Genomic DNA, 70647 nt, shown 5'->3' with positions numbered 1-70647 from the left:
TTTCTTGCCCTCTGCTTTCTTGGACATTAAGATGTGAAATAGTCATCTCTAGAGTAAGAGTATTGGATCATCAGACAACATTTGAACAGGGCTGCAGACATGCCTATCACAAATTTGAACTCACCTTTTAAACATTGTTAACATCCAGTGAATTTCCATGTAATGAACACCTTGTCCTCCAGAGTACCCAGAAACTGAAATTGTAAACATTTTAGAACATGATAACTTTTGTCAATATTAATCATGATTTCTGACTACAAAATGACATTTTGCTATTCACTGCTATACTAAAATACCTCATACAAGCAACTTATGGGAAGATAGGTGTACCCTGGCTCAAGACTCAAAGTGTTAGAATCCACTATAGTAAGGATACATGGTGGCTCAGTTTATGGCACATGACCACATTATGGTATCAGGCTGGAAGCAAATAACTAGACAGGATGCAGGACCTACTTATAGCTCTCAAGACCCACCCTGTTCATATCCACCAGCTAGGTCCCATAGCCAAGAGTTTGCACAGTCTCCAACAACAGCACCACCAGTAGAAGACCAAGTGTTCAAGCATGTGAGCCATAACACACATAATTACAAACTCTCTTAAAGTTGAAAGCTATAAAAACAGACTGTAGTTGAGAAAATTTCAGAACACATGGAAATCCTAGGAAGCTCCAAATAAATCAATTTTGTTTGTTCTCTACTATGTTGATTTGGCTCTCACTTGTCAGACAGTATGAAGGGATAAACAACTCCAATGTCCATATTGATGAGTGGATGATAAGCAAACTGTGCTGCACATGTACAATGAAGTATATTAGACATGATATGGAATGGCATAGTGCTCCATGCAAAAACATGGACAATCCATTTTCAACTTTCTACTCCAAATGCAAAAGACTGCTCATTGTCGGATTCCATTTATCTGCAAGTCCAGAACAGAGAACTCTACAGAGACTGAGAGAAGATTAGTGGTTGCTTAGGACCAGGTGAGAGGCTGGACTAGCAGTTATGGGAGGAGATGACTGCTAATTGGTATGGTTTATAATTCAGTGTATGAAAATGTTCTAAGGCTAACTGTCATGGGATTGGGGACATAGCTCAGTCTTTACCACTGAAAAATAAAATCACAAAAAGATCAAGCAAACCCAAGACAATGAAAATTCACTATCACGATGTTTGCATGGCTCTGGATACACTTGACACTACTGAATTAATGAGTGAGTTGTTCAGAAAATGAAGTTCATCTTCAGAAAACTTTTTTCTGGGTCTGGGGTGAAGCTCCATTGGGAAATTGCTTAACTAGCGCTATAGTCCATCCCCAGACGCACAGAAACCAGATATGAGAACACAGGCTGTAATGCAGCACTTAAAAGGTGCAGGCAGAAGGACCAAAACTTCAAGGCCATTTTCAGTTACATAGCAAATTTGAGACCACTCTGGGATATATGAGACTTTCTGCCTCAAAATGAAAGAAACATAGAAAAGAAGGAAAGAAGGAAGGGAGGGAGGGAGGGAGGGAGGGAGGGAGAGAGGGAGGGGAAGGGGAGGGGGGCAAGGCAAGGGAAGGCAAGGGAAGGGAAAGGAAGGGAAGGGCCTGTGATATGGCTTGGCTGATAAAGGTCCTAGACATCAAGATTGATGTCCCGAGTTCAGGTCCCAAAACTCATAGTGGAAAGAGAGAATTGACACCTGAAAGTTGTCCTCTGATCTCTATAAGTACAGCATGGTATATGTATCACACACGCGCGTGCGCGCACACACACACATACACACACACACACAATGATAATAACAGAGTTAATTAAACTTTTATCATTTATTTTATGTGTATGGATGGTTTACTTGCATTATGTCTGCTCACCACTTGAATGTCTGGTGCCCATAAAGGCCCCAAGATGGTGTCAGAGCCCCTGGGACTGGAGTTACTGATAGCTATGGGCTACCATGAGTGCTAGAAATCAAATCAGAGCTGTCTGTAGGTACAGCCAGTGCTCTTAGCTAGTGAGCCATCTTTCTAGCTCCAAGTTAATTTTGTTTTTAAACAGTCTGAGGAGATGATTCTGCAGTTAAGAGCACTAACTGCTTTTCCAGAGGACCTTGTGTCTGAGTCCCATGACCCACCAGGTGGCTCTCAACATGTACAACTCCAGTTACAAGGGTCTCTGACAGCACTTGCACATACATGGTACGCATACATACAGAAGCCAAAACACTCAATACATAAAAGAAGTAAATCTTAAAAACGAGCAATTTTAAGGAGAGAGAGAGAGAGAGAGAGAGAGAGAGAATGGCTACCTTCCTTCTTCAAAACCAAGTGTGATTTCTTCAAGTATCTTTCTTGATACTTCAAGTATCAGATGGTGATGGCATACGCCTTTAATCCCAGCGCTCAGGAGGCAGAAGCAAGTGAATTTCTGAGTTTGAGGCCAGCCTGGTCTACAGAGTGAGTTTCAGGACAGCCAGGGCTGCTACACAGAGAAACCCTGTCTCAAAAAACAGGGAGAAAAAAGTCTTTCTCTGACTGTAAGTTTCTTTCAAAGATTCATGGGATGAAAGGAGCCCTACAGGAAAATTCCAAAATTATCTCCCAACTGGAGACCCTGTGTATAATCACATCTACAAAGGCCCTTGACCACCCTTGGAAGGTCACATAGAGCCAGTGATTAGGAAAGGGGCATCTTGTGGCTTTCTTATCTGGCCCAGTATATAGTGTTTCTTTTTACATAGCATTTCAAAGACTGCAGTGAGACTTACAAAGCAAAGGAGGAACCCTTCCAGCCTCACGACTTAAAGTGTCTTCTGTAGAGGAGCCTCCACTTGAATGTACCATGTAGTAAAAGTCTCCTGCTTCCCTGTGTGCATCTCCACCACTGGCAAATAGAGGGAGTGATTCCTTTAGCTCCAGAGGCAGTGTTTTGCACAACCCATGTGTTCATAACCAGCAGCCTAAGGCTGGCTAGTCCCTAGCCTGCAAGAAGAAGAATGAAGGTCAATGTAAAGGAATCCCATGCTTGAACACTTTCAAAGTCATCACTAAGAAATCTTCTTAATTAACATCTCATCCACCCCCCAGCCCTTGTTTGGAGCTAATTTAAATCTCTTCTTCCATGACTGAAGCCTATTTTATGTGTTCTTGTTTGGTTCTCAGGGCCAGTGTGCAAATAGCTTCTGAACAGCAGATCTGTAGCTTGGAAAAGCACAATTAATTTACTTTTGGACCTTTTGAGCAGGTGAAATCATCTCAGTTCCTTTTCAATTTCCTTCCATGTCTCCCTCACCCCCATCTCAGGGAGTTACCCACATTAGCGACAAGTCTAGTTCTGTTTTTCTAAAAGACATATAAATTTCTCCTGTGGTCAGCCAGCCCTTTACTGAAGACAAATGCTAACCATCCCCTAGCTGATGTTTGCTTGCTTGCTTGCTTGCTTGCTGGTTTTGAAACAGGATCTCAGACTGGCAGCAAACTCCTAAGTTTGCAAGGATTCAGCTTCCCCCAAAGGCATAGAGAGACTTGCCTACTTCTAAATTCTTTTCAAAGATTTATTTGTTTGTTTGCTTATTTATTCATTTGTTGTGTATGCGTGTTCCTGCATGAATATATGTGCACTGTGCAGGCAGAAGACAGAGGACATTTGGTCACCTAGAACCAGAGTTAAAAGAAGTTGTAAATTGCCTGATGTGGGAGCTGGGAATCAAACCCAAGTCTTCTGCAAGAGCAGAAAGCACCCTTAACCACTTAGACATCTCTCCAGACCCTACTACTGAATCCCTAATTCAATTTAATTGATCTATAAATTTATCATTATACCAGAATCAAACGTTTTGTTATTTATCTTTATTTTTGAGATGGGGTCTAACTGTGTAACCCTAAGAAGTATCAGCCTACAGACCAGGCTGTCCTTCAACTTGCAGTAATCCTTTAGAGTGCTGGGATTGGCAATTCTTGTTTCATTGTAGGTGGCCTTTATGAGAAAATAGGACCCTGAAAGTAGAATGAGAAAACACTGATTGTCATTCAGCTGTGTACCTGCCGGCAATGAGGGCTGTGGCCAGACACCTCCCCTGCAGAAGCTGGATCTCTTTGAAAGGCCTGGGGCTTTGGCTGGTGTGGGAGTCTTTAAAACAATCTATGTGCAGCCCCTCCCAACCAAACCTGTGGCTGTGGGAGACTTAGGCTTCTCAGGCTCCGTGGGTGAAATCCCGCTTTTCTCAATGCTCTTGATCAACTGGTAGCAAGATGAACACTGAACTTCATCTTCAGAGACTCAAAATGAAATAACAGCCTTAGGGAATGAGACTTTTAGCACAACAGAATGTAAATCAAAGCAGCTATTCTTGCCATTAACAAAAAATAGATCAAAGACTTAAATATGAGAGCTATAACCAGACAATTATAAAAGCCTTGCAAGAAAACTTAGGAGTAAATCTTTTTGATTGTACCAATGATTATCTTCTTATGATTAAAAAGTATGAGTAATAGAGGAGAAATAATTTTAACTTAAAATTCAAAATATTTATAGCTATGTTGGCACACACCTGTAGTCGTAGCCACTCAAGAGGCTAACTAAGGCAGGTGAAAATTTAAACCTAGGAGTCTGAGACTAACATACACAATATAGTGAAAACCCCAATCTCAAAATAAAAAAGTCTGCTTCAAAGAATTTGTCCTTAAAGGGTTATTTTCTTGCCATCCTATCTTTGCATTTACCTAAAAATGCAAAGGGAACTGATTGAAGTGTCTCACATCTGTAATCCCAATACTCAGAAAACAGAGGCAGAGGGTCACTAAAAGTTTGAGACAAGCCTGGTCTACATAGTAAGATTCAGGTCATCTAGGGCTACATAATGAAACCCTAGCTCAATGAACAAAGAATCAAGCTAATGAAATGAAGAGTTCTCAAAAGAAGCACAAATGTCGTGTGTGTGTGTGTGTGTGTGTGTGTGTGTGTATACAAATTAAAAGCAAATTAAACTTTGAGAGTCCATCTCAACCTAGTCAGAACAGCTATGATCAAGAAAACAAATGATAACAAATGCTGGAGAAGATGTGGGGAAAGAGGAACCCTCATTCACTGCTGGTGGGAGCGTAAACTGGTGTAGTTACTGTGGAAATCCCTGCAGAGGTTTCTCAAAAAACTAAATATAGATACCATACAACTTAGCAATGCCATCCCTTGGCATATACCCAAAGGACATATACCCACATATACCCATGTTTGTTGCTTCTGTGTTCACAATGCCAAGGAAATAGAATCAACCTAGATGTTCATCAACTGATGAATGGATAGTAAAAATGTGGTATGTGTAATGGTCTGTCCTGTCCCCACCCACTCCCTTCCCACCTTAACAGCGAGGTAAGTGGATCTTCTGCTTCCAGGCTGAGTTCCTTCCTTGCTTTCTATCTCTATTCCAAAGAGGCAGCTTCTTCCTCTCTTCCTTCTCCCCTTCCTCCCCCTCTCTCTGTGTTTCCCTTTTTCTCTCTGCCTCTCCCTCTCCCCGTCCCCTTTCCTTCCATAACCCACTAAATAAATGCCCACTTTCTCTGCATGGTGTGTCTATCCATCTCTGTCTCTCACCCACCACGGCTCCTTGTGGGACCTGCCTGGGACCTGCTGCCCCTGTGGCCCGCTGCCTGCTACTGCCACTTGAGAACTGTGCTGTTTTATTTCTACCATTACAGTATGTATACACAATGGAATTTTATGCAGCTGTAAAGAAAACTGAAAAATTCAGGAAACTGGATGATTTTGGAAAGTATCATATTAAGAGAAGTCACTCAAACACAGAAAGAAAAAACTCTCATATGGATCCTAACGGATAATGGTTATATAATACATACTTCTGAATTAGTTATTTTTCATTGCTGCAATAAAGTACCATGACCCAAAACGATTTAAGGAAGTAAGAGTTTATTTTAGCTTACAGTTCCAGAGGAAGAGTGTATAATGGTAGGAGAAGCATGGCAAAAGTGGCAGCCAAAGTTGGAAGCTGAAAAATCATATATTCCACAAACAAGAGATCATATCTTCATCTTCAAACATAAAGCAGAAAGCGAACCTGAACTTTGGCAAGGCTCTAAACTCTGGAAGCCCACCCCTAGTGACATAGTTCCTCTAGCAAAGCTCCACTCGCGAAAGATTCCACATTAGTGACACCATGCGTCCACTTCCACTCACACAGTTTACTGCTCAGTGGCTTATTCCAGGGAGTAGAAAGTGCTCCATTCCATACGTTTATTGAGGTGAGTTGAGACTGTCGGGGATACATGCACTTATTAAAATCTTATCAAGGATACCTGGTTCAAGAATGACAGAGGAAACAGTATAATAACTCCCTTACCTATATCCAGTTTTTAAAAAGTGGGAACCTAGTACTGACAGCTCCCAACATATCTGTTTGCCATTGGATCACCTAGTGTATTCATAAATGAACCGCCAGACAGCTCTTGCCTTTCCCTGGGGCTATAGCAGCTCTGGGTCCAGTGTGGATGCAGGCTGCTGAATTGCTGTCCTCTGAGACTCCTGCTCACCCTTCTGAACACGCCATCCATTTACCTGTATACCCTTGTCTAGACTCAGTCCTGTCCTTTTGCATCTTTAACTGGACTTGCCAGTGAGCTCCACTTCCAAGCCTGTGACAGCACCACCTTCCCCAGCCTCTTCTGTACAGTTGGCTGGTTTGCACTTCATCTTATCAATATAGGTTGTATTTGCATTTCTTTCAGCCCACTTCTAACAAGTCTTGCCCTCTGCCATGACCCCTTGGCCCTATCATTTGTAACTTACATATATAGATATGTGAAGATATATTACTGTGTTCTCTGTGCGCTGAGAATTAATATTACTAATTTAGATTGGAATAAAAGAATTTATGTTCACCTCTTCAGGGTTATCAAGAAAAGCAATGCTATCTGGCAAATGTCTGGCATTGAAACAGCTATACCTTGTGAACTTCTTGTTATTCAACAAACCTTGACATTGTGTAAAGTCACAAACATGTTTATCTAAGCTTCTGACACAGCACTTCCATGACATCCTGCCTCAAACCAGTAACAACGAAAAAGATAATTAAGTATCCAGGTGTTGTGGCTTATGCAGTAATCCTGTCATTTGGGAGGCTGGCTTAAAGCATTGTCTCACTGCCCATCTGAATTATATAGCAAATTTCAGGCCAGCCTGGGCTACTAGAATGCTACTCTCTCGTACCCTCCATGTCCTAGCTGACTTTAATTATACAACCTAACGTCATTTGAGAGTAAAGTCTCTACTGAAGAATTGACGAGGTCAGCTTAGCCTGTAGGCACGTCTTTGAAGGAGCTGTCTTGATTATTAATTGATGAAGGAAGCATACTATCCTGAGGCAGGTGGTCTTGAGTTAGGTAAGAAAACTAGCTAAATCTGAGCCTGTGAGTGAGCCAGATAGTGAGCGAGCAGCCTTCCTCCGTGGTTTCTGTTTCCTACTCCTGCTCCACTTCCTGTCCTGACTTTCCTCAATGATGGACTGAGGCTTGGAGGTATAAGCCCAATCAACTCTTTCCTTTCCTAAGTTGTTTTTTAGAGTGTTTTATTGCTTTATTACAGCAACACAAAGGAAGTTAGAGCACACATCCCCCACAAATTTAAAAGTAAATCTTCATATTTATCACTGACGGTGTACAAGCGAACCACAATAATTCAAATGTCTTTTTTGTGTGTTTGTTCATTTGTTTCTTTGAGACAGAGTTTCTTTGTGTAGCCCTGCTTGTCCTAGAACTCTCTCTCTCTCTCTCTCTGTAGACCATGCTGGCCTCAAACTCACAGATCTGCCTGCCACTGCCTCCTGAGTGCTGGGATTAAAGGCATGTGCCACTATGCCTGGATCAATGTCTTTTCAACAAATGATTGGACATGCACATATAAAAAGAATGTCTTTGGAATCCCTTCTTCATACAAACATCACAAACATCAATGCAAAGTAAATGAGAAGCGTAAACATTTTAAGAACTGAAAGATGAAGGAAAGGTATCTTCCTTCTCCCTGTGCCTGAGTGCCTTCTACTACAGGTAGGAGGGATTTGTGCTCCAGGAACCAGGGTCTTTGGACGATGTCAGGCACACAGCTATCAAGAAACTTCTCAGCATCCAGAACAGCAGGAACCAATTCCTGTTAGATAGGTGTTAGATAAATAGATGGTGGGTGAGTGGTTAGATAGAAACGTATGAAGAGACGGGTGATAGAGAGATAGAGTGAGCGTGTTCTAAATTAGACTATGATAATATAATCCTACGTATGGTTTGTTTGTTATTCTGAGCCAAACAGGACTCAAGATGGAGTAACATTGGTCCTTGAATCTCTTTGGGACTGTCAAGGAGAGACATTTTCCTTGAGGTCTGGGCAGCAGCAAAAACTCGGAAGCCCAGCAGTCTGTTGTAGGAAGGAAGATTCTTCCCTAGGTAAGGACAATACTCCCTGCTGCTCCCTCTTACTGCAGAGAATGAGGCCCTGAGCTGTGCTATGCAAATGCTTTACCTCTGAGCTATAGCTCCCACAGCAGTCAGGGGATTGGTGGGGCGGAGGGGCAGAGCGATGGAGGATGGAGGGGCAGGGCATTGCTGGACAATCAAAGCTTGAAAGAGACCTTGGAGGAGTTGTTGTGGGCTGGTTGGCTGCCCAGTTATATTTAGGCCAGATAACCTCTAAATCTTCAACCTTGAAAGGTTCCGCTTTTTTCTGGGTTACACAGAGAGTCCAGTTATGCCTCTGTGGGGAGACTACTAACATTGTCCATAAGTCTCCCACAGATGGAAAGAAAGCCAACTCACTTCAAGAAGACAAGGAAGGGGGCTGACAGGAGGCAGCGGACACCATTCCAAACTGGACTCTGTGTACTGGAGGAACAGTTCTTCAGGAAGCAGGCCACCTACCATCCAAGGCAGCTGTGGGCTTCGCATAGTCCCACAAGCAGTCAAAACTCCCTCTAGCATCTTCCCGTGAAGGAAACATGGAGCCGTTTCTAGTCCTTTGGGAACAATAGTCCAGGGCAGGTCTCCCAAGGCACAAGACCCTCAGGCTTCAGGGCTCATGGGACTGGTCCTATCAAGAAGCCCCTTGATCAGCAGTTCCTTTTCTGGCCACCATCCTCTCAATATGGAGGGACCTGCCAACAGGCTCCAGCTGCCTGGCAGTTGTCCTTTGAGGTGCTGACCAGTAAAAGCAACATTCACACTCAGGGACTCTGTAGACTAATAGAGCAGCAGTTGTCAGAAGCCAGGAGAAGGGCCAGCAGAAGAACAATAGCTTAAAGTGTACCTGGTTTCTTTTAGGGAGACAAAAATGTTCCACAGTTGACTGGTGATGATGGCATGTACCTGTGAATATACTTTTTAAAAAACAGTGAATATTACACCTTAAATGAGTGATCTATATAGTACATGAAATAGATGTCTGTAAGGCTGCTTTTCAAAAAAGGGAAACCAGTCATTGTTGGTCCTATTGACCTGTGTCTTCCGACTGCTAAAGGTCTGTGGGCCATGAGGCAGTCTGGCCTGCTCCAACACCATCTGAGAGACTGGTGCTGCTGGTGCTTGGTGCCCCTGCATTGAGCTAGGCACCTCATTGTGATTACAGATGGTTGGCCAAATATACCGTGTGTATGCAGCAATGAGAACTATCTGGAAGGCATTTAATATAGTGACTCACAGGGTCATGCTTGAAAAATTAATTCAAATTGGCTTGGCATCAAGCCAAGGAAAACTGTCTGAAGAGGCTGTAAACAGAAGGTAATGAATTGAGCTGAAAGAAGGCAAGAGAGAGGCAGCAGGGGGAGGTCCAGCCACAGGGCCAGAGAGCAGCTGGGGGCAGGGGTTCCCATGGTGGCTGGCACTGAGTGCTCAGCTGGGTGTATTTCCAGTCTGCACAATGGAGTCTCTGGGACCTGTTCTGTTTCTTCTGCTAGTCCCTGGTATTCTTGCCTTTCTGGATATTTACGTTGCTACCATATCTCCCTACTGTGAGCGCCTTTAGAGCAGAGGGACATAGCAATATCTATCTTTAGAGCAGAGAGACATACACTTAGCTGTATGCTTATAGAACAGTCTCTGCTCCTAGGGAGTCCTTGGTGGGCTAATACTGGCCTTGCCTTTGAAAAACCTGTATCTCATTGGACCAAATAATAATTTGTACAGGGCTAGGTATGGAGTCCTGGACCTTGTGCATGCTAAGTAAGTGTCCTACTTCTGAGCTAACCTCCAGCCCTAGACAAAAACACTAATGAAAACTTTATTTCTAGTAGTTTTTGCTGGGTAAATGCAAGTTTCCAAAGAGATGTTATAATGCATTTTGTGCCAATTTACTGAAGGGTAACGCATAAATTATAGCCATGCATAACAATGGGTGGTTTTTGGAGTTGGGCAAATACTACCATAATCACAATAGCATTCATATCACTTCCATTACTACATAGGCTATTTCAAGCATGCCTTGCCCCACTTTCTGATATTCTCAATGATGTAAGATGTCTCCTTTCTTCCTACTTCTACTGGGGAGCAGCTGGAAGTGCAGCCGCCTGTATTCTCATTCCAACTCTATCAGGCAGATTTTCAGAAACTCTTTTCCTCTTTGGGGCATTCTCTTCCCTCTTGGGAAATAGAGATTGGGACTAAACCAGGGGCTCTTATCCTGGAGGCTTTTCTGTCCAGGTGTTGTGTGAGTTTCCCTGCCTTCCAAGGAGGGAAAGAAAAAGACTACAGCAGATCATCTCTGGGATCCTGCAGGTCTAAGGGTCCAACATCTGGGCCCCAGTGGTGCAGAGCCAGGAGAGCGGACTGAGAATACTTTTTGGCTGAACAGAGCTTCATCTGGGATTCCTTTCCTGTGTAGGACTCTGACCCATAGCACAGCGATTCGGGAGGACCACAGTTGTTATACCCTCTGCTCTCAGTAATCCCCTCTCTGGATGAACAAATTTCAACAAATGTGTCCTGAATACAAGAAATCAGGTGACTATTCTCTTCAAGGTATAAGGGGACATGATGTGAAAAAGACACAAACCAGGTCACACATTCTCCACAGTAGGGGAAGTAAGGTATATCCTGACTTCCCATGACTTGCAACAAATTATCCAAATTGGAGTGGCCTGAGCACAACACAAACTGACTCTCTCACCTAGGGGTCATATGTCCCAAATGGGTCTCACAAGAGACTCAGTTTCCTTGCGTCTCTCATCTCCTAGAGACTGACTACAACTCCAGGGCTGCACCTATGACCCTCACCTCTAGTTTGTCGTATTGTCCGGCTCTCACCTTCCTGTCAGCCTTATAAGGAACTGCGCTGAACCCACACAGATAAAGCAGCATTGTAGTTCCGTTCCAAGGTCCTTTCCACATCAAGAGTCTCTCCTGCCATGAGCGTATGCACTGGGGACCAAGCCATAAGATAACCTTAAGGGAATCAGGAAGAACTGGGACAAATTGCTGAGCGGCTAAACAGAATTTACTATCTTTTGTAGCAAAAACAAGCAAACAATAAAAAATCTTTGTCATTAAGATTTTATATATTGCATATGTGTGTTGTGGTACATGAATATGTGTTGCAAAAGGAAGTAGTGGGCTGCGTTCCTGCCACCCGGCTAGCTTTACCCAAAATAATTACACAGAAACTGTATTCTTTTAAACACTGCCTGGCCCATTAGTCCTGTTCTAGCCTCTTATTGGCTAACTCTCACATATTAATTAACCCATTTCTAATAATCTGTATATCACCACGAGGTCATGGCTTACCAGGAAGATTCTAACCCACTCCCATCTCAGAGAGGAGAGCCATGGCGTCTGCCTGCCTCTGCTTTCTTTTTCCCACAATTCTGTTCTGTCTTCTCCGCCAATCTAAGCTGCTGCCCTATCAAAGACCAAGGCAGTCTCTTTATTAACCAATGAAAGTAACACACAGACAGATGACCCTCCTACATCAAACATGTTCACACATCTGTGTGAAGAAGGGCAGAGGTCAACCTTGGCTATCATTCCTCAGGAGCCATCCACATTGTTTTATTAATACAGGGTCTCACACTGGGACCTGGGATCACCAATTAGGCTAGGCTGTCCAGCTAGTGAGTCCTAGGAATCAATCTGATCTCCTTCTGTCTCCCCAGTACTGGGAATATTACACTATGGTTGACCTTTCACATGGACGCTGGGGCTCAAATTCATCAAGCTTTCATCATGCAAGCATCTTACTAACAGTAATATTCTCGGTCCAACCTTCCTTCCTTCCTTCCTTCCTTCCTTCCTTCCTTCCTTCCTTCCTTTCTTCTTCAAAAACATTGGTTTTCAGTGCTGGGGAAAGAATACCAATGGTATGAACTCTCCTGAGGAGATGTAAAGAATTGCCCATTTACCCTAGATAAGAAGGGCATTTTAGGGGGCTGGAGAGATGGTTCAGAGCCTAAGACCTCCGGCAGCTCTTCCAGAGGTCCTCAGTTCGATTCCCATCAACCACATGGTGCCACATGGTGACTCACAATCATCTGTCATGAGATCTGGTGCCCTCTTCTGGCATGAAGGTGTACATGCAGGAGAAGCTTTGTATACATAATAAATAAATAAATCTCTTGTTTTAAAGAAGGGCATTGTAAAGGAAAGAATCAATACAAGCCCAGCCTTGTGAATGGAGTTTATTAGGGTTACACACAAGAACATTGGAGAATCAAAGGCAGCCACAACACCAGGAACTTCCTATGAGCAGCTAAAAGCCCTACTGCAACAATGGCTTACACCACTTACATAACCTCAGGGCAAAGAGGATCTGGGGGGGGATCATCTGGATGATTTCCATGTGTCTGAGGAACATCTTCTCTTCTCATAGGGGAAAGTTAATAAAGGCCTGTCCTCCTGAGATCACAGCCACTCTGCAGAAAGATGGCAATGGTCATGCCCAACCTTGAGAAAACAGCTAAACTACATGAGGGTCTCATGCCAGAGCTAGGAAAGTGCTTTACCACTGATCAGTACCTAGCCCACTGTGGTGGTTTACTGAAAAAAAAATGCCCTTCATAGACTTGTGTATTTGAACACTTGGTTCCCAGTTGGTGGTCCTGTTTGGGGAGATTAAAGAACCTTCAGGAGGTTCAACCTCACTGGAGAAATTTCATCACTGGATGTGGGCTTGGAAGGTTTATAGTCTAACCCTGTTAGGTGCTTATGCTCTCCTCTCTTCTCTCTGCTTCCTCTGGGCAGATGAAATGTAACCAGCTTCCTGCTCCTGCCACCTGGTGCCATGCATTCCCTGCAATTATGGCCTTCTCCTCTGCAACTGTAAGCCAAAATGAACTCTTCTATTAAAAAGCTTTTGGTCATGATATTCATCACATCAATCAAAAAGCTAACTAATATATTGTGGTAGTTTGAATAAGAATGGTTCACTTAGGCTCATAGATTTGAATGTTTGGTCATTAGGGAGTAGCACTATTTGAAAGGATTAGAAGGTGTGGCTTTGTTGGAGTAGGCATGGTTTTGCTGGAGGAGGTGTGTCACTAGGGAGTGGGCTTTGAGGTCTCAGAAGCTCCAGCCACTCCCAGTGTGGAATTCTTTTCCTGCTGTGTACTGATCTGGATATAGAACTCTCAGTTCCTTCTCTAGCACCATGTCTATCTGAATGCCACTATGCTTCTTGCATGAGGATAATAGACTAAACCTCAGAAGCTGTAAGCCAGCCTCAATTAGATGTTTTCCTTTATAAGAGTTGAGTTGGTCATGATGTCTCTTCACAGCACTAGAACAGACTATGACATACACCTACCAACAATTTACTTTCCCATTTCCTTTTTTTTCTGACTCCAATCTTAGACCATATGCTGCATGCAGTTGTTACTCAACCTGAAATAGTTTCTCAGTCTCTCTTTGTTTTGCATGACCTATAGTTTTCTTGCTGCTTGATTTTGAGACATGGTCTCACTATGCATCCCAGGCTAGAATTCTCAATCCTTCTTTCTCAGTTTCTTGAGTGTTTGTATCACAGGTGGCTCAACTGTCACTAGTTTGGATCCTGGTATTTTGGAAGAGTATAGTCTAGTTATTTTGTAAACACATTTTCAATTTTGTGTTCAATATTTCCTCAGGAACATCTAAAGGGTGATTTCTAGAAGAAAGGCTCACTTTCTGATACACATTGAAACCAACACTATAGCACTGTGTTTTTTTTTCCCAGAGAGTTGTATCATAGGTTAGCTGAAAGGAGAGAGAAGGCACTCTCAGATCTATCTCACCCTCAGGGATGGTTAGAAAAGAACCTAAGTAGCCCAGGTTATTGGGAAACAGAAGGCTCACCATAGTAAGGAGATAGCTTGGAGATGATTAGATCATGAGTGTGGAACCCTTACAAATGGGATTAGCGGCCTTAGTTCCAGAAAGTGCCATTGTTCCTTATTTGTGAGCACAACAAAGAAACAGCCAACTCTCTAAAGCCAGGGACTCACAGCAGTTTCTGCTAGGAGGATGAAGTTTCTTGCATTGCACCTTTCCATGCTTGCATCCATTTGCCTTTTCCCACCGTGAGAAACCTGGCTCATCTAATCCTCCTTGTGCTTACTTTTTCATTCAGTTCCCAAGTATGGTTCTAATCTCTTGACCACAAAGGCTGACTCAGCTATGAACCTGCTGAACCTGCCAGCTATACCTGCGGAAGCATCCTTCCCTGGCACTACTGAATGCTGGCTGTGCCAGCCAGCTTGCCTTAACCTGACACCAGCCCAACACCAACCTGGGAGATCTGGGCAAGCTCCCTTTGTCTAGCCTGAAAAGGAGTGGCTGGGGGAAAGTTTGTGTCTCTTCTGTGCCCATGTACACAGCTGTGTGTGTGACTAGAGCTAAAGATGAAAGTGGTAGAGATTGGCATACCCGATAGACAGGAACTCTTGCTTCCTCTCCCAGCACAGGCTGAGGAGTCAGTGCCTCTTTACTGTTTTGTGGCAGGGTCCCCAGTAGATCAGTTTGGCCTAAAGCTTTCTAAATAGGCAAACTCTTGATCTTCTTGCCATCATCTCCTACGTGCCAGTGCTATAGGGCACACCACAACAACCATCTGCATTGACATTTCTTGAAGTGGATTCCACAGAGACCTAGGAGATGCTGCTGAGAGTAGAGAGATAGGCAGATCTTAGCAATGTAGAATAAGTATGAGGTCAGTCCTTGAAGTAACTAGAGCTCTGAACAATGGGAGTGGAAGATAAAAGGTCACATTTTCATTTTCTTTTTGACTGAGACAAGGTCTCATGTAGTCCAGGCTGGTGCCCACCTATGTAGTCAAAGATGGCTTTTAACTTCTTACCATCCCAAGTGCTGGAATTACTGATATTTGCCACTATAGCTGATTAATATGTTACTGGGAATGGAAACCAGGGCTTCCTGCTTGCATACTAGACAAATACTCCACCAACTCAGCTACATCAAACAATCTGACAGTGGTGGTTTTACTGAGATGTCCTCCAAAGTTCCAGGCATTTGAATATTTGGTTCCTAGTTGGTGGCAATGTCTGGGTGGGTTTAGGAGGTGTGGCCTTCTTGAAGGAACTGCATCATTGGGGGTGGGCTTTGAGGTTTCAAAATCACGGCTTAATCCCCAGTTTATTTTCTCTGCTTCCTGCTTGAGGTTTGCAATGTGGACTCTCAGTTATGCCGGCTGCCACAAGTCCCTGTCATTACAGACTTTAACCCCTCTAGAACTGTAAACCAAATAAGTCTCTCCATCCATAAGTTGCCTTGGTCATGGTATTATATCACAGGAATACGGAAAAACTAAAACACTGATGTCTGCATTTTTGATGTGCATGGGTGTCTTGACTGCCTGTTTGTCTGTGTCCTACTTGCATGCTTGGTACCCACAGAATCCAGAGGAGGACCTAGGATTTCTTAACCTCTGAGTCATCTCTCCAATCCCCATTTGCATTTTCATTAGAGGCTCTGGCAGCTGAGTGACAGTTTAAGTGGGATGCAGAAGGGATAATGGTAAAAGCTGAATCTAAATAGCAGGCTGTTGCCAGAGGCCAGAGAGGGGACCCAGTATAGGTGGAGTGTTCAGCCTCAGGGATGACCAAAATCACAAAATACCTGTGAAGAGAATTATAGGCAGAAAATCCCGGTGTTTTCCAGAATGGTGACGCCTCAGACATATAAAGACTGGGGCTGGGGATCAACAGGGAGAGGGAAGAGAGGGAAACCAAGGGTTCTTTTGATCTAGAGGTAAATGAGATCTCAGGGAGATGGGGATGTAGAACACAGGAAAGACGGTCTATAGGGAAAGCCATCAAGGTCACAGGAAGGAGAGCTCTTCAAAGGCCAGAGAATGTGACTCCCCAAGGTCAAGATCTGAGGACTGGGCAGTTGGGATAGTGGACAGATACGGCAAAAACAGAAGATCTATGGAAATAGGGAGAAGAAGAGAGGAGGGAGGGAGGCAAGAGTCCAGACTTCCTGGACAGTATTTCCTCACTCTAGCTAAGCGGACTCCTTTGCAGAGGTCTGGCCTGTGACCCTCTTAAGCAGGAGCCCAACTGTATCCTTTTGAATCTCTAGAGTAATCCTTGTACTTAAACTTCAAAGAATATTTGATCTACCTGGAAGGTCGACCAGTCCCATGTGGTTGTTGGCTCATCCATATGGGCTATACTGAAGCCACTGGATTCTGCAAGCCATCATTAAATACCCTTTTCTCCAGGCAGATGATCTAGATTGGCAGGAGCCTTTGAGGAGTCCAGTGTTCCTGACTGGTCACATGTCAATCCAATCTCAAACCTTACTTCTACATCACACAGCCCATAAGAAATGTCTCTGTTTTCCCAAATGGGCACCTTAAAATGCCATGAAATTAGTAAGTACTGATGGTGCTTGTATTACTCAGAATTCTCCAGAGAAACAGGAATGACAGTGAGTGTACGTTCCAAAAGGAATTTATTAGACTGGTTCATGTGACACAGGATGTACTACTACAGAGGTCGTACAACAATGGCAGTCTTCATACTGGAGAGACCGAGAACCTGCTTGCTGCTCAGTCCATGAGCAGTTCCAATTTGTCCTGAAGACTCAGAGGAGTCTTAGAAAGCCACTAGTCTTCAGTCCGTGTTGAAAGGCTGAAGAAACTGGGTTCCTATATTAGCAAAGGACGGCGGTGGCAGAGTAGCAGAGTGGATGCACTTAGCAGACAGGCAAGCAAAAGTAGCCCTGCTTTTCCCTCAGACCTCTCTAGATCTGGGCCGCCTCTGCAAGGTGCTTCCCGCTCTGAGGGAGGATGCAAATATCCTCATGCATTCACCTAGAGGCATAGCTCTTAGTTGATCCCATTTCAATCAAGTTGACAGCCATGGTTAATCAAGACAGGGCTCCTTGAAAGACTGCTGATCAGAAGTATCCAGAGCTCTGTCTCTGTCTCAAGCTAGGCCATCTGGTATAAAGGAGAGCTCCTGCCAAGACAGAGCCCACAGGACAGCCTCTTCAGCAACAAGGCACCTTGGCTGAATCCAGCTTTTCGGTGAGTGTGGGCTTTACTGGCTGCAGCCAGCAACTGCTTGCTGCTGCCTCTGAAAGTCATATCATAACACACTTAGCTGACTCGGGACAGTGAATTCATTAATCTGAAGACAGGCAGGCTCTCAAGCTGATGCTGGGCCATGAGAACAGCCAGGGCTGGCTTGGTTGGCAAGACAAATTCATACTGTGCCTTCTTGAGGCCAGAACCATAATTGGCCATTCAATTTCACCTACACTGCCTGGCAGGCCTCCAATGAGAGGCTCTGGGCAGGTATCACCGGGATACAAGGTGAAGTAGCAGCTCCAGCCCCATCCTCGGCTGCTTTGTTCTCCCAGGGCCAGGTGGGTAAGCAACCTAGAGACATTAAGCCTATGGGCTCATAGTTTTGTCCATGGCTAGGAATAGTCTCCTCCCTGAATCAGATGCTAAACAGCCCATCCCTGTGCATTCCTCTCTGCAGCACAGGGACATCTCACATGCAACTCAAACGCCACACTCTCATGATCGCACAAGCTCATGTGCCTCCACAGGGACACATGTGCTCTTCTCTCATAACTGCCTCCATATGTGCACACACACATACAAAAGCCCTCACATGCACGGTGCTCATATCTACTGTCGTTCACATGTATGTATCTGCTCACACACAAACCCATACAGACGTATACCCATACAGACTAATCCATGTATACATGCACATCCATTCTGATGGACACACCCCCAACACCTTCCACCCACTTCTTCCAACTATCAGTGTCTCCACGGTTCTCCATGCCAGGCCATCAGTATGTGGTCATCCCCCTAAGACAGATTCCCAGGTCTAGGTGGAGGCTAATTTTCCTAAAGCCATAGGGAGAGAGAAACATGGTCTCTAGGTTGAAAGAACAGGAGGAAATTCTTTTCTGTAACACGCAGAGAGTGTTCTAAAAACATGCATACCTTTGACCAAGCCTCCAGTTCCCATTGCCAAGTGGCAGGAAATGTGCTTTGCTCTCAGACATAAGGAACCCTGTTCATCCAGTTAGTCACTTGCATGTCTGTTGTGGAATTGATCAATTTCGTGTACTAGCAACTCCTCCAGGGCAGAGTCTGGGCCTTGTTCTTGAAGCTGCTATAGCAAATTACCACAAACTTAGTGTCTTTAATGACAAAAATATATTCTCTCTCAGTTCTGAGACCATAAGTTCCAAATCAAGATATTAAAGAACATTTCCTTTGGCTGTGCAGGAGGACACACCCCTTCCTTACCCTCCAGGCTGCCTTTGCCTTCACACAGCCTCCTCTTCTGTGTCTGTGTTGAGAAATCTCCCTTTTATGAAGGTACATGTGATTGCATTTACAGCCCACCTGGATACCAGGACAATGTCACAGCTGTGAACTTAACCCCATCTGCAAAACTGTCTTTCATATGTAAAGTACATTCCTAACAGGAAGCAGGAATTTAGGCCTGTAGATCTCAGGGAGCCCTTATCAACCTCCCACATCCCTCAAGTACCCACTCTGGGGCCAGACTCAGTTTGTGGGCTGCCTGAAAGAACTGGAGTTTCAACTCTAAGCTCGAAACCCAGTAGCTTCCCTGTGGGATTTAGAATCCCAAACGGACATTTATTGTAGAGCTGCTTACTTGTCCATAAAAAAAATGGTATTAAAAATTGGTTATAGACTGTCTAAGGATAGATAGATGAATCTGATGTCAAAGAGTACTGGGGTGGTTGGGCTTTTAGAGCCCTTTTTGGACCTTAATTTCTGCAGTGATTAAATCAGATTCGTGATCCTTGCCCTGCTTGTTCCAAGCACTGGTGCAATTACTATGTGCAGGAGAATATCTAATGTTATACAGATGGTCAACATTGTTGGAAACGCTCTTACATACCTTAAGGAAAAAGAAAAGAGGGTAGCATCCAGTTCAAAGGACTGTGTCTAATGGTGGAGTTCAGATCTGTGCCAGGCCTACAGAATCTGAACTACCCAGTGGGCTCCTCTGGCTGCCATTCAAGCGGCCTTGGCATTTCAGTCTCATCCCTTCAAAGCACTTGCTCTACCCTGGGTATGACATAGAGAGCCGGAGGCCACCCTGTACACCCATGGTAGCTCTGGTCTCATCTGCTGACCTGCCTTCCACCTCCACTGATCATATAAAGTGTTTACTGTTTACCACCTGAAGCCAGGCCACTCCCTTCTGGTGCAGAGATGAGGAAGGCGTTTCTGCAGAACCTAGACCCCCAATTCCTAGACCAGGGCTTCTTTCTCTGGGGCTGGCACACAAACTGTAATAGGAGAAATATGGCAGTGAAACTTCAGGTAGGTTTACAAAATAGTAGACAGATTTGTTCTTGGCATCTCAAGAAATGTGTCTTTCTTCATTGTCCCTCTGCCTGTCCCATCCTACGGCAGAGTGTTCTGGGAGCTCCAGGGTGACTGACTCCTCTACTCCAAGATTGAACTTTGGCCTTTGGTCCTTCCTTCCCAGACCTGCTTGCCTTCAGGCTCCTGCTACTACCATCAACAAGAACAGCATCCCACTTCCACCACTCCTTACTCCTACCCCGGAAAACTAGTGAGCAAATTGCCCCAAAGTGTGTCTATTCCTACTTGAGCTGTGGGAACATTGCAAAGCACAGGCAAGCTTCGGATGCTGTCATCTTCCCGGTGCCAGTGGAACAGCACACTCTGTCAGGGCCCTTTCTCAGCTGCCTTTGGCCCTGCAACTTTTTCTTTGCATGTAGGACTAAATCTTTTTCTTTGCATTAGGACTAAATCTCCATAGCTGGGCAATGGTGGTGGCACAAGTCTTTAATCCCAGCCCTCAGGAGGCATAGGCAGGCAGATCTGTGAGTTCAAGGCCATCCTCATCTACAGAGTGAGTTCCAGGACAGGCTTCAAAGCTACACAGAGAAACTCTGCCTCCAAAAAAGAAAGAGAGAGAGAGAGAGAGAGAGAGAGAGAGAGAGAGAGAAGAAAAAAAGAAAGAAAGAAAGAAAGGAAGGAAGGAAGGAAGGAAGGAAGGAAGGAAGGAAGGAAGGAAGGAAGGAAGGAAGAAAAAGGTCTAAGTTGTCTTCTGTGGGCAGGCAGAGCACAGATTCCAAGATTCCTGTCATGATGCCCGCTGGCCATCTGGAGCAGCCCTGACAGGAGATGAGACCCCATGAGGTGAGGCTGGCTGTTGGCCTTCTCTTTCTCCATCTCACACCCCGGCAGTGGGAGAGGCAAACAGACCTCTGTTTACCTCAGACCTGGCTGTGAAGACAGACCAAAGATTATCACACTCAAATCTAGCTTGAGTTAGTGGGGTTACTTATAATAGCATGGGTGAGGGGTTACTTAGAAGAGTATGAGTGACTCACAGGCAGCTACGTGACTGAAAATACCATCCCAGCATCAGTGACAGCTCACATTATCTGTATCCCTGACGCTCCCTGAAGATTCTCCAGCACCTCCAGGGCTTAACCTCTCCTCCCCAATTGTTTACTCTCCTTGTAGCCTTGGGGGCATGTTTTCCTAAGAGTAACTTTCATGGACTTTCTGAGACTTCCAAGTCCCCCTAGCTTCCTGAGTGTTTTGTCAGGTCATTAAGAACGCAACAATTAGGAGAAGACAGAAAACAACCTTACAAGAGATCCCATTCACTTGGCCAAGGATGCATTAGGTAGTTGTGGTGCTGCAGGCCTATGCCAGATGATGGAATGTAAAAATGAAACAGAGTGAGCAGCTGTGACTGGGTGGGAATCTATTTGCCTGGCATACTTTAGGCCTAGGCCGGGAGCTCCATTCCCTGCGCCAAAGAAAAAGGAAGGAAACATAAGCAGCCATAAACCTAAAGAACATATGGGGGTCAGAGGGTTCTGGGGAAGAGGAACTGGCATAGCGGAGGGGAGCGGCACCACTAAGACGTTATGGAGGAGCTGAACTTTGAGGGCAGAGTGAGAAAAGAATCAAGTCCAAAGGGGATGTGGATATTTGTATCTTGCTTAGTGATAAAATATACACAACAGGAACATTGATATTTTAGCCATTTTAAAGTGTGTAATTCAGTGATATTTATTCTATCCATAGTGTGGGCCACCATCACCTATGCCCAGTTGCAGAATTTGCCCATCGGCCCCACAGAAACCTGTCCCTCATGACGTAGTTGCTCCTCAATGTAACTTTTCCCAGCTCCGGCAACTCTCTGCAGGTTCTCCATCTCTATAAATGTGCCTTTTCTAGATATTTCATCGAAATAGAATCCTGCAACATGTGGCCTCTTGGGTCTGGTTCCTACTCACTATCATGTTTTCAACGCTCATCCAAGTGATAACATTAATATGGATGAATATAATCCACTGTGAATAGATCACAGATTGCTTCTCCACTCGACTGATAAACAAGAATTTTTTTTTATGGAATTGGGGCTTTGGTTTTGTTTTCTTTTGTTTTGAGACAGGGTCTCTTAGAGCTCAGGTTGGTCTCAAATGTGCTGTAGAGGCAAGACTGGCCTTAATCTTCTGATTCTCCCATCTCTATCTCCCTGGTTCTGAATTCTGTGCATGTACTTCCACACCCAACTGATGTACAGGCTATTATATCTATTTTCTTCTATTCGTGTTTGTTTGTTTGTTTGTTTTGAGACAGGGTTTCTTTGTGTAATAGCGCTGGCTGTCCTGGAACTCACTCTGTAGACCAGGCTGGCCTTGAACTCTCAAATCTGCCTGCCTCTGCCTTCTGAGTACTGGGATTAAAGGTGTGTGACACCTACCACCACCCAGCTATTATGTCTATTTTATATTACATGTATTTATTTATTCTCTGTGTAGGGGGTACATATGGGTGCGCCACAGTTAGTTTTTTCTTTGTGCTATCCATGTGTTATAATTATAATTCTGCTGACCTATCCTGTCACCTGGGTACCCTGTTCCTTTAAGAGACAATCTCCCCCTTCCCACTGAGGCAAGCAGATCTCAAGCCTTCTCTCCTCCTCTTTCTCTCTCTGTCGGTCCTTCTTCTGAAGAGGCAGCCTCTGTCTCTCCCTTCCTTCTCGTTCTCTTTCCTTTTTTTCTCTGTCTTCTCTATTTCTCTCTCCCCTCCATAACCCCCTTATCCTCATACCTTATACCCTTCCCAATACCCACTAAATAAACTCTATACCCAGGCTCTCTCTGCATGGGGTATCTTGTTGGGGACTGTGAACCCCCAGACCCTGAATTTCCTGTAAACAACTTGTTAGGCTTGCAGCTGCTCTGAGCAAAACAACTTTTTTTCCTGGGTTTGCAGCTACTCTGAGCATGAGATCCTCAGGAGTTCCTAATGGCAGGGCAGTGGTTTCTGGTGGGTTTGGCTTGGGCGTGGCTATCAGTTAAAGATCCATATATAAGCGGCTCTGGTATACAATAAAGGGGGCATTCTTATTTCAAGAATGACCCATATCACTGTCTGTGTGTCTTTTAAATCTCCAGGCCCTTGCCTGGCTTGCAAATGGTCCTGTAGTGCAGGCTCTGTAGTACACACAGTAATACAGATGGTACAGTATCTGTCTGGTTCCCAGCCACCTTGGTCTCTCACCTGGACCTGTCAGACTCACCTACCATAAATCATAAATCATAACAGTGAGTCCTAGAGATCAAACTCCGATTGTCAAGGGTGTTAGTAGAAGCCTTTACCCACTGAGCCATCTTACCGACTCCATTGTTTTATGGACAAGGTCTCAAGTTAGTCTTGGCTAGCCTGAAACTCACTACCAGGCTGGTCTCAAAGACATAACAATCCTCCTGTCTCACGTTTCCCTAGTTCTGGAATTTTCAGGTACGCAGCATGGCATCTGTTGTTTCTACTTGGTGCTGCAGTATTGTTTCTAAACGACACTACAATGAAGTTAATGGCACCCTTTGGGTGTGCCATCCGGAGTCTCAGGGCATTGCCATTGGGGCTTTACTTAGCTGCATTGTTACTAGGGCAAGTCTCTGGTGAAGTTTAGAGGACCAGGAAGTTTTCCCAAGATCAGGTATGAGGTTCAAGTTTCCCCCTTGCTCTCTAACACTTGTAAGTAGCAGAGCATAGCAGATGTGATGTAAAGAAACCAGGAGGAGAATCCAGAAAAGGAGGAGGAAACCTGAACTCCAGGAGGTAACATGTGCCCCAGGAGGAGGGACTGGCTAGCAGCATCATTGAGTACTGTCAACAAAGACAGTTGTTTCTGCAGTGACCACCAAGGCAAGGGTGGCCCCAGTGCTTGAGGCATGGTGGGGAGATGGGAAATTGGAGAGGAAAGAGAACCGGTATACAGAAAATGGCGGTGGGAGGGAACTGTACAAAGTATACAGAAGACCTGCATACTATAATTTGAGTTACTCCCTTCACTGGCAGAAGGGGAACAGACTCTCCCTCATTGCTTGGGGTTCTGAAACCTCTACTGAAGGCCCAAGGCATCGGTGGCCTTTCATTTGAGGGAGAGACTATCTGGACCCAGCCCCAAGCAAAACCGAACAAGTGAACTGGGAAGGAGAGAAAAGAGGGACTGGGGAAAACTGACAAAGCAGGAACATTGAGATGAGTAATCCCATCTGCCTCTACGGCAGACTAGCAGGTTTCTGTAGGAAAGCACCCTAAAAGCCTTTGCCCAGCTCAATGCCAAGCCAGATGCAAGAGACCTTGTAAGCTCAGTAAAGGGTGATGGTGGCAGCTAGGAGATGCTAGACAGCCAGGGAAGCCTAGGAAACCAGAAGGTAGCAGGCCAAGTGGTTTAATGCTCACTCTGGGCCATGTCCTCCTGCCCCTTCTTGGCCTGCCCTCCAGTGTATGGTGCAAGGTCCTCAAAAGGATCCAGAGCAAGGACAAAGTCTCAAAGCAGCCCCAGGGTAGTGGCCAAGTGCCACGTCCTCAGCTCTGCTGGCAGGGCCTCTGCTTGCCTCCATTCTGTGGCTCCACCAGCAGCAGGATTTGGTAGGCACATGTTCGTGATCACTAGTAGTAGTAGTAGTAGTAGTAGTAGTCTTGGCACGGTGGGAGCAACCCAGGCAGTAAATCTCTGAGGGCCCTGTCAATTTTGTCAGTCTGGCTGCTGTCTCACTGGAAACTGGGGAAATTTCCAGTGAAATTTCCAGTTTTCACTGGAAACTGGGAAAGTGGGGCCTATAGAACCCAAAGTAAGCCTTGGAGGACAGAGGCACAGACCTGTAAGATCTTCAGAGGAGCAGGCCAGGAGGGAGGTTCAGTTCTTTCCCAGCAAGTTTATCGCTCTTTCCAAAGCCTTTCCCACCTACTCTTCCTCTCATCCGCTCCTGCTCTCATTTAAATAAAGCCTCAGTGCCTATGAAGGCTCAGGCACCAAACGCCCCCCAGCCCTGCTCCTCACATTGGGAACACTCTGGCAGAGCCACTTATAGCCCAGAGGAGGCTGTTCTTGGTTCCCTCCCCTCTACCACTGTCCTCTCCTTCTGCTGTACCCACATTTCCCTTCCTTTGCCCTGCTCCTGCCAGCATCCCTCCTACCTCTATCTTCCCTGCTACTGTGCTTCATTGAATCTGGAGCCCATGAGGACAGAACACAATGAGCTAAACCCTCATGGAGCTTCTCCTCTCTCTGTCTCCCTCCCTCCCTCCTTCCCTCCCTCCCTCCTTCCCTCCCTCCCTCCCTCCCTCCCTCCCTCCCTCCCTCCCTCCATTCCTTCCTTTCCCCAGCTAGCAGCATCCTTTTCTTAAAGTACCTTTTCTGCTTTCCTTCTCTCACCCTGCTCTGCATGTCCTCTAGCTGATGCAGGGAATCACCTCCTTTTACTCGGTGTCACAGGCCAGGAGACGTTCTTTCCCCTTGTCAAGTGAAGGAGTAATATGGAAATGTGAGGACCACTGTCCACAGCTTTCTCAACAGAAAATCAAAGGCCAGAAACCGATAAAGGGAAATGTGTTGATTTATAATTTGCATCACAAATGAAGAGAGAAAAAAATGTTCTCTCCACCTTTCCTATAGCCATGCTATAATTCTATAGAAAATATGGAGAGCACACAAGAAAATATGCAAATGTTTATGTAGCTGAGATGGGGGTCCCAGAATTTCAAGATCTGCTGGGCATGGTGGCATATATCTTTAATTCACAGAGGCAGGCACATCAATATGAGTTCAAGGCCAATAAGGTCCATATATCAAGTTCCAGGCCAGTCAGGGTTACACTGTGAGACCCTGTCCCGCATACACAAATTATTTTTGTTTTTGAGATCTGAGACTTCTCCTTCAAGAAAGGAAGCCCCTACTGCTGCCAAGGCTTGGATTATTCTCATTCCCAGTAGGAATTTCCTGGAGTTTTCATTCTTTAGCAATCTTTTCAGGTTTGTGTTTTTCTTTTACTGGATGAGACTAAAGACCCTGAGCAGAGGAGTCAGCTAACAAGAAAGGGAGGCTCCCATCTTGGCCACAGGGCACGTGATATTAGCTGAGAGGCCAACAGAGTTGATCCCCTGCCCATTCTTCCCCTTCCTGCACACACCCAGCACCCTCTTGCTGCTCTAGAGGAATCACCTGTGGCAGTTGCACCGCTGCATTGCTTGTCCTCTAGCTAGTGCTTGGTTTTCAGCAGGACAAGCCACAATGTGGTCACAGTGTCAGGAAACATAATTGTGAAGAAGAGTCTGTGACCATTACAAAGCACATATCCCACGGGACAATAGGAGTGACAGGTATGAAGAGGAAAGAATATTCACCAAGCAATCTGCACTTGGCCACTATCTAATGGTATGACCCACCCCCAACTTGGGCTTCATTTTTCTCCTCTGTCAAATATCTTGTCTGTACTAGGTCCTTCGTTCAGGGATATCAGCCACAGCACCACCTAGAGCTTATTGGGAAGTGTCCCAGATGTACTGGTGTCAAAATTCTAGGTGTGGCACAGTTATGTAACATTTCATCCTGCAGGAAGCTCCTTAAGCAGGAAGGTAGGCAACTCAAAATAGCTTCAGGAAGTCCCTGAAACTGACAAGATTTCACTAGGTCCCCTTCCTCCCTGCCAGTATAAACAATAAAAAGCTGAGAGTTCTCCTCAGACAGAAAAGAACTAAGCTGCAAAGACTCTGAGAACCAACCAACTGCCTGGAAAAGGCAGAAACCAACTGAGCTATCCAGACGGGATTCAGAGAAACTGAGTTAGTTGGGAAGGACACTCTCCAATATGTTGATCTGTCTGCAGGGTATGCAATGTGATCCAGTTTTGTGAGCTGTCATTCATGCTGGGGTGAGCTTTGATAATGCAGCTGTCTTTGAGTTAGCTGTGCTCCTGCAAGTAATTCCTTACCCATATTCCTGTAAGTAACCCCAATAAAACGCATAGTTCGCCAACTTGGGTGAATAGATGTGTGTTATGTCACCCCAGGAAAAGCTTTGTCACACAACAAGTACCAGGAATCTGTTTTTCTAGCTTGTTTGTTTGTTGAGACTGAATCTCATGTATCCCAGGCTGTCTTCAAAATCACTATGTAGCCGAGGATGAGCTTAAACTCGTGGTTCTCCTGTCTTCACATTCAGAGTGCTGAGAGTCAAACCCAGGGCCTTGTGCAGGCTAGGCAGGCATTCTCTCAACTGAGCTACATTTCACAAACTCTCCCCTCAGGGGGATTTTAGTGCACAATGAAGTCTAAATGCCTTGGTACTGAACCGCTTGTATTAGCAGGGAGAACAGAGGAGCAGTGTAGACAGGGGCCCAAGGTGAGATGGGCACTCAGTAAGTGGTGCACGGTCTTGCGAGCCGACTGCACATATGTACAGTTGGCACATACCGTTCCCTTCACAGGTACAGCAGCCCTCACTCTGCCTTCCCAAAGACCCTGCCCATCCCACCTCTCCACTGGCAGCTTTGAATTAGGCAGATCCGATAGCTACAAAATTAAGGATTTCCTTTCATTAAGGGCATCACAGATAGAGTAGAGACAGATGACAGATGGAGAGAAGATATTTGCTGTTTAAAACCAACAGGGGATTAATGGAGGGAAAACATACAAGGAAATTCTGCAAACCAACAAGAAAGAGACCCAAGAGGAAAATGAGCAAAGCATGTGAATAGGCAATTACCAGAAGGAGACACCCAAAAGGCTAGCGAGGGAATACGGAAGAGAGGCTCACATTCCAGATTCTTGAGGAATCGGAGATGCAAATGAAAACAAAGAGATGGGATTTGCACATGTCAGATTGGCAATAATCAGCTGCCTCATGCCAAGTCTTGGCTGGCATAAAAAGAAAGACGAACCACTGTCTGGGACTGATGGCAGCTGTTGTGAAAAGTTACCTGGTGGCATTTAAGTAGCCCACACTGCCCTGGCTAGTCCAGTCCTGGGGATACCCCGACATAGTCTCCCACGGGCCCACAAAAGGGTTACTGGAACAACTGCCTCCTGCTCTGTGGCTTCAAACAACATGAAATAGCTGGATGGGGTGACAGACACCTGTGCTCTTAGCATTCGGGCTGAGGCATGAGGATCATGAGCCTGAGGCCTGCCTGGGCTACAACATTAATAATAATGACAGCAGTAATACAAAAACATAAATAGAAATGTTTTATTTCAAACTTCTGGACTGGAAGCTAGAAGTCCAAAATCAGGATACCTGAGCTGAAACTAAGATGGTAACAGCATCTGGCTCCTCCAGGAGGCTCCAGGAGACAATGAATTCCTTGTCTCTGCCAGCCTCTGGTGACTGCCAACTGTTTGTGGGTTGTAGCACCCTTATCTTCAAGGCCAGGATCTTCAACTACTTCTCTGCTCTGCCCTCCAGAATTTACATTCAAACAGAACCCAAGAAAGGGAGCAATCTTTGCAGATGCCAATAGTTAAGCGTTAAGAGGTATCTCATCCCAGCACTGGTAGTCTTGTGAATAGGAAAGTCCACACAGAGACACAGAGGAAGCCATGTGAAAACAGAGGCACTTGGCTGGGCATGTGCATGGCACTGGGTTTGATCCCCAGCACCACAAAAGCAAAAGTGTTGAAAGAGGAAGAATTTGGAGCTATTGTGCTACAAATTAAGGCACATCTAGGCCCCCTCAAATATGGAAGTAGTGGGGAAGTATCTGCCCCCAGACTCTTGAAAGGGAACATAGCCCTGCTTATACCTTGATGCCACATTTCCAGCCTCTGGAGCTGCAGGGTTAGGCTGCTGTTTTTTACGTCATCATAGATGAGACGCACACACTGTTATCATCAGTCATAAGCCACTAAGTAAACATAGGACTGCATTTGTTATCCATCCTGACAATCAAGGATAATTTGCCCAAGCTTACAATCCTTACCTTAATCATACTTGCATGAAAGGTAACACTTTCAGGGGCCAGGGATATGTTGACTTGGAGCAGCAGCATCCAGCCTGTTATGGGGCTCTAGTCAGGGAGCTGATCACACAGTACTTGCACTAACAGAGGCCACCCAAGTGCTGGCCACTAGGAAAAAGAAGTCATTGAGTGGTTAAAGACATCCAGTTCAGGATTTTGATTCTACTGCATGGACTGGCTTTTTGGGAGCCTAGTCTGCTTGGATGCACACCTTCCTAAGATGGAGAGGGGGCCTTGGACTTCCCACAAGGCAGGGCACCCTGACTTCTCTTAGGATTGGAGAGCGTGGGGGAGGGGGAGGGAGGAGAGTGGGAGGGAAATGGGAGGATGAGAGGAGGTGGAAATTTTAAATTAATTAATTAATTAATTAATAACAAAAAAGGCATCCAGTTCAGAAACACATAATGGCACAGGCAGAACATGCATAGCCCTGGGGAGTATAAAAGTGTTCAGTAAGAAACTGAACACCTTCTCCACCACAGTCCTGAAGATGCTCATTGAACAATGAACGTACAGCCTAGGTGTCATGACACTGGTCCTTGCCTAGCATGTACAAGGCCCTGGATACCAGCCCTCCCATGGCATGAAACAAGCATGGTGGTTACTGTAAGTTCAAGGTTACCCCGACTTACATAACAAGGTCTAGGCCAGTCAGTGCTACATACCACGACTGGCGACACACACAATTCAGAAAGAGAGAGAGGGAGGGAGGGAAGGAGGGAGGGAGGGAGGGAGGGAGGGAGAGAGAGAGAAGCAAATGATGGGCATCCTAAACCAAGACAACTGTCAGGTTACAACAAGTGGCATTAGTGTGCGACTTCTTTGTTCCTTAGTGCTGCTAAAGAAGGCATGCCCCCTCACTCTACTGTCCACAAAGCTCTTCTGAAGCTGAACAGGACTGTGAAGCTTACCAGCTGCCACCAAGGGCTGCAGCTAATGGAGCAGTGTTTTGGCATGCTTGGGAAGGACCCTTGCACACTTCACTCTTGTTTATTTTGGTGAAAAGAAAGTAACGAACACTCCTCTGATGAACACTGTCAATGATCTTTGGTATCCCTTTCTAGCTGAATCTATCTAGTTCTTGTAGTCATTCTTTTCTACTCCTAGTGGCAGTCACTTGAGTGAGCTCAAACAAAATGTGTAGCTGTGTGTGTGCTTTCATACTGCATTCATTTTTTTTTTAGTTTCATGTAGCTCAGGGTGGTCTCAAACTCACTACGTAATTGAGGATGACCTAGAACTCCTGGCCCTTCAGTTTCTGTTTCCCAAATGCTGGGATTACAGGAGTGAGCCACCATGTTCATTCTCAAAACATACCCTCACCCCATCTCCAGAAACAAGCTTGCTGGACTACTGTGTGCGCTCTCTCTCTCTCTCTCTCTCTCTCTCTCTCTCTCTCTCTCTCTCTCTCTCTGTGTGTGTGTGTCTTCCTTCTTCCCTCATTCCTTTCTTCCCTCCTCTTTCTTTACTCCCTTATTTTTGGTTTTGAGAGTTAGTCTCTCTATGTAGCCCATGATTTCCATGTGTCTGCCAGGATGGTTTTCAACCTGCAGAAATCCTCTTGACTCAACTTCTTGAGAGCTGTGATGACCAGCCTGAGCCACTACACCCATCTTGCCATACATCTTTTTATTTTATTTATCTTTTTATAAAAGCATTTTACATACCAATCCCAATTGCCACTCACTCCCCTCCTCCCATTCCTTCCACCTTCCTTCCCATCCACTCCTCAGAGAGGGTAAGGCACATTGCTGTGAGGAAGGACCAAGGACCTCCCCACTATATCTAGGCTGAGCAAGGTATTCATCCAAAGAGAATGGGCTCCAAAAACCCAGTATAAGCAGTTGGCTTATACCACCCTGAACATGCCTGATCTTGGAAGCTAAGCAGGGTTAGACCTGGTTAGTACTTGGATGGGAGGCCATGTATCTTTTAATGGCCTACTTGGCAAAGTAGCAGAGATAAAACTTACAAAAAAGTCAGTGGTCCTGAAAATAGTCATACACATTGCCCTGAATGCAGAATCAGTTTAGAAAATGCTCCACCTCTCTGACCTTGGGGAGAAGGCTTTGATCTTGTTTGTTTAATTTCCCAGGAGTTCCTCGGGGTTCCTTATAAAGTTCCCTTTGAAAATGCCATCCTCTGTTGACGATGCTTGGGGAGGAAAGAGAACCTGACTTTTAATGTTTTGTCTGTTAGTATCAAGGCCAGAGGGAAAAGGGGAGTAATATTTCATTGTAACCTTTGCTCTATCCACCACAAAGGCCTCTTGGTAGAACTGACCTTCAAAACTTTTAAATGTAACAACAAGGAAAGATCTGATTGTGGCATTCTGCTGTGTTCTTGTCTGGGCTCTCCTCTATCCCCTTGAGGATGCATGTTTTTGGGTACACTGATGGCTGTTCATTCCTGACTACCCCCACTATTACGCTTCTATTCAAGAGACTTTAAGTGTCCAGATGCAGGTGAGGATGAAGCAGTGTTGCCTCGTTTCCAAAGATGCATTACCAGCCTGCCCAAGCTCATGGAGCCTGCTCTCCATGAGCAAATAATTCATTTGACTTTGCCACATCTGACATTCTTGGCAGTCTTTGTTCAAAACAGAATTGGGCACTAAAATTCATCTAGAGACACCAATGTAATCTTAGGTGTTTGCTTGGGATCCGAAGATAGGGTTGAGTCAAACCTGCACTCAGGCAAGAGGACTTATGCTAACTGCCCCACCCCACCCAGCTCAAACTCTCATCTATACAGTGAGCTGGTTGTAACTAGATGTGTGTTTTTACCCTGTGCTGGCAGAAGGTTCTGAGAGGTGCCTCAGGAGTCACCATGGAGATAGTTCCCAACAGGTGAGTATCTTGGCTTTCTTTCTCAACCATCTTCCTTTATTTTCTTTACCTGTTGTCTCCAGGGGTAATAATTTAACGGGGGTGGATTCTGATGTTTACAATGTATGGAAACCATAGGACTAGATAGGCTCAGAGAATCTTGAACACAAGATTCCTGGGAATTGCCATGACAAAGAAGTACAAACTGGAAAGAGCAGATAGTAAAAATTTAATCCTGCACTGTCTCTAGAAGTCAGAAGTCCAAAATGAATATCAGTGGGGTGAAAACAAGGTGTTAACAGGGCTCCACTTATTCCTGAGGCTCCAAGAACAAACCCATTAGCTGTTTCTTCCAGATTCTGGTGGCTGCCTGCATTCCTTGGTACCCCAATTTTTAAGACTAGCACCTTTAAATCTTTCTGCCCCACCTTTGCATTCCTTTTTCCTGTGTGTATGTCAATTATTTCTTTGTGTCCCTCACTCATATATACATGTGTTACATATGTATATGTATGTATATATGACTTCATTTGTGACCCATGCAGATAATCCAGCATAACTTCCCAGTCTTCGACTGTTTTATGTTGCTGTAACTAACTATTTTATAAAGAAAATTGTTTAATTGAGCTCATGATTCGGAAACTAGAAAGTGCTAACAGGTCGTCAATACCTGACTTTGTCTTAACATTGCAGACAAGTGGAAACAGAAACTTCCTTGAGCAACAAAGGCTGAGAATGTGTGTGTTTTTGATTTGTAGCTTCCCATCCCGCCATACCCCCTAACTAACTCAGTCCTACCAGAAAGAACTACATTAATCCCTTCCAAGGATGACTGTGACTTCATCACCTCTCGTGATATCTTGCCTCTTAAAATCCTACCACCTTTCAATACTGTCATACTGGAGATAAGGTCTCTATATACTAAACCTTTTGTGGACAAACTTTCACCAAACCATAAAGGTCTTCATGACAGGATTTTAAACTGCTGCTCTTATTTCTGCAGAAGTTAAATGGGAGTTGAGAGTTGTTTTTGCTTTGAATGCCTTTATCATCAGATGATAACATGTGCCATGCATGCCCACAAGGAATGCAAAGACAAAGAGCAAGTGCTAGTCCCAGGATCAGGCTGGAATCACAGTTTGGGGTCATTCCTGTCAAGTGGGCTGCTAGCAACATCTGTCCCTCTTCTGAGGATAGAAGAATACCTACCTAGAGCAGTTTTGGATGATGTTGTTGCAAGGATAGTGTTTTTTCTCTCTCTATGAAATACTTTATTTCTGATCATGAAAGTAAGCCCTTCTTTGTGTAAAATTGAGTGAGGAATTGGAATAAAATTTTACCTAAGACTCCAGCTTTCTGGAACAATTGCATTTGCTGACAGATCTTTGGGTGTCTAGGACTAAGTACACAGCCTAATTAGGACTTTGCATTTCTCAGAATTGTACCTCCAGGTGAGGAGGTAAGCAGTATGAAGCAATTTTACTGATGAAGAAACAGGCATAGAAAGATTCAGTGAGCAACCAGCCGAAGAGTGCTTGGCTGCAAAGGGACCAACCTGAGATTTGAATACTCATCCCGCTAACTTGAAAGCCCATGCTTTTGACTTCTGCGCTCACCACATGTGTTCTGAACATGGCCACCATTACATAGGACCAGCAGGGTGCATTCTTAGCAGAATGCATGCGTACTGTCTTCCCAGGTCTCTTTGCTAGGTTGTGATACCATGGCGATGGAGTGCAGCTTGTGGAGAGATCACACAGCTTTGAGTTCACGAAGAGCCTAAAGAACCTTAGCTCCCCACCTTCATCCATTTGGAAGGGTGGTCAGGCACAACAGGGTGGCAGCATTCCAGTGTAGTAGCTTTACTGTTGTGTAGGATGATGGGAGATGGCAGGTACTGTGTTCAGCCTGTACCTGGCTGGCTCACCATCTCTGTCTGTTTCCTTTATTGTTCTCAGAAAATGATGTGCCTCCTTTGCCTGGGAAAAGTGCAGCATGGTCTCCATCTGTTTCTAAAGCTTCAGCATCTTTCTAGTCCCCACTCTTTTGGGACAGGCTTTTGGTGTGATGCAATGGCCAGAGCCCTGGGAAAAGAACCAGCATCATCTCTCCACAAATGCCTGTGTGACCTTGACGCGCCATTTGGCTCTCAGGGACCAAATTCTCCACACAGACAGCTAGGCAGGAAAAATTCACGCTAGACATTAATGGCTCTTCCACCTGGGAAGTTACAAGATTTATAGTGTGTCAACACTCTGGCATGCTAAGAAGTAATCTGAAAATCCACCATAAATATTTAAATTAGCCAGCAACATATGCTGGCTCATCACTTAATCAGGAGCCATGTTAGGGGAGCAAGATCAGAAGACAGAGGGTAAACGGCTGATTTGGTGCGCTCTCCCCTCCGTAGCCTCACTCCCCCCAATCAAGTGTTCCAGAAGCTGGGCTTTAGGGTGTGCCCTCATCATCATTATCGTCACCTGGCTTTTAAGATGAAAGCCAAGACGCTATTGGGAAGCACTCCTAGGAGCCAGCTATGGCAAGAGACAGTGGCAGTGGCAGGCAGACAGTGGCAGCAGGAACAGCAACAGCAGCTGCCTAGGGCCACTGCAAAGTTTTCTTTTCCTCTCCTTATCTTCACCTCCACTCCCAGCAGGGACTTAGGATACTGCACTTACAATCAAATTCTGTGTGTCCTCATCCCTAAACAAGCTAATTCACTTCCTTTCCAGTTTGACTCTTCTCTACTTTAGGACCAAATGGTTCATTTTGTGCTGGGAATGAGCAAACAGCTCCACACAAGCCTAGTTTAGTAAACTAGTGAGTTTATTGGGTATAATAGTGGCACTTCATTTGTATTTTAATAAATAAAGTTTGCCTGAAATTCAGAGAGTAAAACAGCCACACTGGCCAACCTTACAGACCAGGCAATGGTGGCACACACCTTTCATCCCAGTAGCTACACCAGTTGCCATAGAAACCAGGCAGTGCAAACCTTTAATCCCAGTGATGCACGCCTTTAATCCCAGCACTAGAGAGGATTATAAAACGGGAGGAGACAGCTCTCAGGTTTAGTCTCATTCTGAGATTCCTGGAGGCAGGATCACCATTTCAGCCTGAGGTCAAGGTAAGAGGCAGTGGCTGGTTGCTTTGCTTTTTGGATCTTCAGGTTGAACCCCAATTTCTCTCCCTGAGTTTTTATTAATTGTGCTCAGTTGGGGTTACTTATAGGAGTAGGAGTGACTCAATGGGAATTGCATCACAAAGTGTCACTGGGTATATCAACCCCACTCCAGGGCAGACCCCAAAACTGAGAGTAACTGAGCAACGCATTTTGTGTCTTTTATGTACTTTTTGTTTTATTTTCTTTGGGTTTTTGTTTGTTTGATTTCCATTGTTTATATTTGTTTTTCTCTCCCAGAGAGAGATGGGGTCATCTGTTAAACTGTGTGTGTTGAGTGGAAGGTGGACTTGGGTAGAGCTGGAAGGAGGGAAAGCATATAATGAAAACATGTGACATTTTTAATAATAAAAAAGAAAAGGGGGAACTGCCTCATTGAAAAGCCCATACCAGCTTGGTGAAGGAGGTTCATGAAAGGCACAGCCACTCTGTTCTCTTCACAGCATCTAGGCAGCTCTATGGGATGCCCCCAGTGTCTATCAGGAATCTCTCTTCCTCTTTCCCATTTTCCACAGCAGCTGGACTGTCTCAAACACATCTTTCAATACAGTTTTGAATGGGTGACGCCTTGTTGCCTGCCATGAATGAGGTATCTGTGAGTGACAACTGCCGTCATGAACAGGATTGGCCTGCCACACCCGGGCCCCACTTCTGTGCTCACAAAGCAGCTCTTCTTGGAAGCCTGAGCACATAACCTGAGCCTTTAGGTTCTCCACTGCATTTTAGGGCACTTTAACACATATTTAAGGGGTTGTGTTTTTTCCAAAGCCTGTGGCAGTTTGCATTTTATTGCCTAGAGAAGCCTCACAAATACTCTGAGTCTGTATAGTCTTCCCAGAACCTCTTCCATCTATCTTTAGAATGAAAACTTTCTTCCCCTATAATCCCAATACTTGGGAGGTGAAGGCAGGAAGGTTAGGAGCTCCAGTCAAGCCTGGGCTACATAGCTGTAGTCAGAGACTGTTTAACAACTGGCCATACCCGAAATAACCACATAGAAACTGTATTATTACAACACTGCTTGGCCTATTGGCTCATGCTTCTTATTGACTATCTCTTATATCTTAAATTAACCCATTTCTATTATACTTTACCACGAGGCTCATGGTTTACGGTAATGGCACACCAGTGTCTTTCTCCTCCATGACTACATGGCGTCTCCCTGACTCTGCATTTTTTTCCTCCCGTATCTCTGCTTGGAGTTCCCACCTTGCTCTATTCTGCTCTGTCATTGGCTCGAAGTAGCTACTGGTAATAAAGCATATTAACAACATACAGAGGGAAATCCCACATCACATAGCCAGTTTGAGGCCAGCCTGGGTTATATGAAACAGATTCTGTTTAAAAAAAAAAACAGGCTGGGTGGTGGTGGTACACACCTTTAATCCCAGCCTTTCCTTGGGAGGTAGAGGCGGGCAGATCTGTGATTTTGAGGCCAGTCTGATCTACAGAGTGAGTTCCAGGACAGCCAGAGCTGTTACACAGAGAAACACTGTCTCAGAAAACCAACCAACCAACCAACCAAAAGCAAACAAACAGAAATTAAGAAAGAAAAGAAATGGGGGGGGGGTGATATTTAATTTGTGGTTCTGGCTATGAAGAACCCCAGGACTTGTATGTGCCTGGTGAACTCTCAAGCTCTCTACCACTGAGCCTCACCTCCTGTTCTAGGAACAGTATCTGTAGTTTGCATTCCCTTGAGGTGGGGGATATTTGTTGGTATTAAAGTTCAGAGATCGGAAGACACGTCTAGTGCTCATCCTTGTGTTCCTTCTTTTGCTTTTTGTCAAAGACAAGGTTTTTTGTTAGCGTGAAACTTTGCCAGACCACCTGGTTGGTGAACTTCCAGGGACCTGCTTGTCACCCTTCCATCTCACCGCCTCTGGGGTACAGCCACATGCAAGGGTGGTGCTCCGTGATTTGATTCTGCTTAGTGTTTTGGTTTTTGTTTTTTTTTTTTTTTTTTTTTTTTTGAGACAGGGTTCCTCTGTGTTAGTAGTCCTGACTCTCCTGGAACTAACTCTGTAGACCAGGTTGGCCTTGAACTTGAAGATCTGCCTGCCTTTGATTCCTGAGTGCTGGGATTAAAGGTGGGCATCTCACTGACCAGTTTAGAACCTATTTTTTTGTGGGTTTTGGGATTATAAATCAAGTCCTGAATCTTACCAAGTACTGACTGAGTCAGAGCCAAGAACAGTTTTTTAGAGGTGACTCTTGAGCAGGATGTGGTGGTGTACACCTTTCGTCCTGACACTTGTGGGGGCAGGAGCAGGTGGGTCTCTGAGATTTTGTTATATTACACAGTGTAATCCTGACTCAAAAAAGCAGCTCTTGCCCCAAAGTGTTTCCTCTTCAGTGTCCTGTCATCATCTTTGCCTCAGTGAAGAGGAATAGCTTTTCCCTTTTCTCAAGGAGCACAGCGCTGGCCAATTAGCTTCTTCCTCTGAGGGTCAGAGCTAAATTCTATACATACGTTCACATACGTTCAGGCACAGAAGGGCTACCACTTCAGCCTGTCCAAACTCCAGGGAATGTATCTGGAATTCCTGTGCTTGGGAAGCTGAGGCAGGAGGATGGCAGCCGCTTCAGGGACAGCCTGGACCACAGCAATCAAGATCCAGTCTTGAAATGAAGACCAGAGCTATAGCTTGGTAGTAGAGTATGTATCTAGCATGTTTGAGGTCTTGAACCTAATTCTTAGTACCACAAAACAAATAGGCTGAACACTTTTGACCCCAGCACTTAGGAGGCTAGGGGTTAAATCCTAGGACTTGGGGAGGCAGAGGCAGAAGGATCTTTGTGAGTTCAAAGCCAGCCTGGACTACATAGTTCCAAGATAGAGCTACATTCCCAAACCTTATCTCAAAACGAACAAACAAACAGAAGTAATAACAAAATTAAATGAAATAAAAAATACCTTTGGGGTATTGGCTCAGCTGCTGCCAATGTGAGACTCCGGACAGGCGATTCAGGTCTGGGTGACACTCTCAACTACATCAGCTAACAGCATAGCAAAGCTGTCCAGGCCCAGCAAGATAGGGCTGTTCTGGGAATGACATTTCCAGTAGAGGGACCCTATGGGAGTGTCCCTTCTCTACTCTCCTCCCCTGGGCCTTAACTGTGGGAGAGCAAGGCCTTGCAAAGGTAATGTTCTCCAGAAGCCTGTCCTTATCCTCCCTGGCCTGCTATTAACACTTAAGCTTTTGTAGATTAGGACTGTGCTCCACCCACATCTGGGTTTAGGGCCTGTCCTCACCTTTCCTGGCCTGCTATTAACACTTAAGCTTTTGTAGATTAGGACTGTGCCCCACCCACAAGGGTCTGGGTTTAGGTAGTATGAGGAGTGTTAGTTTCTCAGGTCGGCCCATTTCTAGTGGCCTTTCAGTCAACATGAAAGCGGCCTTAGCAGGACTCTTGTGACCCCTGTGCTGCTCAAGAGGGCTGTGCCATGGGAAATGACTGTGGCTTCCAGGGTTCTTTTCCAGTGGTCCCAGGAGAAGCAGTTTAGCCTGGCTGGAGTAAAGGCAGTACTATAGCAAGGCACCGCTTCAGCCTCCTTGGCTGAAGCAGTGAGATAAATTGCACACAGCCCCAGGGCTCAAGGCTTGGTTCGGTTCTAGGCCAGTGACTCCCTGGAGGCTTCAATACTTCTATTGTGCAACAGGGCAGGAGAGGAGGCACAGTTTCACCCACCTACCAGACTCCCACTAGACCTCTCTAGCTGCTGCACAGAACTGGGAACACCTCTTTGAGGGTGCTGGCTGCAGCTCACCGAAGTCTGTTGGGCCTATGACCAAGCTTTTATTCGGATCCTTGCAGGGATGTGGTTGTTTGGTGTTCCAGAAAGCTGGGCCATGCAGTCTTTACAAGGTATACGTGGTTTCTGATAGCTATTGTGCTATCACCTCTAAAAACCTCTGAAAACACCTTACCCCCTAGTGGGAAGCAAATAGAAAGGCAGAGGAGGAGGGAAGAGGGCCGGGACTCTAGGTATGGGGGTGGGATATTTGAGAGCTGTTGTTGGTCAGAGGAGGATAAGCAGGGTAGCTCAAGGACAGGAAGATCTGAAAGCAAGCTAGCAAAGACCCTACCTGTCAAGAACTGGATTGATTTACAATGGCTGATAGTGAAGGTCTTGCTTCCTCGGAGGTCTTCAGAGCATTGATAAACTTTAAATGACTGGACAATTCCAGCTTAACTCACACCTTCCTGTGGAATGGACACTCTGGCTTGCTTCATTTGCTCATCTCTGTTTTCTTTATGTGAGCCCTAGAATGGGACACAGAGCTTAGCGCGCGCGCGCGCGCGCGCGCGCGCACACACACACACACACACACACACACACACACGCACACACACTGTACTGTACTAGTGAGCTATAACCCCAATCTTCCATTGATTCCACAGGTTCTCACTATCTAGACCAGGCTGCCCTAGAACTCACAGGTCTGCTTGTTCCAGCCTCCAGAATACTGAGATTAAAGGTGAGTGCTACCATGCCTAGCACCTGTGTTGGATTTTTCTGGCCCTGAACTCCTGCTCTTCAGGTCTTAGTCGCCCTAGTACTTGGATTCCCAGAATGTGCCACTACACGGGGCTTTTATTGATCTTAAAGAAACTGGCTTTCCTGGGCCTCTGGGGAGTCGCATTTAATCCCTGGGTACCCAAGTGAAGAGTTTGGGGTCTGTGGGGGGGGGGGATTGTGCCACGGGCCCAGGAGCTCATTTTTGTTGAATGATGAAGATTCTGTTTAATCTTTTGGGGGCCTTCAACTGACAGGGATTGAAACCCTCTTTAAATAGCATTTGCTACACTTTATCCCCTTTCGTATTTACTTTTGATGTTTTCATAACTTCTCTTGGCAGCGAAGCAGCTTAAAAGATTCTGGTTAGTGGTTGTCTTTTGTGGCTAGGCCTTGCCTGGTTCTGAGCCTGGAAGTTGACTGACGGCTGATGGTCCCTGGAGGGCCATCGCTAGGGCCTGGAATGCTCTCCTGCTCCCTAGCCAGTTACTCACTTGTTCAGTTGCTCTGGGCACTTCTCCTGTCAGTGCCAAGCCAGCAGGTACCAGCTGCCATTTGCTACACTCCGAAAGCACTACCTTCTAGTACCTGAGACCAGACTGGGCTGTGCCTCTGGGCACAGGGATGTGACACTGGTTTTCCTGTCTCTTCCTTCCAGCCCTACACACCACTTCATCTCCCTTCTGCCATTTAGTTGGAGGCATGATTTTGAGACCAAGGTCCCACTGTGTAGCCAGTCCAGCTCTGGCCTCAAACTTGAAGTCCTCAATTCTCATCCTTCTAAGTACTGATTATAAGTGTGCCACACTTTGCCTAGCCATTAGTAGATATTTAACATACATACATGGCTTTAAAGTATAAGTGTTTTTGTGAGGTCGGAGCCCACTAGGACACAGCCTGTTCTCTGGCGTGCTGTCGCAGAAGGAAATGAGGCAAGGAAGATCACCTACATAGAAGCCTAGGAGGAAGGTGTATATAGAACTGTGGCAACCACCTTCAAAGCTGACAATTGCCTTTGTTTGTTTGCAGATGGCTTTGTTCGTTTGAGACAGGGTTTTTCTACGTAGTCTTGGCTGACTTAGAACTCCCCACATAGACGGACTGATTTCAACCTCACAGAGATCTGCCTGCCTGTGTTTCCCAAGTGCTGGGATTAAAGGCTTCTACTACCATGCCTAGCAGTAATGACTGTCTCTTGAGCAGAGATGAATGACAAAAAATAGACCCTTCCTCTTTTGGAGTATGTATACAGAAAGGGGGTTACCAGTGCAGTAGGGAAGGAACAAGTCTGGAGGGGGTAGGGGTGGGGAAGTAGGAGTCTAGGGTGCAATGGAGAAGCGAGGGTCTGGCTGTGCTGTTGTCTGAAGACACTCTTCTTTGGTCTGACCTTCAGGAAGGGTTGACTTCCCCGTGTGGCCAGAGCACTGTACAACAGAGAGGTCTAAGCTGTTGTCAGGCCTACAAATGCCTGGCAACCGTGAGAGGCTTGGGTGCTTTGGTGGAGAGGTCAGATTCCACAAAAACACTCTACTCGCTGGTGAATTACACAGAGATAGCATGACTTGGAGGAAGGGCAACCCTCCTTGAGTGGGTAAGGGGTGTTTAGGATCTGGTTAGAGCTGAGACTGTCTACCTGGGGGAAACATCTGCCTGACCATGAGCGTTATAAAAAGTGAGACTTTACTGTCTCCAGATTTTGCTGACTTTGAAAATGTTCTTTGCACCCTACCTTTTTCTCCCACCGTTTTCTGAAAGTTGTGGTAACTTTCAGATGCAAGGGCCTGAAACTATTTTTCAACACTTTTTAGCGGGGCATTATTGAAATCAACCACTCCCTTACACACACACACACACACACACACACACACACACACACACACACACACACCAGAGTGCTGTACTGCTGGATTAAATCATCAGTCTCCTCAGATCGTTTTAAAGCAGGGCTGATATTTTGACGGATACTATCAAGTCAGTGCCATTTGGTCTGTATTCCAAATACTCTTTTATTCACCAGGGGAGTGCCAGTAAAAGAAAGAAATGCATGTCTGCACTGGACAGTGATGGGGGAACCTGTGTCACTCTGTGACACTGCTTGCTCACAAAACTACCTTTCCTCACATTTTTCCAGCTCTTGTCGGACTTTGTTTTCCTCTCCTAGCTATCCTTGCCCGCCGTTTTCTCAACTTCAGGTGCTTACACAGAGACTGGCAATTACTGGAAAGAGCCGCAAAGAATGCCATCCATGAAGGCATAGTCAGGCCTCTTTTAGGTAGGCTTTGAAAGCTGCTGCCTTCTGCTAGGACGCAGCAGCGGCCGTTGGAGCTTGGCTGGGCACCGAGTGGGGGCCTGCAGTCAGGCCCCTGCTGCGTCACTGCTGGGCAGAGGTGGGCCATCGGCCCTAGCCTAACGACCCAGGGGGTTTCCTGGGGCACGAACTAGGGCGAGAGGCGGCTAAAGTGTCACGCTGCGGGAGCAGAGGGCAAGAGCATCTGAGCTCGACCTCGCTTTCTCACGCCAGAGGCCAAGGCCTGCGGGAACGTCAGGGCCACCTCCCCAAAGTCCTTGGAGATCTAGAGCTCGCGCCTGGGCTCTGCGAGAGCAGCTCAGGAGGTGGGTTCGAGAGAATATCATTATTCTGTGTTTTGCCTTCGCAGCAGGCGACCGCGGGTTGTTGTGTTTGAATGAATGAGCCCAGAGGCCGCGCCCAATGGGCGCGGGAGTCTGCTTAATATGCATGAGGTGTGCGGCCAATGGCTGGACGAGGAGGTTGTTTTAAACGGCGGAGCCCGTTGGCCAATCAGGCGGCTCTCGTGGAGGCAGCTAGCGCGAGGCTGGGAGCGCTGAGCCGCGCGTCGTGCCCTGCGCTGCCCAGACTCGCGAACAATACAGGTACGTCTCGCACCGCCCGCGCCCGCCGCCGCCGCTCCTGCAGCTGCAGCGGCATCGCACAACTTTCCGGCCCGCGCCTCCGCGAGCGCGCCGCTACCTCTCTCGCCGGCCCGGCCCCGCGCCCTCGTAGCCCCGTCTCCTCCTCTTCTGCTCGGTGGCCAGAAAAGAAGAAGCAATTCAGGTGTCTCAACTTTTCCAGTGCCTGCGCTCCCAGTCCGCTGCTCCTCCGGGCTCTGCCCTCTCCGCACAGCCGCGCTCGGCGGTCGTCCCCGGGGGCAGCAGCCTCACGGCTCCACAGCCCCTGGCCAGATGTTCCGCAGCTGCGGAAGCGCGGCGAGCGTGCGGCGGCTGCGGGCTCCGGTGGCGCGCGTCTCGGCGGTGGCGGCGGGAAGGGTGCTGGGCGCGCCCCAGCCCGGGAGCGACTCCGCAGGGAGCGGCCGCGCGGCTGGGGACCGAGGCGCGGGCAAAGTTCGCGGGAAGGCCAAGGCGGACACGGTGCGGGTCCGCGGGCAGAGCCGGCGGCTCTGCAGGAACATGGCCGTCGTGGAGCGCCCGATGGCCTGTGGGGGGGGGCAGGTGTCGCGGGCGCAGCGGCGGGATGAGTATGCTGGTGCGGGGCTCGGGCGAGGCCGGAGGGGGGGGGGGGGCGGCGGCAGGCTATGACCGCGGAGCAGGACAACGTGAGGGGCCGGGGGCGCTGCCTCGGGCCCCACTGCGCGGAGCGTCATGGCTGCACGGGCGCCTTTGTTATCCCGAGGAGTACGGCCCGCGTCGGGGGCGGGGAGGCCGGGCTGGTGGCTCGGCGCCCTCGGGCGGCCCGCGTGGGGCGGGGCGGGGCAGGGTGGGGGCCGGCGAGCGGGCGACGGTGGCGGGGCCCGGGCCGCTTTGTTCACCACCGTCGCCGCCTGCGCCGGCCGCGCGCGGATCAGCCATTTTAGCAAGCGGGGCTCGGAGGCGCGGCGGCCGCGACTGTCGCCCACCGGGCCCCACGTCCTCCCCCCTCCATGCCGCCGCCGCCCCCAGCATCACGCTCGGCTCAAGGGTGGTAGCAGTCGATTTCACGGGCACTTTCTTTCATCCCGAGGCTTTTGACAAAATGGAAGGTGAATTACGGGTGTCCGGAGCAATGGGGACGTGGCCCGACACGGGCTGTCCTCTGGACGCCTGGACGCCCCAGTGTTGGGGCGCGCCCCACCCGGGATGCTGCGGAGGGGTTTTAATGCTGCCCCGCGGGCCTTTGGTGCCAAGGGGAGTTCTTTAGTTTTACATGATGACCTTGGGTGTGGGAAAAGGAAAAGATGGCGGGAAGCGGGGGGGGGGGTGAGGTTGGGGGGACGGGGGACAGGGAGGATGACACGCCACAGCTGCATTTTTATTTGGAAACTTTGGGGAAAGTGTTCCTTGCTGGACCTGCATTTCTGCATTACACAGGGGAAAGACTAGTCCTTTTGATGTCCCCTCCCCCTTTTCCTGGTGACGAAGTGACAGGTTTCAACTAATAGTATAAAGGATATCTGCTTGCTTTTCAGATCACCAGTGCTGTAAAAAAGCCATTTTTATAAGGCAAATATAGCAAAAACACTGGCATTTCACATCTGTTCCTATTTATGGTTTCGTTTGATTTCCCATCTAAACGTAAGAATTAAAGAGACAATCACCTAGTCGACATGAAGTCTATCTCCCATCGCTTACCTTCTCTACAAACGTGTCTTCCCATTAGTTCTTCAGACTTTTGGTTTTAGAAACTGCGAATTAGTATCAGTTCAGTAATGTGGAGTACTCAGCACCCCACTTTTAGGCTATCCCCATTTGAAGAACTTGATCACTCTAGAGAAGTAACTTGTAAACCAGCGCGCTTCATGCTGGTCAAAAGTTAAATGACAAGCGACAGTGAAGCTGATTTCTTTCCCACTCCGCCTTCTGCTGCCACCGATGTCAGAAGCTGAGGGGGAGGAGAGTTCCTACCAAGAAACTTAATTTGGCTTTGCCTTTGCTTTCTCTCTGTACTTCTCATCGTATTTCATTGTGTTTTCTTCTCTTTGTCTTCTCTCCATACATCAGTCAGGATGGCTAAAGGTGACCCCAAGAAACCAAAGGGCAAGATGTCTGCTTATGCCTTCTTCGTGCAGACCTGCAGGGAAGAACATAAGAAGAAAAACCCCGAGGTCCCAGTCAATTTTGCAGAGTTTTCCAAGAAGTGCTCTGAGAGGTGGAAGGTATTTTGAGGGTTCAATTTGTAGGCTACATTCAGGATTTGCTCACTTGCAGAGTCATCCAAGTGGCTGTTTTCTTCTTTACTTACCCTTTAAAAATAAGTGCAGAGGCCTTTTTTCCCCACAAGGGGTTCTACAAAACCATTGGCCAAGTATGTGCTCCACTGTATCCAGGAATTTAACAAGTTCTCTTGTTTGCAGACAATGTCCGGCAAAGAGAAATCAAAGTTTGATGAAATGGCAAAGGCAGATAAAGTACGCTATGATCGGGAAATGAAAGATTATGGACCAGCTAAAGGAGGCAAGAAGAAGAAGGACCCTAATGCCCCCAAAAGACCACCGTAAGTAGCTATAGGATATGTAGTAACAGTTGAAAGCTTTCCTCTTACTGAAAAGACTTTTAAAGGCTATTGCCTTTTTAAAAAAAGTGGTTTCTAAACTCAGCTTGAAGTTCAGTGGCTGTCTACTTGACTGTCTCAGCTTACAGAGTTTGACTGGTTCTTCACTAGGAAGGAGGCATCTGACTTGAGCACACCCACTCCCTTAGCTGTATTACTTTTCCCTTACCTAGCAGTTGGAAGACAAAGACACCGTACATTGCAGGATCACAAGACATCCTAAACTCTTCAGATTTTACAGCATTGAATGTAGTGATTCCATGCAAGAGAGGAAAGAGATCAGGGCAAGAAGTAACAGTATTTTGGTGTGGTGTGTTTGGGCATACCTGTTTTCGAAGCCTAGTGCTTGAGGGGGCCAAAGATGTACGAGTGGAAGTTGGAATCTAGTTTGTGCTACATAGCAACACCTCTGTCTCAAGAAGGAACTTTGTGTGTGTGTGTACATGCATGCTTATCTGACCTATATAAATCTCTCCCCAAAGGTCTGGATTTTTCTTATTCTGCTCTGAATTCCGCCCCAAGATCAAATCTACAAATCCTGGAATCTCCATTGGAGATGTGGCCAAAAAGCTGGGTGAGATGTGGAATAACTTAAGTGACAGTGAAAAGCAGCCTTACATTACCAAGGCCGCAAAGCTGAAGGAGAAGTATGAGAAGGTGAGGGGACTGGAAGTTTCCCTGGTTGCTGGGGTGTGTGGCTGCTCTGCTAGACTAGACTGGGTGCTCTCCTTAGCCTGTGAGAGTCCAGTTCCCTAGAAGAAAGCTGTGTGTGCTGATGTTCTTGCTTCTGGCAGTTCTCCCTCTCCTCCCCCTACATTTAAAACCAGTACTCTAACTGTACCCACACTCACCCTTAGAGGGAAAAGCGATTTGATAGGGTTATTAATATGACTTAAAGGACACTTGAATGCCCATTGACTTGAAGATTTGAATGATCAAGGAACATATTTACATATGGAAACTGTTGCCCCTTTGCTTTCTTAAGTGTGGTCTGTAAGCCCTTTCTACCTGTTTGCACAAAGAGCTGGGAGAATTTAGCCACTCACTTCCCCTGTGTTCGTGTTCCTTGTAGGATGTTGCTGACTATAAGTCCAAAGGGAAGTTTGATGGTGCCAAGGGTCCTGCTAAAGTTGCCCGGAAAAAGGTGGAAGAGGAGGAGGAGGAGGAGGAAGAGGAAGAAGAGGAGGAGGAAGAGGAGGAAGATGAATAAAACTCTGTCTCCTTGTGAATACCTTAGAGTAGGAAAGCGCCGTGATTGACACATCTCTTATCTGAGCCGTGTCTATTGCCCTTGTTAGATTTAATTACAAAATTTGATCACGATCATATTGTAGTTTCTCAAAGTGTCAGTGGTTTACATGAAGTGGCCGTGGGTGTCAGGAGCGCCCTGAAACTGTATCAAAGTTGTACATAGCTCCAAACAGTTTTCAAATGGAAAGGCACTCGCGTGCCCTCCTCACTCTGTGCACTTTGCTGTTGGTGTGACAAGGCATTTGAAGATGTTTTGGGCATTTTGTTTGCAACTCGTAAGGTAGTGTTAACTCTATGGTTGGTTATTGGCTAGAAATCCTGAGTTGTCAACTGTACATATCTATAGTTTGTAAAGAGAACAAAACAACCCAGACAGATTCTTGATGCTCCTTGTTTGGCTTGGAGGCTGTGAGGGAAGATGCCTTTTGGAGGGGGCCGTAGCTCAGGGCGTGCACTGTGAGGCTGGACCTGTTGATACTGCGGTGGGCATCCATTTAGCTTCAGGTTGTCTTGTTTTTGTATATAGTGGCATAGCGTTCTGCTGACATTCTTAGCTGTGGAAAGGGGGGAGGGGTCAGCTGGCATGAGAAGTGTCTGGATTTTTTCTTTAGTTAAGTGCTGTAGATTTCAGCTGTTTTTAAACTGTAGAGCTCATCACTGTCAGCAAAGCAAAGAACTACTGCATCAACGAAAGTTCAAGAACCCTCTGCACCTAAACGGAATTTGCAACATTCTGTTATTTTTTGTATGTTTAGAATGCTGAAATGTTTTTGAAGTTAAATAAACAGTATTACATTTTTAAAACTGTTCTGTATTACAATGGCCTAAATTTCTGACTCACCAGGCTTAGTGAAGCCACTTGCCTTCTCCTTCTAAAGCTGCAAAGGTCCCTTCCAGCTACAGACAGATGGGGGTGGGGTGGTTTGTACCTAAAGTCCCTTTGTGATTTGTGTCTGGCATTAGGGAGAAGTACTGATCATGCCATAGATAAGGTTTAGCAACCTACAGAGACACAGGAAAGCAAGCCCTTAGGAAAAAAAGCTCTGCCTGCCATCATGACTTGGTGGGGTGTAAGATATCCCAACCCCGTTTCACCTTTACTCCAGCATGTATAGTGGGGTACAGTTACTGGGCTCACAGAAGTGCTAAGCTGCTGCTTTTGTTTCCTGGTCCCCATGAGGTGCTGTGGCTTACAGCGGCAGAGTAGAACACTTCCATATATCCTCTATATATGTATTTTACTCCTTTAGAACCTCAGGAAAGAGAAAAGACTCTACCTTAGGTCTGCATTTGAAGGCTGATGTGCCTCTTACTGCAGAGTCATGGAGGACTGGCTAGTGATTGAGCGTTCATATTTCCCAGCATTAATACTTGGGTATGTATGCTTAAAAGTAGAATTTGCTAATATTTAGTGGCATTTTGTAAACAGCAGCTTTTAGCCTGGGATATTCAAAACATGCATGTCTGGAGATGTTCCCTCCATGCTCTCGAATCTGAGACTAAGTAATAGTCTGCTCACAGCCCAGTCTCTATCCTCGAACATTCTCTCAGATCTGAACAATTTGTCCTTTCTCCAATTCTTCACTCATTAAAAACCCTTGGTTATGAGGTTGTCCAGAGGTACTTGCTTCAACCATGCCCATGTTACTCGGCATTCTAGCCTGCAGCTGTTGATGCTACCCAATACACAGTGTACAAGGCAAGAGCTGAACCATGGCCAGTGTCATCAAGTAAGGAAGAAAAGAAGCTCAACCCACCCACGATGGTTTCTTGCTAAGCAGTGCTCATTCCTCAGTCTGCTTAAACTGTAGCACCCGCAGAAGAGCAACTAGGCTGTTTCTCTCAGGTTCTTGCAGTAGCCACATTGAAATGGCAAGGCGAGTTTTGAGATTCAGACAGTTGGACAGAAAGGTGGGTTGAGGCTTGCTTGGCTTGTCAGCTGCCTGCCACAAGATTTAGAAAACTGTTTATGCTATGGTAAGATGTGGAGATGCATGTCCTCTGAAGCTTCTGAGATGCTGTAATGTGGTTTAAGCTTCATCTGGTTTCTGGACAATAGTGCATTCTCGCAATCCCAAGTTGTTAACGCTTTTTAAACAAAAGGGCACTACCTGCTTCCTTGAAGGATCTCTCACGCAACACTACCCTGTGAGGTAAGATGACATTTTATCCTTTGGAAAGAAGCTTGCTATAATATAGTAGCCATTGTTTATTGTGTGTGATCTGGTCACAAATAAACCTGAGGATGGTGGATGCATTCATTTTCTGAAATAAACTTTGTTAATCAGTTTTTTTCTCCAAAAGTAATTACTGGGCTGTCTCAGATGCTGAGATTTTGGATGTAAACATATTACAACCTCAGCAGCCAGTCATTGATCTGAGCTAACATCTGATAGACTGATACTATCACAAATGTTCTAAAGTCCCTCTGTCAACCTTTTAGTCAGGAATAGAGGGGTTTGGATCTGGAATCTTCTGCCGGATACACATAAGAGTTTGAAGGATGTTGATGGACTGCTGTTCGATAAAGTAGCTGGGTGCTTAGCTTAGAACACGCTGTCCTGGTTGAGAGGCCTGCACCGTTCTTTCTACTTGTTTCCACACTGAAGGATTTGGTTGCTGCTTGCTGTTTATTTTTGTTATTTTACCATGTGGTAAAGGACAGCTGTTGACAGTGCTTTACCTTTTAGCTGTTCTCAGGGGTGCAATGTTGTTAATACCCTTTCTCTTTGTCAAAAAGGCAGGGGGGTCAGTGTGCCCCAGGACAAGGAGTTTTGGAAGAATCTTGAACAGGCTTGAATCTGAGGCAAGTGGCCTATCTTGTATTCTCAAGCAGCTCTCAATAGCACAAACAGCACATGCCAATTTATTATTATAACTTGCATTCTAAATACTAGCAGGGAAGTGAAAAAACCCAGAGAATAAGAGAAAATATTTGCAAAACGTGTATGATATGGTGTTTACAGTATTAAAAAGTCAGCAATAAAGCTAGGTAGAGTAAGGCATGTCTGTATTTCCAGCAGTTGGGAGTCTGAGACAGGAGAGCCAAGTTCAGGACTTGCCTGGGCTATAAACTATGACCCAGTCAAAAAAGTAATAAGTGTTGTAATACATGAAATCCAGCAAACTATTAAGTAAAAATACCTTCTTGGGTTTTTTGAGACAGGGTTTCTCTATGTAACATCCCTAAATGTGGAACTCACTCTGCAGACCAGGCTGGCCTCAAACTCAAGAGATCTGCCTGTCTCTGCCTCTTGAGTGCTGTGATGAAAAGTGTGCGCCACCGCTGCCCGGATAGTAAAAATAACTTTTAAGGATGGCCAGGGACTAAGGAGAAATCTCAGTAGGAAGAGTGCTGACTGTGAAAGCATGAGCACCTGAGTTCAGCACCCAGAACTCACAAGTCAGAGTCTGGGGCATGGCTAAGCAAGTAAGAGCACTTGCGCTCATCTAGAGGACACAGGTTCAATTCCCAGCTCCCACATGCTGGCTCACAGTTGTCTGCAGCTCCAGTGCTAGTGCCTTCTTTTGACCTCCACAGACATGGCGTGGTACTCAGACATTCATGTAGGCTTAACATTCAAGCACATATAGATAAATAGACAAGTGTCCTGGTACATACTTCTGATCCTGGTGCTAGGGAGGTGGAAATAGGCAGTTCCCTAGCGCTCACTGGCCAGCCTAGCCTACTTGGTCAGCCCCTGGCCCTATTGAGAGGCCCTGACTTAGAAAATAAGATGGGCTGGGAGGCTGTGACACACACCTTTAATCTCAGCACTTGGGCAAGTAGAGGCAGGTAGATCTGTGAGTTTGTGACCAACTTGCAGTACAGTGTGAGTTCCAGGAAAGCCAGGGTTACACAGAGGAACCCTGTCTCGAAAAACCAAAATAAAATAAAATAAAAAATTGAACTGGGCTGAGGAGAAATGACACCTGAGGTTGTCGTCTGCTCCTCTCAGTTTGCTTTCTGTTGCTGCAATAAAACAGTGACCAAAGCAACTCGGAGAAGTAGCATTTACCTCAGTTTACAGGTTAGAGTCCACTATATAGGGAAGGCAACGCAGGAACTAAAGGAGAAGTCATGGTGTCACTAACTCAGACACCTGTAGTCAATGCTCAGTGCAGCATTATTTACAATAGCAAAGTTATGAAAATAATGTAGATAAATGTTCATCAGTGATGAACTAGTGACTCCCAGAAAGAGATTGCTGAGTCCTATCCTGGTTATATTTGTAGAAGTGATACGGCATGGTGACTAGAGTAGATTGCTGAGTCCTATCCTGGTTATATTTGTAGAAGTGATACGGCATGGTGACTAGAGTAGATTTTAGGTGCTCTCCACATGTGCGCACACGCGCGCGTGCGCACACACACACACACACTCAATGTGGGATGTTGTATATATTAATTGGCTTGACTATGGTAATTCCTTCAGTATGCATATAGGTGTCAAAATAGCATGGTCTGGGGGTAGAACTTAGTGGTAGAGCACTTGCCCAGCATGAGCAAGGTCCTGGGTTTTATCCCTAGCACCACAAAAGCAATAACAAAAATGTGATGGTGTACGTTGGAAATACATGCACTAAAACTAGCTAACAGCTGGCTACAGTAACACACGCTCCAGGGCAGAGCCCTCCAGAAGTTAGAAACCTGAGTTCAAGGAGTGCTGAGTCCGAGGAGGTGATCAAGCACAGATACAGATGCTCATGAAGCCTAGGTCTACCCGAAGGGAAAGGTGTGTAACTGCGAACCCTCACGCCCAGTGTGCTCCAGTCTAAGAGAATCCATCTTTCACTCTTGGGACCAAATCAATTTTTCATTTTTTATGCTTTTATTCCCCACCAATTTTCCTCTAGGGAGCTTTCCAGCCCCAACACCCTAGCAGAATCTGTCTGCTGCAGTTCTAGACATTTCCCTGGAGGAAAACAAAAGCCCTTGGGTTAGAAAGGGGTTTTCGCTTTTCCTCACTCCCTCTTGTAAATATGTGGCTACCCTCAGAGCATTTCAGGAAAATCTCAGAGAAGCTCCTGGTTCTGGCCCTCAGGCTCTGGTTGAGTGTTATAAGCCACGCAGGAGAAGGAGAGGTATTTTCCAGGCTGTATTTTGTTCCAGCCTGTGAGGGCTTTTTGTTTTAAAAGAAGTCTTTTGGAAGCATGTCAGTACTGATACTGTGGCAATGTTGATTGCGAAGTTTGACAGTTCCCATTTCAAGATGTGGGGAGCATATGATGTGCTTGTCCTCTGTCCAAACCCTCCCTAGTTTACATGGAGAAGGGCTAATATTTCAGCTAGAAAACATTAGCAGAAGGCAGAAATATGTCACCTAAAATATTGAGCTAGTCATAATGTGTTAAGTATTCTTGAGCTGGAGCTGGTTTTTCCTTCTATATGAAGAACTATCTTCTGCATGTGCTGTATATATGTGCATATAATGTATGATAAGTGATATATGTGTATATATATGAGAAATAGGACTTCCTAGCAGAATATAAAAATATAAAATACCAAGCCAGGCCTGGTGATGCCACCCTTTGATTCCAGCTCTTCAGAGGTGGGGCAGGATGACTGAGGGTTCACTAGGCCACGGAGGGAGACCCTGTCTCAGAAGAAACTAGGGGATAAAGCTTGATGATAGAATACATGCAAGGCCCTGGCCTCCATTTTCAGGACTCCAAAAATAATAAAATGATAATAATGGCATGAGAAAAATTCAGAAAACTTGAGGACAGAAATTATTGTTAATACATTAGAGAGGAAAATTAAGGTCTACTATAAACAATACCTGAGTTTCCAATAGGAAACAACAATGAAAAATCACCTCATAGCCTCCAGAATAGAGGAAAAATGGGGTGAACCAATGAGTTTGATTATGGTCACTTACAGGAGTGTGGGTGGGAGGCAATTTACAAGAGTATGGCTGACTGACCGGGTGCTACACCACAGACAAATGTCTCTTCCTCCCCTAGCAACCGGAAGCACACTGTCTTTTGAACCTGAAGTCACTCCCGTAAAAGCACCAACTGGAAATGGGTTTTGTAAGTCTGTTTGGTAGAACTTATTGAAACTAAATGTGTGCACACCCTGTAGTGCAGCGCTTCCAGGTGTAGGTATGAATACCCAACAGTAATATATCCACACTCACATGCTATGAACAGACGGGACATTCATAATGGTACTACTTGCAACAACTGCAAACGACACACACATTCAAGTTCAGTTGTGCTGTGTTCACGCAGCAGAAGTTTTTGCAAGAGTGAAGGCCTGTGAAACCTATATTTGTATAAACCTATGTATGAAGACATAATGTTTTCCCATAAGCCTATAGAATATACTTTTATTGTATATTGCATATATTTTTTTCAATTAAAAAATTATAGGCCTGATCTACTTACTCCTTGAGGTACCAATCCAGACAAGATGGCTAAAGCGGAACCCATTGAAACTGCAACCACTTCACAGTTCACCTCATGAACTCTATTTGCTTTGCTGGTAAAAATGAAAGATTTCTGTAGAACACACAGGTGTGAAAGATGAAAAAAAGCACCAAGTCTTTCCCATAACATCCCCAAGTCTTGGCCTTAAAATAGGGTGCACACTGGGTGACGCAGGAGCATGGTATGAAGAACCACCACTAAAAGCGAGCTTTGCTTGAGCAGAGCCAAAGCAGTGTGTTTGTGAAGCATGGTCTTCTGAAAGCAGCAGGTCTAAAAGCTGCAGAGTCAAAGACGCCACTTACGTGGAGCAGCAGCTACCAAATTCATTGCACCAGACATACTGTTAAATGAAAAATGTCAGACACACTGAGACCCTACTGTGTGAGTCCATCTACATAAAGTTCAAACCCAACAACAAAGATGGATTTCAGCTCAGCTTAGTGGACCACATATTCACTGGACATATAGTCTCTCCTAATTAAGAAGTGGGGGGTTGTGCATATGTATGTCAGTGTGATGTGTGTGAGTGGGGGTGCACATGCCCAAGCATGTTCACAGAGACGGGGGCAGGGAGGAGACACCAAGTGTCCTGCTCTAGTCATCTTTCTTCCTCCCCTGAGACAGGGTTTCTCATTGAACTGCTAGCCTGGCTGCCACCAAGCCCCGGCAATCTTCCTTCCCCACACTGTAGTGCCCGAGTTTCAGGAGAGTGTATGGTCATGCCTGGGAGCTGAACTCAGGTCTTCATGCTTGTCTAACAGGGGCTCTTGTGTGCTGAGTCATCCCCAGAAGAAAATTCAAAGTGAGATTGTGTGTGTGTTTAAAGGAAAATGTCCTGAACTTGCAATGACAGATAAGATAATATGGGTCAAGTTTCCCATTGAAAAATCAGATATTAAAATCATTTGAAAAACATTAATGAGAGCCAAGCATGGTGGCTCTCATTTAATCTCAGCACTCAGAAGGTAGAGGCAGGTCTGTGAGCTTGAGTCCGTCCTGGTCTACATAGTGAATTCCAGACCAGCCCAAACCAAAACAGTAATGAACTCATTAGATCAAAATGAAACCAAAATCCAAGAGACCTGAGCTTCACCATGAGTCCCAGACCAGACAGATACATATGGTGACCCTGTGCCAAAATAAAGTGCTGTCCAAGACCAGGCTCATCCAACAGGGTTGGTACATGTAGCTCAGTATGGCCTTAACCATGGCTATCTTCCTGCACTATTTTCTATAGTGCTGGGGTGACAGGCCAAAGGCTTCACTTTGAAGTTGGTAAGTGCTTCTGCCCATAGATATTGAGGTTTACTACCTTGAAGGAAGTTGCTAAAGGGCCAAGTTTTAGCTGTGCCTGTCTCCAGGGGTTAGGACAAAAACTCACAACACAGAGTTCACTGAAACTTGACAGGTGAACCTCGTGCCACTGTTCAAGGACAAATGTCTAACAGAGCCGGGACAATTAGTCTATGGAAAGATAAAACCCAAAGCTTGCCTGGAAACACACACAGAAACTGATTGTGGGGATTATCGACCTAAGGTTAGAAGCTAAAGCAGGGTAGCTTAGTCACATAGGGCAAGGGGAGATTTTGTAATCAAGTCACACAAAACCAACAGCAACCATGGAGGACTGACACAATATGGGATGTTCTATCTGGAGTTTCTGTTCACTCCAAGGCGTCAATAGAACAACCATGCAAACAGAGCCAGATAAAAGCTTTGCGACACATCTAGCTGCAATGGCCTTGCATCCAGAATGCCCAGGGCACTAGTGTACTAGACACATTAATAAGAAAAAGACAGAGACCCCAGAGGGAAAATGAGCTCAAGATTTGAGCAATTACTTCACAAAGAGGGCATCAAGTGTGTGTGTGCGTGTGTGTGTGTGCGTGTGTGTGTGTGTGTGTGTGTGTGTATAAAGGTGTTGTGGCTCATTAGCAATAGCGAAAATGAAAATTGCAATGAGATGTAGTCAGAGAAAATGAATTGCAATGAGATGCAGTCAGAGATCCATCAAATTGGTGAAAATGAACTAGACAATCCTGAGCATTGCCCAAGACTTAGAGTAAGGGGAAGCTCTTAGGCTACTCCTGGAACTTTGTATTGGTCTGGTCACTTTGAAACACGGCCTGCACTAGTTGGTGAGTAGAAGGCCAAGGGACATCTTCGCAAAGCAATGGGCTAAAGGAAGTAGCAAACCTAATGTCCCTCATGTATGTATGCAACTTACAGTGCTCTAGTATAGTGGGAATGATTATCAGGTGACCGCAGCAGCATGGTTGAACCCACACTGACGAGTGTAGAAATGAGGTGCTTTGACTTACATAAAGTTCATAACAGATAAAATTAAACTGTTCAGACATGCAGAGATGGTTCAACTCTAAAGAAAAGAAAGAAACAGTTATGTACTCTAGAAGTCAAAATAGCGCTTAATCCCGGTGAGGGATGAAGGAGATTGGTACTGTAAAGACTCTTATGTGAGTCAAGTTCTCCCTAAATTCATGTTGAAATCCCATTCCCCCAGGACCTTATAGAACCTGACCACATTTGGACTAAGTTAAAATAAGGTCATTAGAGTAGTCTCTAGTTCACCCTGACTGGTGTCACTAGGAAAAGACAAGAATGAAACAGAAACAGACCAACAAGACCATAGAGAACACAGGCAGAATATGGACATGTGTAAAGCAAGGGAAGAAGCCCCAGAAGAACCCAAATATACCTTTCTGCTTTAAACTTGGACTTTGGATTTCCAGAAATATGAGAGACTACATCTCTGTTGTTAAAATCGCCCAGTCTGGTATGGCACTTTATTGTAGCCAAAGAGGACTAATACAGGGTGTTGCAGAGAGATGCTTCCAATTTTGTATTTCTTAATGAGATGTTGAACACACACACCCATGCACACACACATACGCACACACAGTGTTTTCAGACACAGTCTCAGTCTGTAGCCCGTATATAACTTCAGACTCACAATCCTGCTGAAGCTCTTTCATGCAGAGATTCCAAGGTGTACAGCAGAAGTGTATGAGTTGGTAAAAAGGCAAAACAAAAAGATTGTGACTAAAGCCAGGCAGTGGTGATGCACACCTTTAATCCCAACATTTAGGAGGCAGAGGCAGGCAGATCTCTGAGTTTGAGGTCGGCCTGGTCTACAAAGTGAGTTCAAGAATAGTCAGGGCTTTACAAAGAAACACTGTCTCAAAGAGAGGAGGGAGGGAAGGAAGGAGGGGGGAGGAATACAGTCATAAAATCTCACTATCATGATTACCTAAACACTAGCTGAACAATAAAGACATGCCAAAATGGGTAGGGAAAAGCCCATGAGGCCTCGATCCTACACACACACACACACACACACACACACACACACACACACACACACACACACACACACACCACTATGAACAAATGAGGAAAGCTGGAATTGGAAGAAATAGTCTTTCCCAGGGAAGAGCACACCAATTGGTTTTCTAATACCAAGTGGTCATCTCTGAAAAACACATGTACAATTAACATTAAACAGACTGAGCAGGTTATGTTTAGGAATGTGTGTGTGTGTGTGTGTGTGTGTGTGTGTGTGTGTGTGTGTATGTAACAGCAATTAATGAAAAAGAGGCCATGGATTTGAAAGAGAACAAAGGTATATGGGAAGATTTGGAGGGAGGAAAAGGAAGAGAGAAATGTTGTAATTATATTAAAATCTCAAAAAGAAAAGAAAAGAGAGTGTGTCTTGGTCTAAGGAAGAAAAACAAGTTTGCAGTCAAATGCTAGGCAAATCTCTTTCTTTTGACTGCCAGGATTATAGGCATGGGCTACCATGCTCAGCTGATGTTTATTCTTCTGTAAGCAGGTTTATTGACACAGTGTTTCATGTATCAGGCAATTCATTTTTTCAAATGAACAGTTCGCGTATATATGTTTGCAACAGAAAAGCAGAAAGGGGATTATTTGGGAGGGGCAGGAACTAGCCAGGAGAAGGACACAAAAGTTAGCAGAGGGGGACAAATGTGAGCAAAGTACAATGATACATATGCATGAAAATGTTAAATGAGCAGATGTAGTGGCACACATCTTTAGTCCCAGAACTTAGGAGGTAGAGGCAGGGAAATTTCTGTGAGTTCAAGGCCTGCATAGTCTACATAGTGAATTCCAGGACAACTAGAGATACAGTGTAAGACCATGTCTCAAAACAACATCAACAAACGGTTGTAATGAAACTCATCACTTTTATGCTAATTAAAATTAATAAAAAGATTTAAAATTATGCAATTCATAGTGAATTTATAGTGAATGTAGATTTATACAGACAAATTGACCATAGTTTCATTACCTTAGAAAGAGACCCATTAACTTTTAGTTGTAAACTCTTGGCCCCTAATTTCTTGGGCCTGTGGCAGCTATGAACTGACTTTCTCTCCTCTCCCTCCAGACCTGTTACAGACATTACATAAACGGAAGCACATGGTGTGTAGATTGTAAGGGCTTTGCTTTGACTTAGTGTATATACTGTGTTCAAGGATCATTCACGCTGTAGGATGTCTCAGAATTGCTTTTTCCCCTGTTGTGGGATAATCTTTTTGAACACTTTGAAGATGTGTCTTTGCCAGAGCACCTTCTGATTGGTTTCATGAAGAGCTGAATGGTCAATAGCTAGGCAGGAAGACTTTAGATGGGACTTCTGGTCAGAGAGAAAGGAGGAAGGGGGCATGACAGAGACACCAGAGGACACAGAGAGGAAACAAGAGGTGCAAGATGGAAGAGAGGTAAAAAGCCATGAGGCAAATCATAGATTAATATAAATGGGTTAATTTAAATGATAAGAACTAGTGGGACAAGCCTATGCTAATTGCCAAGCTTTCATAATTAATACTAAGTCTCCATGTCATTTTTCTGAGCTGGTGGCCCAAAGAAAAATCCATCTACATTCCCCCTTTTTGTTGCTGCTGTTATTATTTTGTTTGTTGATTTTGAAACAGGGTTTCTCTATGTAACCCTGGTTGTCCTGGAACTCGTTCTGTAGACCAGGCTTTCCTTGAACTCAAAGATCTAACTGCCTGCCTCTGACTCCCCAGTGCAGAGATTAAAGACCCGTGGCACCACCACCATCCCTTTTAACACATAGTCTAACTCCATAACCCCAACTGGCCTCAAATTTCCAGCAAATCTCGCCTCAGCTTCCAAAGAGCTCAGATTAGAGACATGCACGGCCATGTCTGGCTCCCCCATTCCTATGGATGGCAGAGTGTATTGTGTTTACCTATCCATCAATTGCTGGGCATTCAACACTGTTCTGAGCGCTCAAATACAAGTGTGCACTTCTCCACTGTCCTAGATGCATGCTTAGAAGCAGAGCCACTGGTGATGTGGTAATTGTGTTTGACTTCCTGGGGAGCCACCAAACTGTTTCCCCAGCAGCTATACTGCTTCTCACGAGCAGGGTAGAATGGATTCAGTTGCTTCGAATTCTTGTCAACTGTTGTTATCCTCTGCTTTAGAAATATTTCAACCATCGTAGTGAGAAGATGGCATTTCCCTGTTGTTTGGATTTATCACACTTGATGGCATAGAGACTCTTATTGATAATGACTATCACCTCAGTTTCTTTAGGTGAGGAAGCCGGGGCTCAGAGAGGTTGAGTAGTTAATCTCATACCACCCAGCCTGGACGTCTCTATCTCTCTAATAAACCTGCTGCCTATGCTAAAGGTGGGACCTTCTCAGCAGATGATTTGAAGCTGGAGAACAATGCCAGAGCATCCTCTGAACAGAAAAGTCTGTCTAGGCTCTTTGGATCAAGCACCTGCCACTTGGGCGTTTGTCATGACCCCTGAGAAGGGCCTTCTGACTTGTCTAGTTTCTGTTGCTGTCACTGACAGTTCCATGGCATCACTGTGCAGCACATGCTTCTGTCACTAGCCTACTGTGGGGGACTCTGGGTTTTCAAATACCCAACTCTTTGACACATCTCAGCTCAGCAGTAGGTAAAAATCCCTGTATGTCAACACTAGCAGCATCCTATGAGAACGGCAGGTCCAACCTCTTCTGGTTCATGGAGGAAACTGACATGGGACTGATTGAGAGTGTTCTGAGGCTTCTCAGAATTCTTGATATGACACTGGGGACAGAGCTGATCTCCTCCTGTTTGTACACATGTCTCGCTTGGCTCTTTTCATGCAAGGGAGCATGCGCCAAGGGCTAGGCTGATGGGGAAGGGCAGAGGCCCACTGTCAGGGCTCAGGAAAGCAGGAGGTCTGAACATTGTGGGCAGCAGGCAGGTGGGGTGTTGGTGAGTGATCAAGTCGAATCTGCCAAAAGCTAGATTTGACCGTCCCAGTGGAGGTGTCCCCAACCTAGTGGAGCAAGATTGTCTGTCCTAGTGACAGGTTAACCAAAGCACTTGAGAAAGGTAAAGATAAAGCGGATTTCTCTTCTCCAAACTTTGCCCTTTGAGAGGCAGCTGCAAAGTCCTGGCTCACCCCAGAGGAGCTCTGGGGGAGGAAAAGCATGACAGATCTTTTCATATGGAGGCTTAAAAGCTTGACCTTCACCCAGTCCTCTTGTTTCCACACACTGAAGTCCTTCGCTGGGCCAATGGAGTGTAAATCTGGGATCTGGAGGTCCCTGTGCTGTTATGCACGTCCTGCCCAGATGGCTCGAGATAATCAGCAAGCTTCAGGTCATAGTCCCACTTAGGTCATCCCACCTGGTAGAATGTCAGTGTTGCAAAAAGAAAGAAACCTCTGCAAAGCTGCATCCTTTGGAAGTGCCGGCTGGGCTGAGGCAGCTCCCTGGGCTGGGAGACAGAGTCTTGGTTGTGTCTTCAGTGATGCACGGCTTCATTGTATTAGTACCGGCCCATGCTTCCTGAGCCTCAGGTCCTTATTTGTAAATATAAACATGAATCAGGCTGCAACTCACAAGATAGCCCAGGCTGCCTTCAAACTTGCAGCAATCCTGTCTCAGACTCCTGAGAGCTGCTATGACACCATGCCTAGCTTAGATGGTGATTTTTTTTTATTAAAAACAGACTTCCATGTTCCTTAAAAAATATAGCTAATTTCAAAACATGTTTATATGAAGGTAAGTATTTTCCTTGTTTACTTTTCTTCTGACTACTCACTTAATTGAAAATTTTCAGGAAATTGACATGTTTTCCATTTTATATCATTTTCTAGACAATCTAGGAATACGCATGCTACAAATTAAATATATTTATGTGATAGAAATAGATACCTCCATTAGCAGTTGAAAATATTGTCACTGTCTCTTGCAGAAGCAGGGTCAATGCAAACTAAAACTCTCTCCAGTTTTACTATGCATCTATTGTTTCTTTGTTTGTTTGTTAGTTGGTTTTTTTTTGAGACAGGGTCTCTCTGTGTAGCTCTGGCTGTTCTGTAACCCACTCTATAGACTGGGCTGGCCTTGAACTCACAGAGATATGCCTGCCTCTGCCTCCTAAGTACTGGGATTAAAGGTGTGCCACCATTCCCTGACTTTTGTATGTTTTTGAAACTGAGTCTTACTCTGTAGGCCAGGTTGGCTTGAAACTCTGTATATAGCTCACAGTAACCTCAAACTAGAATGGTCCTTTTTGTTTATTCTAGCTTGACATTGCTGCTCAAAGAAACAGTGAATGTTCCTTTCTCTTTGTCTCTGGATGGGCTTTGTGACTTGCTTTGGTTGGTAGACTGCTCAGGTAGTGATTTGGGGTGACTTGTGAGATTAGATAAAGCAGCCCTGCAGTTTCTGTCTCTGGCTTCTTCAGCTTCAAGACCACTATGTTGTGTGGACAGCCAGTCCCAGATGGTGAGAAGTGCTCAGCAAAGGGCTCGCTGCACAGGCTGAGCTGCACTGAGTCTGTCTTTATACTCCAAAGACAAGGTTGCCTTGGCCTAGCTCCTACGAGATAGCCTGTGATGCTTTAGGATAGCTTGCCTGATACGAATGCCTGCCTGAGAGAGCATTTCTATCAGTCCAGGACTCTGCATTGCTGTATCAGTTGACTGGCAGGGGCTGAGATCACTTGTCATGGGGGTGTTGCATGCCTACAAGATTCACACACACACTGACACATATACACACTTACATGCATATGCACCATACACACACACATTCACTACATGCACACACACACACACACACATATGCACACACATATGTACATGCACTACACACAATAAAAAACCTGGATGCCAAGGCTCAGATGAGTTTCTCCAGTTACCCAAACATGTAATGTATTGCCACAAATTATTGCTGGGAGAAGAAACGTATCCCTGAAACTGCACTGTGAGGGACACCTGGAAACTTGGGAACAGCTTCTCTTGAACTTTGTCCCATGGGCTTTTTCCCTTTCCTGATTTTGAGCAGCACCCTTTCCCTAACTTAATGCCTAAGCACAAAGATAACTTCTCCAAGCTCTGTGTGTCTTTCCAGTGAGTCATCACGCCTCGGGCTGCTTTGGAGACACCTGTCACTAAAGCGGAGAGAGGAACTGAAGAGTGTGGGCCAGCAGCCAGCATTAACTGGCACATGCCCCAGTGAGAACATCTGGGGCCCTTCAGCCCTAGTTGAGCTACTGAATGTCTGCAACTGTATGAATAAGTCCAGGAAAGGCCAACAGAAGGATTCTTAGGCAATGTGGGAAATTGTGAGATATATTATTTTTCATTTTTTAAAAATCTTGAAATCAGTTCTTACTATATAAACTAGGCTGACCTGAAACTTCTGATCCTACTGTCTCAGTCTCCCCCTTGTTGAGAGTACAGATGTATACCACCAATCATGGTAATTATATCAATGTTATTTTAAGGCACTAAGATTTGTGGTATCTCGTTCACTTTTATAGGAGCTTTTAAAGAAATTATCTCATATCCATATACTGGAGTGGTGCCATTAAAATTCTGATGCAGATTCTATACACAGCAACTTTGTTTATTACAGATTTCAAGTAACAAAATGTTGTCAACAAATAAGTAGAAATGGTATTAGTTTTCAAAGTATTTAATATGTATCTATTCATATTTGTGCACATTTATGTATATAACCAGGAGAAATGGTAATTACCCGTTTCTGTTGTTTGTGTGACTCAGCCAGTACACACTGATATGGTCCTGACTGGAAGGCTCCATAGCCTTTCTGTTTTAATAGCTATGGATTTCTTTTTGTTCACACCTATTTTTGTTTGTGTCAATGGAGATGGAACTTGGGGTTTTGTATATGCCAGGCAAGTGCTATACTACTGAGTCACTGTCTCTATTTTCTAAATCCTATGAATAAATATTGAATATTTATTCTTTGTTGCATTACTAGAGAAAGGGAAAGTAATTATTACATCAAGTACTAAATAAACTTGGGAAACAGTGGTGAGTGGTGACAAAATATGAAGTGGAAGGAGAAAGGCTGATGCGGGCAGGCAGTTCTGAGCCCCCGTTCACCTGGAATTCAGCCAAACTTGTGGGAACAAGTCCCCAGAGTTGAACAAGGCTTCTAGAGCCGGAGGCCCAGGCTTTGGGTGGCAGCTGCTTTGGGCCTGCTTATCCAGAGTTCTGTTAATCATTATTTCTTATTTTTTTTTTAAGATTTCATCCTTTATTTTAACAATGGTTTTACTTTTTTTTCAAAGTTTATTAAATTATAAAAGTTTCCATTTCCGCCCCTCCTTTCAACACCCTCCCATTCCCCCCACTCCCTCTCCTCCTCCCTCTCCATCCCTAAGAGCAGTCAGGGTTTCCTGCCCTGTGGGAAGTTCAAGTTCCTCCCCGCTCCCTCCAGGTCCAGGAAGGTGAGTATCCAAACAGACTGGATCCCAAAAATCCAGTATATGCAGAGGAAACAAGCCCCAGTGTCATTGTCAATGGCTTTTCAGAAAGACTCCGGACCAGCCACATTCAGAGAATCTGGTTGGATCACGTGCTCGTTCAGTCCCAGTCCAACTGGCCTTGGTGAACTCTCCTTAGATCAGTCCCCTTGTATCAGTGGGTGATCACACCCCTCGCGGTCCTGATTTCCTTTTTCATGTTCTTCCTCCTTCTGCTCCTCATTTGGACCTTGGGGGGCTCAGTCCGGTGCTCCAATATGGGTCTCCGTCTGTATCGCCATCCATTGTCGGATGAAGGTTCCCTCTGGTCTTGCCTTCTTTGCTCACGTTCTCTGGAAACAACCTAGGTGCCCCTCAATAGAAGAATGGTTAAAGAAGGTGTGGAACATATATACATTAGAGTTTTACTCAGCGGTAAAAAACAATGACATCTTGAATTTTGCATGCAAATGGATGGACATAGAAAACGCTTTACTGAGTGAGGTAAGCCAGACCCCAAAAGAGGAATATGGTATGTATTCACTCATAAGTGGATTCTAGCCATAATTAAAGGTCTTTGAGCCTATTATTCGTGATCCTAGAGAAGCTAAATAAGAAGGTGAACCTGAAGAAAATCATGTAGTTATCCTCCTGAAGACTGGAAATAGACAAGAGGGCCAGAACCTTCATCTGGCGATGGATGGAGATAGAGATAGAGACCCACATTGGAACACTGGACTTAACTCCCTAGGTCTAATCATTATTTCTTATCAGTCACCAATTTCCCTCCAGGGACCTCGAGCATCTTCAAGCAAGGGAGCAGACTTGATAGCTGCTTTATCCTGTCTTGCCCTACCTTACCAGAGGCTAGAAAAATGTAGGAGACAGCTAGGCCCTGGGGCTTAACTGTTTCATGGAATCTACTGCTCAGATGACTGACATCTTAGAGCTGGAGAGGAATTAGAGCATCTATTTAGGAGCAGGTGAGGGGTGACTTAGTTCTGGAGGGAGCCTTGGTAACCAACTAGTGTCAACTGTGTCGGAGTCAGGACTCCAGCAACCGGTAGACCTTTCTGCTTATGCTACCAAGGGTCACCAGCCTCTGTCTGTTGTCCCTCCAGCCTCACAATGAGATGAGCCCCTGTTTTCACAGACTTCTATCCCAGGTACCAAAGAGCAATAGAAAACTCATGCTTACTTGATGTGGTTAGTTTTGTATGACAATTTGATTGGGCCACAAGAAGCTCAGATCTGACCAAACATGAGTTCTGGAAGTCCATGAGGGGGATGTCTGGATAAACTTAGCAATTATACTGGGTAATATTAATGGTCAACCTGAAATTAAATCTCCAAGGGACAAACCTCTGATCATATCTGTGAGGGAACTAGACTGGGCAAATTGAGGTGGGACGATGTACCCTCAATGTGGGTGGCATCATTACGTAGGCTGGGGTCCTGGACCCCAAGGAGGAAGTGGGCTGAGTATCAACATTCGACTGTGTGTCTCCTGTGTGGGTGACATGTGACCAGCCTAGCAACCTTCCAGCAATGACTTCTCCACGTTGTTCCACTGCAAACCAAAACCAAGAATTGCCAGATAGCTCCTGTCACAGCAACAAGCAAATCAGCTAGCTAAAGTAATGGAATTTCGACTATTTGAGTTTTAAAGCAGTTTCTGCTTCCCCAATATGGGATTGAGCTTAGACCTCACATGTTAGGCAAGAGGGCACTGGGACTGAGTGCCATCCCCGGACCTCTTTTTACTTTTTATTTTGAGGCAGAGTATCATTAGATGTCCAGACTAGCCTGAAACTCACTTTGTAGCCTAATCATCTCTCTCTCTCTCTCTCTCTCTCTCTCTCTCTCTCTCTCTCTCTCTCTCTCTGTCTGTCTGTCTTTGAAACCCCTTCCTCCCTGCCTTCCTCTTTCTTTCAATATTTGCTTCATCATATTACTTAGTAGGTTTTGAACTCCTGAACTCAAGTAATCATTCTACCCCATTCTCTCTAGTATCTGGTACTATAGATGTGTGCCACTGTAAGTGACTGCACTTTATTCTTTTTTTAAAAAAAGATTTATTTATTTATTATGTACACAGTGGTCAGTCTCCATGTATGCCTGCAGGCCAGAAGAGGGCACCAGATCTCATTACAGATGGTTGTGAGCCACCATGTGGTTGCTGGGAATTGAACTCAGGACCTCCAGAAGAGCAGTCAGTGCTCTTAACCTCTGAGCCATCTCTCCAGCCCCCTGTACTTTATTCTTTTAAGATGGTACATTGTAGCACATTCTGAAAATATCACAACATTTCTTTCACCATTTCCCCCAACATAAACATTTATATTGTTTTTATCTTTCTGTTTATAAACACTGCAGTGGTAGTTTTCTATATCTTAACTTGCACACTAAAAAATGATTTTCTTCTCTTTATTTCATGAAAGAATATTGTGACTTTATTGTTTTTATAAAGTAGGTATGGTATATTATGGAACTGGAAGCAATTTAAGAATTTTTAAAAAAATTACCCAACAAAGAGAATTATAATCAATGAAGAAACAAATCACTATCAATTTTATTACCCAGAATAAAACAAATACAGTTAACATCTGGTAATAATAGTCCAACTGACATGGCTTGGATATTTATTGCTTAAAAGTTTATATTGATACTTAATTCTCAATGCCACAGTATCGTGTGATGTAGCCTTTGCAAGGTGCTAGGATCACTAGGGCTACTATAGGCCCTAGATTGGAGTTCACCCCTTTTCGCTCTGCTGGCTTCTATCATATGAGGAAAGAGAAGGCCTTTTCCAGAAACCAAATTCTTGGACTTCTCAGATTCTAGAGAGATGAGAGGTAAATTTCTGTTCTTCATAAATTACACAGTCTCAGGTATTGTGTTATGGCAGCGTGAAACACACTAAGACATTACCTTAGTTAGGTTATTAATTGTTGTTGATAAAACACCATGAGAGAAAGCAAGTTGAGGAGAAAAAGGTTTATTTGGCTTATACTTCCACATTGTAGTCCATCACTGAAGGAAGTCAGGATGGGAATTAACACAGGAGGCAGGAACCTGGAGGCAGGAGCTGATGCAGAGGCCATGAAGGGGTGCTACTTACTGGTTTGGCCCACATGACTTGCTTAGCCTACTTTTTTATACAACCCAGGACCATCAGTTTAGGGATGACACCACCCACAATGGGCTGGGCCCTTCCACATCAATCGCCAATAAAAAAATGATCCAGAGTCTTGATTACAGGTCAATCTCATGGAGGCCTTTTCTCAGTTCAGAGTCCCTCTTCTCAGAAATCTATAGCTCGTGTCAGTTGACATAAAAACTAGCCAGGACAGACATCAGCCATTTCTTACACATATGCTTTCTCTGTCTTTGATTTCTTTTTCCTTGTAACATATATGAAGAAATTATTTTTTATATTTTTGAATATATATTTTATTTATTTTATAACCCAACTGCTGTTTCCCCTTCTTTCTCTCCTCTCAGTTCCTCTCGCATCTCCCCTCTGCCCCATCCCTCCTACTTCCCCTCAGTTTCTATTTAGAAGAGGTCAGGTGTTGACTGAGGTTTCTGTCCCACCATTCAGTCCCAAAGAAATACACAGAGGCTTACATTAATTATAAACTGGTTGGCCTGTTAGCTCAGGCTTCTTATTAACTCTCACAACTTATATTAGCCCATAATTCTTGTCTATGTTAGCCACGTGGCTTGGTACCTTTTTTGGAGAGGCAATCACATCTTGCTTCCTCCGCATCTGGATGACAACTGCAGACTGAGCTTTCCTCTTCCCAGAATTCTTCTGTTCTCATTGTCCTGCCTCTACTTCCTGTCTGGTTGCCCCGCCTATACTTCCATTGGCTACTGACCAATCAGTGTTTATTTAAAATACAATTGAGAGGGTACAGACCACTGTCCCACAGCAGTCAGGCCTCCCGTGAATATCAACCCCTTCAACTTGATGAGGAAAACTATCAATGGACTTCCTTTTAAGTTTTCTTGTTCCCCACCTTCCAGTTTGAGTTGGTTTTATTTGCTTGCCTTTGCCAGTACCTATGATGCATTCTGCTTAGCAGTGGTATCGTTCTTCCAATCAGTCATGTCTATAGTTAGTTTTACATTTTAATGGTTTCAGTTTTCACTATTATCTGTTTAAGAGTTCTGATCTTTCCTTTGATCGGCAATTTTTTTTCTTACCCAGAAATAATTTTTTTTATGTTTATTAAATTATAAAAGTTTCCATTTCTGCCCCTCCTCCCAACACCCTCCCACTTCCCCCACTCCCTCTCCTCCTCCCTCTCCATCCCTAAGAGTAGTATGAGATTGCTCTGTGATTAAGAGCACTGGTTGTTCTTTCAGAGAATCTGAGTTCAATTCCCAGCACCCACATGGTGGCTCACAACTGTCTATGACTCTAGAGCCAGGAGACTCATTGCCCTTTTCTGACTTCTGTGGGCACCAAACATACACATGGTTCACAGACACACATGTAGGCAAAATACCCATAAAATAGACATTAAAAAACTATTAGCTACTGGGGCTCAAGAGATGGCACAACAGCTAAGAACACTTGCTGGGTCTGGGTGTGCTGGTACACATGTCTTATTCCAGCACTCAGGAAGCAGAGACAGCTGTATCTCTGTGAGTTCACAGCTAGCCTAGCCTTCATAGAGAGTTACAGGTCAGCCAGACCTGTATAGGGAGACCCTGTCATAAAAACAAAAGAGAAACTGGTGCACGATTAATAGAAACTCAGAGACTAAAATTGGTGTTCAACCTGAAGACCTGAAAAGCAAAGTAGCCAGCTACTGACTCTTACCTCAACATCAGTCCGAAATGGTGATCCTGCCTCCAGGAATCACAGGATGAGACTGTGTCTAAGAACTGTCTCCTTCCATTTTATAATTCTCTCTAGTTCTGGGATTAAAGGCATACATCACTGGGATTAAAGGCATGCATTGCCCGGTTTCTATGGCAACTAGTGTGGCTACTGGGATTAAAAGTGTGTGTTACCACTGCCAGGCTGTAAAGCTAACCAGTGGGGCTGTTTTACTCTCTGATCTTCAGGCAAGCTTTATTTATTAAAATACAAGTGAAATGCCACTACAGGAAACAAAACAAAAAAGTAAACACACGTGTTAAACCAGTTTACTGCGTTTTAAGAAGACCAGAGACTAGTTCCCAGCATCTGCCTAGGGCAGCTTAAAACTGCCTGTAATTCCAGCTCCAGGGGATTTGATATCCTATTCTGGCCTCCTCAGGCAATCACACACATGCACACAAGCACACACACAAACATACACATAAACAAACAAACAATAAAAATAAATAATAAAAGTACATCTCTTCTAAAAAAAGAACTAATGAATGCTTATTTCTATCATTCCTGTTTGTGAAAAGCATGTTTGCTTGAATTATAAGTAGTCTGGGTTGGAGGGAGAGAGAAGAAAGGGTAATAGGGACAACGGTGAGCCCAGTAAGATGATATACATGCAGGAAAATGGCATAAAGAAATCCACCACTTTGTTAGAAAAAAAAAAGCAAAGAAAAATCAGATAATTTTAATCATAAGACACAGGTTATTCATTCTAGAAGCAATATGTATCATGTAGAAACCTCTCTCATGGAAAGGTCTTCCACACTTTCACCAACCCACATGACTGTGTTTCAGAAATGCTCTAATACAGTAGGTATCACAATTAGGCTTATAATGAGCAACAAAGAGCATGTGTTTATGAAGCTGCATTCATGATGACCCTAAGATGCTTCACAGACTTCTCTCACACAAGCTTCTCTCATGGAATGGAAGAATGAGCTGCATCTGCACCCATCTCTCATTTCAGCAAATAAGCCTGCAAGCTTCTTGACCCACAGAAGGCGGAGGCCTATAATAAGTAACAGGTGCTTATAAACAGACTCCCTTCGCTTTGGATGAAAGATGTACAAAAATTGATTGGCAGGGTGTGATATTTGTGGATCATGCTTTTTGTCCATCTAAGCTTCGTAGGCACTGATCACTGTTTTCTGACATTGACAGTTTCTGTGGAAATAGAAAAGACATCTAGGGTTTTCCACTTTGGGAACTTTTTCTTTCAGCTTGACTAGCAGAATAACACCCTCCTTTGTACCTCAATGCTAATAATTTTACCAGGACGCATATCCAGGTTAATGATACAACCTCCATTTTTGCCTTGCTGTGTGGCATGCTTTTCCCCTCCGTGGATTCAGTCATAGCTTGATTTTGACAGCATTTATTCATGACAGATCCCTGGATCCATTTCTGTTCTGTTTGAGTTCCCTTTAAATCCTTGTTTTATGGCACCTGCTAATCCACTCAAGTGGTAAGTGTTATTAGGAGCCTGCTACCTGCCAGCCACTGTGCCCTTCCCTCCAGGAGCTGAGAGTAGGAAAACTGAGGAAATATGAATGAAGAAAACAATCCTGAACAATGGGTAATGCCATGAGAGGGCTGTAGAGGGCCGTAGGGTTGAGAATGGTCTGTGTCGCAACACTAAACAGTTGTCATCGAAGACCACACTAAAAGATAACATTTGAAAAGGACTCTGACTAAGACCTGGCCCTAAACTCCAGGTGTCCATATCTAAGTGTATGTTTTTTTCTTTTCGAGACAGAGTTTCTCTGTGTAGCCCTGGCTGTCCTGGAAGTCACTTCGTAGACCAGGGTGGTGTCAAACACACAGAGATCTGCCTGCCTCTGCCTCTCAAGTGTTGGGATTAAAGGCATGGGCCACCACCGCTCGTTCAAGTATATATTTATTATCTACAGCTGAATGTTTAACGTAAATCTCAAATTTAACCTTCACAGAGTAGAACTTGGGAACGTTCCCAAATGTGGTCTATTGCCATCTTCCCATCTTCATTCATGGCCTCAACCTCCAAATTGTTTGAACAAAAAAAAAAAAAAAAAAACAACAACCTTGAAATTATCCTCAGCTCCATTCGTATTTATTTATTTATTTATTTATAAAACAATCTTTCCTCATTTTACATACCAATCCCAGTTTCCACTCCCTCCCCTTCTCCCGCTCCCCCCTTCTCCTCACCCCACCCCTCATCTACTCCTCAAGAGAGGGTAATGCTTCCCAAGGGGACAACATCTGTCTCATCACTGTGAGGCAGGAACAAGACCCTCCCCCACTATATCTAGGATGAGCAAGGTATCCATCCGTAGGGAATGGGCTTAAAAAACCCAGTTCAAGCACTAAGGATAAATCCTGGTGCCACTCCCAGTGGCCCCACAGTCTGACCCAGCCATACAACTGTTGCCCACATTCAGAGGGACTAGTTCAGTCCTATGCTGGTTCCTTCCCTATTCGGCTGGAGTTGGTGAGCTCCCACTGGCTCAGGTCAGTTGTTTCCATGGGGTATCCCATCGTGATCTTGACCCCTTTGCTCACATAATCCTTCCTCCCTCTCTTTGACAGGATTCCGGGAGATCAACACAGTCCTTAGCTGTCAATCTCTGCATCTGCTTCCATCAGTTGCTGGATGAAGGTTCAGTGATGATATTTAAGACAGTCATCAATCTGATTACAGGGGAAGGTCAGTTCAGGCACCCTCTCCACTATTGCTTAGGGTCTTAGCTGGGGTCATCCTTGTGGATTCCTGGGAATTTCTCTAGTGCCAGCTTTATAATGGCTCCCTCTATCAAGATATCTCTTTCCTTGCTCTCCCTCTCTGTCCTTCCCCCATCTCGGCCATTCAGTTTCCTTATGTTCTCCTCCCCCTTCCCCTCTCCCCTCCCCTTCCTCTGTATGTCTCTCTTAGGGTTCTCCTTGTTACCCAGCTTCTCTGGGGTTGTGGACTATAGGCTGTTATCCTTTGCATTACAGCTGGTATCTACTTATGAGTGGCTACCAAGTTCATTTTTCTGGGTCTGGGTTACCTCACTCATGATGGTTATTTATTTATTTATTTATTTATTTATTTATTTTAGTTCTATATACTTGCCTGCAAATTTCAAGACATCATTTTACTTTTTTAAAGACAGGATTTCACTGTGCAGAGACAGGCTGGCCTTAGACTCACAGAGTTCTGCCTGCCTCTGCCTCCCAGTGCTGGGATTAAAAGTATACGCCACCACACCCAGCATTGGCACCGTTTTTTGCTTCACATCCATATCTAGCTGTCTTACTTTTGATGTATTGAACTGAATTTCACTATTTTACCTCGTGGCTACTCTTCTGGCTATGACCTGAGTAACTGGCCTTTCTCTTTTGGATTACTGCCATCACCTCCTAACCAGTGTCATTGTTTTTCTTCATCTTTTTTTCATGAGCTTCCTGGGGATTTAGGGGTTGTAAACCAAACAAACTTGACAGTAA

General features: G+C 45.1%; 1 protein-coding gene across 3 annotated transcripts; it reads left to right on the top strand.

The window, feature by feature from the left end:
- Nucleotides 1–31267: 31267 nt before the first annotated feature.
- Nucleotides 31268–46863, top strand: Hmgb3 (high mobility group box 3). 3 transcript variants are annotated; one of them, XM_085685109.2, is made up of 6 exons: nucleotides 31268–31623; nucleotides 39191–39267; nucleotides 44259–44413; nucleotides 44612–44751; nucleotides 45291–45465; nucleotides 45881–46863. In XM_085685109.2, the coding sequence occupies exons 1-6, from the start codon at nucleotides 31547–31549 to the stop codon at nucleotides 46016–46018; spliced, it is 762 nt and encodes a 253-aa protein (XP_085541235.1). In that variant the 5' UTR covers nucleotides 31268–31546; the 3' UTR covers nucleotides 46019–46863. The 3 variants fall into 3 exon arrangements, with proteins under 3 accessions (XP_085541235.1, XP_048313595.1, XP_085541236.1); XM_048457638.3 differs by lacking the exons at nucleotides 31268–31623; nucleotides 39191–39267 and adding an exon at nucleotides 42089–42197; XM_085685110.2 differs by lacking the exons at nucleotides 31268–31623; nucleotides 39191–39267 and adding an exon at nucleotides 42237–42378.
- The last annotated feature ends 23784 nt before the right edge of the window (nucleotides 46864–70647 follow it).

This window comes from Myodes glareolus, chromosome X (assembly GCF_982192425.1).
Source record: "Myodes glareolus chromosome X, mMyoGla1.1, whole genome shotgun sequence".
Lineage (NCBI taxonomy): Eukaryota > Metazoa > Chordata > Mammalia > Rodentia > Cricetidae > Myodes > Myodes glareolus.
The sequence above is the reverse complement of the archived record's forward strand: the minus strand, read 5'-3'. Positions and strand labels throughout refer to the sequence as shown.

What these genes read in the sequence shown, in the direction of transcription:
- Hmgb3 (XM_085685109.2), top strand. Translation starts at nt 31,547, where the DNA reads ATGTGTGTTTTTACCCTGTGCTGGCAGAAGGTTCTGAGAGGTGCCTCA. An exon ending in ATGGAGATAGTTCCCAACAG is followed by an intron (nt 31,624 to 39,190) that starts GTGAGTATCTTG and finishes TTGATTCCACAG; the next exon opens with GTTCTCACTATCTAGACCAG. An exon ending in TGAAGGAGAAGTATGAGAAG is followed by an intron (nt 45,466 to 45,880) that starts GTGAGGGGACTG and finishes TGTTCCTTGTAG; the next exon opens with GATGTTGCTGACTATAAGTC.